The sequence below is a fragment of the Engystomops pustulosus genome, chromosome 4, assembly GCF_040894005.1.
Source record: "Engystomops pustulosus chromosome 4, aEngPut4.maternal, whole genome shotgun sequence".
NCBI lineage: Eukaryota > Metazoa > Chordata > Amphibia > Anura > Leptodactylidae > Engystomops > Engystomops pustulosus.
In genome coordinates, this window is record NC_092414.1 from 191,478,782 (window position 1) to 191,550,870 (window position 72,089).

Genomic DNA, 72,089 nt, shown 5'->3' on the forward strand with positions numbered 1-72,089 from the left:
GCTCCAGGATCCCTTGAACAGGAAGAATTGCAAGGCCCAGAGAAGGAGATCTAAGGATAATCGTGGACTGTCCTTCCGTCCTCACTCCTCCTGTAATCCCAGAAACTCAGGATGGATTTGTTGCATGCCCAGGGATACCTGGAACTGCAGGAGTAGGCTTAGAGTCCTGTCTAGCAAACTCTGGAGTGATGGCCTGGGTGCCCACAGAGATGGCCGCGAGTGCCACCTCTGGCACCCATGCCATAGATTAGCCACTAAGATCTAGATCATTCACTAAGGATGCAGTCTCACAGTGCGTTTTTGGTCACTTTTTTTGAAAACGCATACTTTTTTGCATGTTTACCATGAGTTTCATAACTCATGAATTCATAACGCAACCCAAACAGAATGCAAAAAAAGGGACAATATAAGTGGGGGGAAACTTCGGGAAATGGGACAATATAAGCTTGGCGATACTACAATATTTCAACTCTAATGCTAGTCAGTAAGGAGCCATATACTAAAAGATGTCTGTAACCATAGATAGACACTGAGGGGGAGATTTATCATCAAGTTTCTGAGGTAAAACTGTTTTAGTTGCCCATAGAAATCAGAGCTCAGCTTTAATTTTATAAACAGCTGTGGGGAAATGAAAGCTGAGCTCTGATTGGTTGCTATAGGCAACTAGAAGAATTCTGCTCTAAGAGACCTCTAAATCCCCCCCTGAGTGGCTATGTCAATAATTTCTCACACAGATGCACATCAATGTGTCCCATTTCGGGGCAACACACTGAAATCGCATAAACTTTAATTTTAGTTTACATTTTGTCAAAAATTACCAACTTTATTTGCAGGCTTTCTGTTATACATGTAATGCATACCCATTATTCCTAGTCATGGATGGCAAGGTGCCGCCTAGGCAGTCGCCCTCTCGTTGTTCAGTATCTGGACAAACTGTAGAACGTGATCCTATTATCAGTAGAACGAATTCCTGATGTTTTCAAGCATTCCACACAACGCCTCATGCATCAAGTCCTGTAACCAGAGAACCCCAGCAAATAAACCCTGAAAATCCTCCTGGGCCACATGTCCTCTGTGTTACCGCTCACAAACTTTGGTTTTGTCCTTGTATTTTACTTTTTTTTTTTTAAGATGACACATTCATTTCAACGAACCCATGTACATGGAAGTCTTCTTCATGGATCTGTAGTAGGTTTGTGGCCTAGGCCTTCCTATAGAAACCATAAATAGATCCATTTGCAGATCACTTATAGAATCATGTGACCCTTCAACAACTTTGGAGAATCTAGTGAAATCACTTGCCAGACTCCCATTTTTGGCAAAAATTGGGAAACTAAAATAGAAGATACATTAATCGTTTTTATGGCTCTACAAAAGATTCCACTCTAGTGTCTTTTACCTCATCACCTTATGATGGTATTCAGGAATATATGACCAAGGTCCGAGTGATTGGTCCGAGTGATTGGACCGACCTGTGGCCATTTTGTGGTCAGGAATGTGTGGCTGAGGTCAAAGACAGGAGGCTGCACTTTACATATGAAGAAAGCGGAGCAGAACTATTAATAGATGTATATTGGTAAATTACCCAAATTATCCTGCCCCCCACACAAAATAAAATGAGGTAAAGTGGCCAAAACCTTAAAAGTAGTGAAAACTGAAGACATATTGGAATTTAATCAAAGGGGTAAAGACTGTTATTGAACTTTACGTTACAAGTACAAGCCAATAGACACACAATAGTGCAAATACTAAAGATCCATAGAGTCATCTCATGTGCTTTATTTGGTTTCATTTGTCTCTATTCAACACAGGTCTTTGTAAAGTAGCTGTATTGGGGGGGGGGGCGGAGGGCACCCCTCCATATGTTTTACCTGCCCCCCACCAGCCTTCTCTTCTGCACACTGTACCAAAAACACAAGAACAAACCCATATATTTTAAAACACAATATATTTTCTATTTTGTTACAAAAAGTCACATTTTTCAAGAATTTTTCTTTTCCATTAAAATAAAAAAAAAATGAAAACACAAAAATACATAAAACTGTATAGAAGACTGGAATGGAGAAGAAAAAGGTGGAAAAGGGGAGGAAAAAAAAAAAAAAAAAACACACAAAATTCTCAGAGTAAGTGGGAGAGAACACATACATATATAGGTGAACCCAGGGAATGCCAGATAGGTAAAAAAAAATATATATGATAAAACAAACAAAAAAATTAGCCTTCTGCACTTAAAACGGGACCAAGACTTTTTTTTTCTTTTGTTCCTCCTTTTTCTTAGGACGTAGAAAACGGAAACCCTCCCACAAAAGGAAAACATGCATACCCCCTTTTTCCCGGGCACATTTGTATGTACAATATACATGGATTTATTTCCTATTATTTCCACTTTTACTTCATTAAAAGAATTAAAAAAAAAGAACACAGAAGTTCCGCAGATTTAAGCGTAAAACCGCCAGGTCAAATATTGACCAATAATGGATGCGGTTCTTATACTTGTTGCCCAATGCTTTTCGTGCCTGCGCTGGAAGGGAGGTACAATCTGTAATCCACTTGCACGGGTGACCCCACCATATTGTTGAAGGGGTTCCTTTAATAGCCCACAGTGCATGCTCCTGCTCTACACATCAGATGAGTCCCGTGTCAAGTGATGCGCGCCCCCTATAGGCAAAGTCTTGAAATATCTGCACCATAACACAGTGGTGTCCATATCCACAGAGCGGAGTCGCGGAGCAGGATAAAAGTGGTCCCCACTGGCAGAGCATTATATATATGTACACACACGCCGATCAGTGCAGAGCAAAATCCATATCTGCAAAGCAGTATACATATACTAGTGCAGAGCAGAGTATGTGCAGATCTGCAGAGTACTACTCCTTTCATGTCTTTTACGTCAAGGGATCCCAGCCATAAGATTTTCTCATGTCAGTCACTTGATTTGGTCACCAAAGAGAGGGGCTGTGCCTGCAATAGGGGTAACGGGAACATCCCCGGTGGAGACAACACAGAAGAGGTCAGCGGGATGGGACGAGAGAGCAACGGCGATCCGACAGGGGATGACAGGTGCCCGGATAGACTAGAGGACGGAGGAGACTTGGAGGCCAGGAAGGCGGCAGAGTGGCTGAGAGATAACTGTGCTCTTGATTCTGGTTTGGTGGTGAGTGACAGCGGCTGAGCTTGCTCCGAGTGTGTAGCGGCAGGGGCTGCAGGTGATGCGAGAGCGGCTGAGGGAGTGGCTGGAGAGTCTAACATGCTTCCATGGGATGAGGCTGGGCTGTCACAGCTCTTCTCTGCAGGGAGATGCTGAACACACATCTTCTTAGGTTTAGAAACTGAAAAAAAGACCAAAAAAACTTAGATATTTGGAAGCTGGAATGGGAGAACTGCGGGCTACGGAGAAAATTCAATATAGTGTTAGTTGCTAGCACGAATGGTGGTGTAATCACATGTAGGAAGGCGGAAAAATAGGATTTTTATTCTAGGATTGGAGCTGTGCTTGAGGTCTCTGCACTCGAAATCTGCTCAGAGTAAAAATTGAATACTGCAGAATACAGCAGTCACTCAGAGCAGGGGACAGTTCAGTGCAGAGAACCAAGCGTAAAAGCTGTGGACACATTCCAAGTGAAGCTACAATCCTGGAATATAAATCCGTTTTTTATAATCCTGCAGCTCCAGGGCTGCTACCTAACACAGTTTGCGATTTTACATAGATGACGCTGCCGGTAGACACCTTTTAAAAAAGTTACCCAACATAAATATGCATAGTCAACATATACACACACACTATTCCATAGGAAGGAGTACTGCTTCTTTGTTGGTCTACACATATCTGACCAGTAATTATCCAGTCATCCCAGTGTGACGAGATAGAAAGCCAAAACAGCAGAGTTGTCCTCAGCCCCTATATAGAAATGGGTCACTCAAGGTTATGGCGGCTATTAGTGGATAGGATAATGGAACGGCAGGATAGCAATCTCTGTGGCTTGTGACAGCCCTCATATTACCCCCATGTCAGTTTCCAGGGAGCCCTCATCTTATGGATGCAGAGCCAAGGGCAATGTAAACGGCTTTGAATCTGCATGTACTAGGAACTACAACTTATTCAGTCTGTCGCTGATATACTATAAAACCGAAAACCTCTTGGTATATCCAATACAGAAGATTGGGGGGGGGGGGAATACTTTAAATTTGACAGTTCCATAAACTTGAAAATTTACTGAAAATTTTGAGCAATATATTAGAAATTTTTTTCTATAAAGATGGACCCCAACAAAGAATGTTAGACATCCATAGACTTATCAACTTCTATCAATATAGAATAATTAAAAGTATAGCTTACAGTCCATATGGTCCATACCTTCTGGTTCCTGGCTCTTCTCCCTCTTCCGCTTCTTTCTCTTCCCCTGTAAATATATATAATTTTTCATATTTAATAGAGCATATATAATATATATACACAGGTACAATACACACTACAGAACAACATCTACAACCCTGCCAGTTTTGGAGCGAGGCGACAATAGGGGCGATTACATTGGGCAGACCCGAGATATGGCGGCATACTTACATAGTTGTCTCTAGCAGACCACGATGGGTAGAGCTGGGAGTGAAGCTGCCTCTCTTTCCTGGCTAGCTCATAGTATTTGGCCTGTTCTTCCCGCGATAAGGAGTGCCACTGTAAAGAGAGGACAGTCAGACATTGCCCATTGCCAGTCATAGACAGACATGGCAGGTCATGTCATCTACAGGAAGCAAACCCTTACCCGGCGACCAAGGATCTGATTGATGGCGGCACTCTCCTTGAGTGTGCACTCTGCTACAACCTTGGCTCTCATCTCTTTCATATACAGCATAAAGGCATTCAGCGGCTTCTTAATATGTGGCTTCTTCTCTTCTTCTTTCTTAATGGACACATTGGATTTCCTAAAGAAAAGACAGTTTTGACATATTTAGCAAAAAAATGCTATTTTTTTACACCAATATTCACTTAACGTGTGAATTTTACTCTTGTAAAACTTAAACAACTTTTATATAAAGAATCTGTCCCATTAGGCATGACATAAAAAGTCAAAAATGAACCTAGTGCTGTGTAATACTTTATTTCGCCTGAGGAGGTGCTATAGGAAAATGGAACACTTCCTACTAGGTTCCTGCAGACCAAGCTCTGAACCAGCAGTGGACACCGTGAAAATTCTTAAGGGACTTACGAATGAAGATTGGGACTGAGGTTTCCAGAGGACGGTTCCTGCTTTACGACTGGCGAGACAATGGCAGGGTGAGGGATCCCTGAGGTATGTAAGCTGTGGTGAGGCGGGGGCACCATATGTGGAGAGAAACGGCTGGAAACCAAGCTGAAAAATAAAAATACATTGATGAAGAACAGAAATGCGGGCATGTAAATTATGTAGAATATATAATATTATGGTGAGGTGTAATACCTGGACATTGAGGCGTTCATTGCCAGAGCAGGATATGGGTGTCTGAATCCACCGGGAGGGATGGAATACATAGGTTGTCCCTGCCTGAGAAAAATATCCGATATAAAACCTACTGTAATACAAAAACCCAATACAGGGTGCCAATTCACTACAGATAAAAAAAACACTTACTGTGGAACCAGCCAGCCCAAGGGATGAGGAATCTGTCCTACAGCTCCGGGGGACAGCGGGTAATACGGAGAAAGCTCCGACGGATGAGGCGGGCGCGGGATTCCTGAAAACATGACAATACAAGTCTTAAACAAAGCAAATTAAAAAAATACTCATTGTAATAGCGTTAAGGGACTAAAGTCTTACCGGTCTTTGGATCGATTTCAGGTGACAAATGTCCAGGAGGGGTCACTGGTGAGAAGCGGTCGTTGCTGTAGGTGATGAGGGGTGTTAGAGGGTGCATGTGGTGGGGGTGCTGCACAACCGGCACTTTGTTGGACTGTAAGAAAAGAAAAAATTAAAATTAAAATTTGAAACGCCCATTTGATGGAATTATAATCCATGCAGATCATTTTATGGAAATACAAAAATGTATATAATAAACCTTACAGGGACTACTCCCTAACTCGCCAAGATTTACAGGAACCACAGGAGAGGGGGACAGCAAGTTAATTGGTGAGGATGCGACTGATGGGACCTCTATGATCAAAAGAAAAGCCCCCCCTGCGACCCAGAGAACAGGGATTGTGTTCTCATCAAATTGCTGAGCACAGCGCTCCTGTATCTCCAGCACTCACACATTGAATCGGCCCAACAATTTGTGAGACCTCTACCCCTGTCTTACCAGTTGGACTCCTACCAATCAGATTAGGAGAGAAAATACAAACTTGGTAGAACTCCTTTAAGGCTGAATAGGAGGTGCTGATCAGTGAACCTTTAGTATGACAGTGTGACATTTTGGCCACACCCATAGTGCACCAAGATAATTTTTATTTATGTGCAAATAAGTAAAGATTTTCCCGCATTCAAGACACAGATTTTTCTCAGGAAAAGACGTGCGGATGATGCAGGGCGCTATGCAGGCCATATGTTTAGTTTATACAAGACCAGGGAGCCGACAGATTCCTGGACTGGGATAGATTAGGAGACAATCCATCTGTGCCAAACACAATGGTGGGTGATGGGATTTTTGGCAGTATCTGCATTTCAACCCAGGTGTAAAAAAAAAAAAAAAACACAAGGAAAAATAACAAGTGTTATGTACTCCATCTGCAGGCCTTGCCCCCATGGTGGAGCCCCATTAAAGTTCAATTTGTATTTGGGAAGCAGACACCAAGCCGGTCGGGCCTCACCCATAAACCATTCTCCTTCCCCCTCTCCTACACTAAGTAGCAGCTCAGCTCTTTTGCTGAAAGACTTAATGCTTAAAGAATAGCCAGGAATCCAGGTGCTAATGCAGGTATACAAAGGAGGAACAATGGAGGCCTCGTGTGTGACGAGAAACACATTTTACACACAGATGCAAGCATGAGCGAGCGTGTAAAGCTATGCAAGCATGCGTGTGTGTATGTGTATGAGTGTGCATGGTGCGCAGCAAGACCCAGCATGAATAACCGTCTCCCCTGTCACTACGTACAATCAGGCAGTGTACTCAGCCTCCATTACCCATCCTTCTGCCACTATAATCCATCACTTTCTGACAATTCATTTGGATCCAGCTCTGTGGTTTCACTGGCTATAATTAAAATACTTTCCTCCTCTACATTAGCGACGCAAGCTAAATAAAGAAAAGACTACACAAACATGGCTGAAAAGGCCCAAGTGTTTGTGAATGAAGCCACTAATAAGGGGAAAAAAATCTAGAGTTGTGATCCCTTAGAAACATTTACAACTCCAGTCTCAGAAGTTTTCATCAGTTGGGAACCCAAGACCTCCCACCTTATTTGGTAACTTTTGGCGCTCTCTTTCCACTCCCCGAACCCATAAGTGTAAGGTAAAACACATATCTAGTGCCCCCAACGCAATCTTCGAGGGTTATTTCTCCCCCCGCCCAATGCGTGTGCTTTAACATTGTGTGAACGCGCACTTCTAATTAGTGGGGTCTTAGCCCATGGACCCCCTCAAAATTTCAGATTTATAATTCATTAAAAAAAAAAAAAAGTGGAAGTAGCGTTAAAGGGCAAATTCAGTCAAATCGTCTTTACTAATACAATCTCTTCAGTGTCTTGCGTATGAAAATCTGTGTTAAACAGGGATGTCCGTACAAGTTTTGCCAAATCTTCAGGATAGGGGGATAACTTGCTGATTAGTGGATTGTACCAACTTTCATCACCACGAGAAAAGGGGTCTGTTGTACTCCAGGTGGAGCAGATTTTTTTTGTGTGGAATTTTTGCTAATTTTAATTAGATTTTGAACTTTGAATCTGCAAGAATTTCACATAGAAAATCCAAAAACAACTATCCTCAAGAAGTTTATAGGTGATGCAAACTAGTCATTATCAGGCCATACATGGTGGAAATCTGAACTATAGTCAACAAATCTGCGAAATATCTAATTTTTTTTTTCTGAATTAAAACATGAGGCCCAACACATCATATTCATTACTATACAATCCAGCGATACTCACCAAGTGTGCGGGGGATGGCGACCTGGCATCCTTCAAGCCGGCTGTACTGGGGGCATCTAAAAGGGGCCATTTCATCTGTAAATACTATAAACAAAACAAAACTAAATTATTTAAAAAAGGGTATTCAGACAATTGTTAAAGAGCAGCTTTCAAACATATCCCATAATGTAATGATACAGCAATGGGCGGTCAATGACAGCGAAACTCCTCTATATAGGTGTAATTGTCCCCATCACCATCTAGGTGGCGCCATTTTAGCGGATTTGAAAAGAAAAAAAAAAGTTGAGAGAAGTGCTAAGAAGTCATGCAGACATACTTCTATACATGACTACACATATACACATTGAAAACACATGCCAGAGCCTGTACAGCAGCGTGAGAGCAGTATGAAGCTGCATGGCGGTATATAGTATGTGCCCATAGACCTAAAACTATGCATTTCCCATTATTCGTACACACATATGCAATCTGTCTAAGGCCACATAAAGAGTCAAGATATTCCAGGTATAATCAAGTAAAGGCGGTAGGGGTGGGGGGGGTGGGGGTAAACCATCCGAAAAAGATGACGACGCCTGGGAATAACTCATTTTCGAGCGCATAGTAATCAAATGTGGGGTCTAAGTGCAATGACATCAGCCCCGGCTTTCCAGGGGGCAGCTCCCCAATGGCAAGTAAATCAGAAACATATAATACAGATTTCCCAAATTTCCGTAAGTTGTTCCTTTAACCTTGTAGCGTTAAAAACACAATGCAGGCCGTCCTACAGATTTAACACTAGAGGAGCAGCCATTTTTTGGCAGTACTTTTTCCAAGGAAAAAAAAAAACAACTATTGTCAAAAGACTAAAAAAATGAGGTAATGATAGAGTCCATTTGTCAAATTAGCTGCCTGTAAAGCTCTGTGCTCAGAGTCTATGGAGGAAATCTGACCCGTCCTCCTCCCACAGATGCTCTAGTGCTGGGGAGGATTTAGGGATTTGGTGTAGGGCAGGGGGGTAGCAGGAAACTGCCTGCATGGGCAGATATAAATCCTGGAGGATCCCGGGAATGTTTACATGGGAGAATGAAAACTGGGGCAGTAAAACCAACAGAGAGCAAGACAAGGTCCAGCTGTGAGATTCCACTTCATACTAAGTGACTGGAGACCTTGTTCTTCTCGCAGCAGCCACCACATAACAGCCTCCTTCCAGCACAAGCCGCTAAAGTTTAACCTTTCCGTGCTCGCGGGGACTGGTACAAAAATACTTATTCGCTGGACATGGGCACTTTTCGGCCTAGTGCCAGGCCTGCCCCCATCCCGTAGACTGTGGGTGTTAAGTTGGGGGGGGGGGGCAAGACTTCTGCAAGCCCGCAGAGTGACTGGAATCCAGCAGGAAATGTCCTTATTGTTCCCGATGACAATTTCCAGAACTCAAGCAGAGAAATGGCATTGTCACCCCCCCAGCAGACCCCTCTGACATACTCAAAACCCCCCTTCCTTTCACGCAGCTTTCCAATTTTAAACCCTCTCCTATACAGATAAGCAGATATCTCAAGTAAGGGAAGGGGCCCCCGAAACGCTTAATGGAATAGTTCCTGTGATAACAGGACAACAAGGACAACTCCGTTGTTATCACCAAAGCCGGATGTGTCCGGAACTAGTCACAAATACCAGAAAATTTACACAAAAAGTGAACCAGATTCAATGTACATTTCATGTATCCTAAAATAGAGATAAGGGTCAAAGTGGTCAAAAATATACCCAATTCAGACTCTGGGGCTGTCTTGACACGTCGTGTTGGAATTGGGTTTTGAAATGAAAAATGCAATTCAATCACAGTGGGAAGGAGTTACTCCCAAACATATATATGCGTTTAGCTCTAAACGCTTGTGATTGGAAACTAGCAACATGCGCTTTGCCTTGTTAAACAGCGAAACGCAAACATTTAAGTGTAAGCGCATCTCCAATCAGCGAATGCAATTTAAACGCAACGTGTGAATGTGGTTCATAGACGCAGCAGGGTTGCTGTAATACTATGTGAAACGTTTATTATTTGCTTGGTGGCATCATTTGTTGTTGTGCGATATTTATTACATGTCGGTGCCACAATTAAGCTCCCCCTCCCACCTCGAGGTCAAGCCCAGGCCTTTTGTTTGGTCACTCAATTTTGGCGCTGAAACTCTTTTCCAGGCACTTTTTGGCGCAAAATTAGACCAACAAAGAGTCTACCGATTTCTTAACCTTTTCATGAATGTAGTTTATAGTTTTACGCTCAATGAGCCAGTTTAAAACATCACAGCGAAAACACCACCAAAATCAGGCGCCAAAAATAATCAATGCCCCTCAATAGGTCATCCATTTTCCACGTAACAATCAATTGGAATTCTAGAAAGAAAATTAATTTATTTTTTATCATTTAGAATTTCCAGGTTACATTGTACGACAAATCTAGGAACAGGTATAGCAGGACTGGGATTATCGTATGGCACATGGTTTACATAGGGCTGCAAGTAAATGACGAGTTATTATAGCGTATTAGCTCTGTTACATCTATATATGCACGGAACACAATGAGAGCACACAAGAATCCATCTGCCTTTGCCAAAAATCCAACCAGTGCAAACTTGTGAAAAATTGGGTAAATATTAAGTGAAACTGCAAACAAAGCTCGATACATATGCACATTTCCCGGTGCACCGGTGGATATTTGCACACAGGAACCAGCAGTGCTCTGCGCGTAAACAGACACAGCTATACAGACAGTAACATGCAGACAGATTTCTTAATGCCGAATTGTTTTCTTAGCTATAGCCTGCAGGAATGCTTCCCCTCCCCTCCATCGCCTGCTCTCTGCCCGCCTCCTCACCCCCACCCCCCACCAGTGGCACAGTCTCCCAGTCACTGCTGCCCTGGGGATGTTTACTTTGGCTGGGCCTAGACCTATAGCTGTGGAAAAAGGAGAGCGAGCGAGGGAGACTCAGGGAGGGGATGCAGTTACACAAAGCTGCTATATGCTCCTAAGTCTTCCTAAAAGTTGTAATGTGTGTAGTCCCTAGAGGGCCATCACGGGACAGGCTGCCGAAAGGAAAGTAGTCCCGTCACCGGCCACATAACTAAATGTAGGTCAAAACTTTCACCAACAAAACTTCTCTGCTAAACGCAGAAGGAAAAAGCACCGGCAGGAAAAAACAGAATTCTACTTTAGGCTTGAGATACACGGGGTCATAGTTTAGGAAAATAGGGTTTGGCGTTTCGGGCCAAGTCAACAACATAAGAAAAAATGTTGAAAGATCTCATGGTTTTTCAGGTTACATTCACACCATGTTGTTTCACGGACAAGTCTCATCCGTATCAATGTAGCCATGCACACTACCGTTTTTTCCACCGCTACGTATCTGTGCGTCACATCCACAACGCTATTCCTGTCCATTTTTACGGCCTGCGCCTTCTCATAGAAGTCTATGGAGCTGTGAAATATTATGAAGCCACACAGGTGTCATCCATATTTGAGGATGCTAAGCAACACAAACTGACTGGAACAAGTCAAATAGTATACGGATCGTAGATATATTTGACATACGAGGGAATGTATTAGCCTCCACAGAGAAACAAAAAGATATCAGAACACGTATCGAGTACAAATATGACATGAGATCCTAACTGCATGTAGTCCAAGTCTTTAAGGCCCTTCAGAAGCAACCAGTGGCAATTTTTGAGCTTTGGTGGCCTAGTATAAAGCTGGACCGCACGCTTTCCTTTGGACCGGTCAACCACTCAACAGGTCTTCCAAAATAACTAACTATACAGAGAAAATGTCCACGCTAACAATATCCATTTAAACGAGCCATACGTTATGGATTTTGGGTATTTTAGACTTCACGTTGTAGTTACGACCAAGTATCATAACTACAACCTGGACAAAATGATGGATCGATTTCTGCTGGGGTCAGAGGCCAAGTCTTTGCTTCCAGTTATGGAATGCAGATATTTATAACTACAGCACCAGACAACGAGAAAACAAATCCAACACAACAACTCCAATCAACTTTTTGGCAGGTATGGGGCATATAAAGATCTCCAAAACTGCCGAATTATAGTGTATGGTATAATGGATGATGGACCCTTAGAGGAATTCTTTGTCTAGTCTAAACTGCCTTTAGTGGTAGAAACTATAGTACCCACATCCTGGTTGGTTGCCCCTTTATATTTTTGTACTAAATCCTGCTTGTAGCATCTTTTTGTAATCTCTATGCCGCATCACATTGTCTTCTAAAGTTCCGCATAGCTGCAATGTGTGGAATAGCATACAAATAACTCAAACGTAATAGAAAAAGAAAAAACATTTCAGAGGAAGACTAAAAAGTAAAGCCTGACCAAAGATCCATACATATGGGAACCAGCAATGCTCCAAGCAGTGGTATGGATTCAGCTAGAAAGCAAACGAAAAAAGTCCAAATCGATAGCCAGGGGTCAAGGGCTAACTGTAATACAGCCACAGAAATAACTCCTAGAAATGTTCTCATCTATTTTTCCCCAAGCTATAAAAAGCAGTGTGCTTTCGGTACAAGCCAAGTGCAAGGTGGCGGGGCTGTATTTGGGATTGCAGACAGCCTTCCCCTGACCCCACTCATGGTGATGTTTCCTCCGGCACAGCCTTTGATGCGGCTTACAGAGCGCTGGATGAAAGAGAACCGGGTAGAGAGGGGGAGTCCCCAAATCTGGCAAAGAGACAAAAATACAAACAGGGAACCCCAGACCCCTCCTTACAGCCCAAACAGATGAGGGCAGTGTTAACCCTCACTACGGCAGGTCCTGAAGGGTGTCTGCAGGCTTTTGAAAAAAAAAAATGTCACCAAGAAACTGCTGTGTGGCTTGAAAATAGACCATCGTTGAATGCATACTATTGTTCCCTGTAAGCAGTCATTTCAGGTTGAGAAATTTTAACTTTTTTTTATACCAAAAGTATATACAAATTAATTCCTACATAAAATACAGACCCTGTTCCAGGGTTTTTGACACTCATCAGTACAGAGTATCCAGCCACCCACTGACCCTTCTCTGTACTGATGAGGGGCAAGAAACCTGTAACAGTGTTGCCTACAGATTTCATTTGCATAAACTTGTCCCTATATACTACTATGTTTTTATTGAGCAACCATACTCCAACACAATACTACCACAGCTAGGACTGCCAGAAGCCTTCCACCATGATCACTACCTTGTCTAAAAACTTTTACTTACATTAACGCACATTAGAGTAAAGTGTGCAACTTGGGTCTTTAGGATACACATTTCTTTAAACCAGGACTTTTATAAAACAAAGTCTACACAAATATGTAGAGTTTACCAAAACTCCAAAATCTTATCTTGCAAGTCTCCTGCATCAGCGACATATCCATTAGTAACTGCACCATAATTAAGCTTACACCAAGCCATTGTGACTCTATTAAGAGCCCATGACAATGCCTCTTCGCAGAGAGTTGGGTTTTGTACCTGAATGAACATGCCTGAATTGTGAGAGACCAACAATGCACATGAGGTCACATGGTCTTTCACTTCAAGGGTCAGCGCACATAGCTCCTCAGCCCCACATTCCCAGGACACCAATGTACAAAAGTGCGGAGAGGGTGGGATTGTGACAGAGTAAGGGCCTAATGATCAAGCCATATATATAGCCCCCTACTTCAGTTACTTTCCGCCCCCTCTCCCATCTTAACTAAGAAAACAAGGTGAGCAAACAGAGCTCATTCCAGAGGGATTACACCTTGCACAAAGATTAGTGCACAAATGGATGCTCATCTGAAAGGCACACAAACCAAACACAAGCTACTAAGAGTCATATGGAGAAAGATTTACTGTTGCACTTGTATGTATGTGTAATCCTTAAGAGGGATTCCTAGAACAACTCATTACCAGGCAACGATGGGAAATCAGGACTATGTAGCCACCAAGGAGGAATAGTGGTCCCTTCTGAAGGCCCAACAGATGTACATGCCAAACTGGTGGCATCTAATGTGGAGAATGAAGCAACCTCTATATATGCCATCTCTAGATTTCCATTCAACGAAGAAAAACAACAAGGAGACTTAACATAAGATTACGTAAACTGGTCATACTAAGCACTGAGAAGAAACATTCGCACACATTGTACTTGAAATCGGTGCAAAGGGTCATCTGGTCTGCTTTGTGATAGTCTTGTGATGGTGCTTCATTAAAAGAGCATGAATCAGGAGGAACAAAAAAAAAAAAAAAAAAAATCCACCACAAAATACTATACTAATGTTGGCCTACGTTAACATGTTCTCATGTTCTATTGCTATGGTCTTCTCAAAAAATGTTGATATTGTAGCATTATCAGATCCAGGTGTGCCTTCAGGCCATCTGTAACTTTAGGGGGTAGAATGGAGGTCCCATTACAGACAGGGGACAGATAATTTTACAACAGATTAGCGTAACAAAAACTCTAGACTAGCACATTCTAAGAAATACTGGCAGATCTTGATGACCAAGTCGCCCTGCGGTCAGAAGGCTAAGGAGCATGGGACCCATCTATACACACAACGATGAAGTAACACCAACCCATGAACACACCATCTCAAGTAACCAGTCCACCCACATTCACAAAAAATGGCCTAAGGGGATGCAGTCTCCCATTCAGGTAAAACACACAGGTCACAATGTTTTCCCTGAAACACAGTATACGTCACAAGTCAGACTGAGTGGCCGGATCTCAGTAATTCACCAACATAAGCCTTAAATCATTCACCGGAAACGGACAACATTCTGACACAACTACTTTATTCTATCCATGAAGGTGTTATACAGCCATATTACAACGCTATGAAACAGAATATGGCATCCACACAAATTTATGGGACCATATTGTTACATGCGTTTCATAAAAGTCCCATCTAAATCCAGAAATAGTTCTATAATATGGTTGGAACGCAAAGACAAAGCTCTGGTGCATGCACAAGGCCTATTGTAATTCTTACACAGCACTTTTTTATGGGTTTTAATTGACAAGTTGATGACATTTACACATCAGTCCTCCCAAACTTACACGGACATGTGAAATCATGCAACAGGCTGTAACATGAAGGCTGCAATAACTCATCGTTGGCTCAGCCGAGTGTGAATACAAATTGGCTCCAATTCAATAAATTACTAGTATCCCATAATTCATTCATATGCACAGTAATTGGAAATAGCAAAAAGGTTATATTCAAAACCATAGCCGACTAGTTCACGCAGTGGTGATGACCAGGAGACCAGTGGCCTACAGGGTCTTTTAACGATTTCTGAGGTGTCAGTGGGGCTATATGTTGTCTTCTTGAACAAGATTCTTCTTATAAGCAAGTCTCATGAAAAGTTCTGGGACATGCCCTTACAGAAGTCTGGGTCCAAGCTTTCAAGCTCCCACCAATGTGGCCTTCAAATTCTTGAGAGACAACGCAACAACAAAAAAATATGTTCTTGAGGTCCACCTTAGCTAAACAGGGGACAATACACGATTGGTTTTGGCCACACAAGTCCATTAAAAGCCACCCACGTGGACAACATGTTAAAGTCAACTACACCCTACCCCAGATCTGGACCTGGCAGGTGCTTACATTGATATAGTGCATTTTAAAAGCATTTTCATAACTTTGCCATGAAAAGCATCCTTGCGAAGATATAGTAGGACCGGTCTACATCATGAAATAATCTTTCCACCAACCTGCAACACGTCTCAAGACCTAAATTTATGGGCATATACAAAGATACTATCTTGGTCCAATTCATGTTTCATCGGGATCCTCCTTTTTGTGCTCAGTGAAGTCTCTCCCCTGGAAATAAAACATGTCTGGGAGATGAAATATCTGCAGCATTCCTTGAGCTGGAAAAGGAAGGAACGCAGCTGCGGAGAAGAGGAGGGAGAGAAAATGGGAAATGGCACAAGAGCGAAATGAGGGAAATAAACTAGAAAAGATGTTTGAGAGACAAGCTCTGAGCTAAGCCTTGGCCGGGGTGCAGCAGAGCTTGCAATTCATTACCCACAGCACTAATTAAAGAAAAGAGGCCTGCTTTATAGACCCTATACTCATGGTCTCCATTTCTGGTCCCAGGTCACTTGCATTACAGCTCCCCTCCCTCTCCTGACAGCGGGACAAGCTGTTTAGGATTTCTCATGCAAGTTTTTTTTTTCTTTTTCTCCCTTCTTAAAACAGCTGCAAATCCAGTTATAGGGAGGAATGTACAGGCTGAGCTCATGGGGGCCCAAGCATGGGGAGGGGGCATCAGGGCAACATGCCTTAGGAGCAAGAAAACACAGAAGTGGGTTAAAAAAAAAAAGCTGAATTTAACCCATACATAAAAAACATTATGATTCCTTATCAGCCTAGACAAGGCTCATTTATTTGAACAAATTTGGAAAGTAACAAAGTTTGTATACCCTTCCACATGTAGAAGCCATTTTGCATCTGGCTTGTATGTATGTAGATTGGGGTACTAGAAATGTAAGGTGCACAGAGCGTTAAATGATATGCACAATTCTCTACACAATCAAATGGGGGTTATTGCAATCAAGGGGTTAGAGGTCAACCAGGCCTTTGGCTTGAGTTCCCATGGAAACGAGGCCTATTCACCAGAGAAGCAGACACTTCTTCGTGGAGACACAATAGGCACCATTAGTAAAAGGAAGAAATAGAGTGCATGCAGGGGAGGGCGAGGAATGCTTCGCTGCTTCAAGAGGTGTTCAATTTGTTTCTTAAAACATTGCCACTACTTGGTTACTTAAGTTCGGGAGAACACAAAACTAGGCCAAAAGAGTTTTTTTTACATGTCAAAATATGTTGCGTAAAAAAATTAAAAAAAAACCCCCATGATACAACTACTGCCAGTGCACCTAGAAATTTACTACCTCTAGTACCTTCTTAAAGGTTACCCACAATGGCACTGTCCTGAAAAGTCTATTTAAGCCCACCCCAATTCTGCAACATTAGGCTACCTGTCCACAAATGTGTAATTGCAGGTCACAAATAACGGATCCGCAGTCTGTGTGTGAAGTCACTGTCGAAAATAGAAAAAAAAACTGCTCAAGCTGCAAACACGGGCAGGAATAGGACCTGCCCCGTAATTTTCAGCTCGAAAACTACGACCGTGTGTATGAGCCCATTGGCAAAAAAATTAGGTCACATGCCCTCTGTTGAAACAATGGCAAGCGCACAGCCGAAAACAACATTCGTTTGAAGTAGCCTACTCTGAAAAATGTTTAAATGAATTGACAACTGGGTGTTAACCTTGCCAAGGGGCGTGTCACTATCCCAGGAGCACTAATTGGGGAATTGATAAAACAGGGTAATGCATGCCCCTAAATAGTAACAGTATTATCCAAAACTCTAAAGTTAAAATTTTAAATGAATATGGCATAGGTGCAGAACAAAATTTGGGGCAAAAGCTGTCAATACCAGTTCAGCAAGGAGAACATATCAAGTCTATTGAAATCACAAAAAACTTTTTAAAAAACGTTGTGGTTAAGACACATACTAGGCAAATAAAAGAGATACGTTACCAATCTCGTGCACTGGACTAGCACAAGATATACGGGCAAATAATTTTTTTCTATACGATAAGCCAATTATCTACATACTACACTGACGCTAGTCTTTTACCAAAGGTGAAACATGAACATAAACACATGTGCGGAATAAATGGAGTGAACTTTTTTAACCGTGCCACTATCTCCCCTCTGTATGTTTAACGTCTCCACGAGGGAATATTAACCCTTTAACCCCAGCTCTGCAGGGGTTAATGGCTTTCACAATATAATGCAGACCACTTAGAAGTCCTAGAAGTTATTAGTAGGGTCTATTCAGAAGTGGAGGTGGGGGCCCACTTCCGTTCTGGTGTTCTCTCAATGCTGAAATCTGAACCCCATCATTCAGAAAATGCCCCGTAGCTGTTCACGCTATTTAATGCTTCCCTCCAATATCCCCACTTCCTGTTCTCCACTAACTCTTCCATCTGCATCTCCAAAATTTACTCCATCACCCCACAGACTCTTAACACTGAGTCAATTGTGTCAATTCCAATCACCCACCCCCTTCCCATAGCTGATCCATTACCATCCCATTCCCCCAATGTTGTTCTTACCTCCCCCTTGTCAATGAGATAAAGAAATCTAATTTACCTTCTAATCTATTTACTGTGTATATTTTATGATCACCTCTTGACAAACCACTCGATGAACCTCCTGAACTTGAACCAAAAAAAAAAAAAACAAGGTTGTTTATGTAAAATTCCCCATGATCATTTCCACAAGATGTTGAGGATCATCTAAAAGAACATTTCATCAAAAACCTAACAACTATGTATGCAAAAAAAATAAATGCAGGCAGTCCCCCTACTTAAGAACACTTGACTTGCATACGACCCCTAGTTACAAACGGACCTCTGGATATTGGTAATTTATCGTACTTTAGTCCTAGGCTACAATGATCAGTTGTAACAGTTATCACTGATGTCTGTAATGAAGATTTAGTGTTAATATTGATTCTTATGACAACCCAACATTTTTAAAATCCAATTGTCCCAGAGACCAAAAGAGTTCTGGCTGGGATTACAATTATAAAGTATACAGTTCCGACTTACATACAAATTCAACTTAAGAACAAACCTACAGACCCTATCTTGTATGTAACCCGGGGACTGCCTGTAGTCCAACATGACCAAAATGGAACCACAGTCTGAACTTCTAAGTTGCCACCATGGACAGATGAAAAACTGTTGAACGTAAAAACATAAGCAGTAAGTTTATTAAAGTCATAAAAAGAAAATAAAAAGGTTACCAGCAAAAGGTCAAATATCTCGGCATCGTGTTATTTACCCTAGGCCCTGGACTATTTATGGTCACCTGGAACTTGGGTCTATGGTAAGAAATGTTCACCACTTCCTCTTGTCACTCAATAAATCAGTTTATATGTCCAGCGCTCAGGAACAAGATCCATGTCCTCGTCACCCCTATAACGGACACAGCTGGTGTAGGGGAGCATGGAGGGAGGGGATATTCGGGGGCCAAATGTTTTCGGCCTACAATTAGAACTATGAGCCGATGGGGGTTCAGAGATGGGGGCGTAAGTACGAGGATTGTAAAGAAGGGAGAACGGTTTAACAGCTGCCCCCGAGGTGTCAATTATCCCAGAACCCTGCGCTCCACCTCCCATCACCGACTGGTGTGAAATTACACAGGGCTCATAGGCATAACTTCCTGGGCCAACTGGATGCCATATGGAGACATGTACCCATGCAGCATGTGAGTTATACAGCTGTGCTGAGCTACAGAGCTGACTCTCCATTTACCAAACCCAATCCTAATGTTCTATCTTTGCAACCTTTAAAAAAAAAAATCTCCAACCTTATTCTGTAACGACTTTCTCCATAAACAAGGTTACGGACAAATATTGGGGCATTGCCTCTGCAGAAATTGGGGTACAATAGGATCTTTCAAACATACTTCACTAGTATCATTCACTAACCCTACTTTATGGATTACCGTCTTGTCGGCTGGTAAACAAGACAGTACGATCAAGCAATTTTTCGGATTACGCTACATACTCCATTGTACAATTCTGACAACACTAAAAAAGGTAGCACTCAGAGAGGGTTAAACAAAAACAGAGAAAGTTATGAGCGCAGCTGGATTTTACTGCATGGGAATCATAATTAAGGACCCCCCCTCCTCCCTTCGGCCCCCACCTCATGCACACGCTCACAGCCCCCCTCCAAGACGCTCATTCCCCAAAATAATACGAGCCAGATGTGCCCTTGCAGCTGTCTGTGAGCGAGTAGCGGTGACCAATATGAACAAGGTTTAACCCTTTGTTTACCAGAGACGCACTCACATCGAGACGCAATCAATTCGTCGCTTAACAATACACCCGCATAGCGCAATTTGGAACAGAAAACCAAAACAGACTATGTCCGCTCCAGCACTAGGTTATTTATCCGCAAAAATCAGACGGGTAAATTCTGATAGAGGTCGGAGGTCAAAATAGGTTCGTATGACATGGATTTTGATCTGCACGCAAAAGCTATTGTTCCCTGTTGGCAACCAAAAGTTTTACCGCCATGATTAAGACTTTAAGTGACAGTTTGCAGTTCTGAGAAGTTAATCAGGGATCCTATACTTATATGGCCACTAAAAAGATGAGGTTTTGTAGTATATTGTAAAAAGCCATCTTTTACTGTCCAGTCAACGCTACCTGAGCAATAAGGCACATGGTCGGGGATTGTCGTTGTGAGCCGGGTGAAAGCTGGGGTTTTGAGGGGCTGTCAGGGAGGGGTCAGAGTAGAAGGGGGGAGTTCTCCCGCAGGCTCCGAATCCTGCTCAGCTGGTTTCATGGTCTGCGCTGTGTATTGTGAGAATGAATAGGCCCTTTCAGCCTGTGAGACAAGAAGCTGTGTGCACAGCCTGGGGAGGGAGTGAGGGGGGTACACTGCAGAGCATTGCCCCATTAACCTTTCATTGGCTGAACTCCTGTAGTGCAGGTATTGGGGTCATAAGATGGCCCCCACACTTTCATAACAAACACTTTATAAAAATGGGACTAGCACAGAAAACTAGAAAAATAGAAAATAATGTCAAACATGTCATCAGACATGTAAAGAACATGTGCTGGTAGTGATCAATTCTTCCAATAATTCAGTAGTCGGCATCATTGTGCCTGGCGGCCATTTTAATTGTACACTCATACATAACTTTGGACGGCCATGCACAGGATGCAGAAGTGACACACACATTTTAGGCTGTGCAGTGCTGTGAAATTCCACATGTCAGGGAGGGAGAGGGCGGAGGGTGCAAGAACACAGACCCCTTTCAGTTTGTAAAAAACACAAACCAGGAGCAAAAGCCTAGATGGAGCAAAGAAGGGAGGAACAGCAGGGGGGATAGCGAGGACAAAACATATACACTCTCTCCATCTGCACTCAATAACCAGCCACGTCAGGTATGGCCCACTCCACTCAGATTGCAAGCTTCTGTGGTCAGACTGATAGGAGAAAGAACCATTTTGATTTTTAAAAAAATAAATAAAAAAAATTGTCAAAAGTTGAATTATTAGACCATTTGTACGCTAGAATTTGCCACCATTTACACACACAAGGATTATGAGAAATAAGATGGATCTATCTTCAAGCCTTGTACACACTTGGAGCTGATGCACCCCCAAGTTAAAGGATATGGTGCTGCATACCCACTACATTTTATATTCAGAATGAGATTTCATGCCCATTCCTAGAAAATGGATAAGTAAAAATTGACAAAATACTTCAGATTTTGAATATACACAAGGCCCGATGAAACATTAGAAGCGTACAATAATAAGGAACCCCTTCAGTGTTGTTCGTTGCGGTAGTTGGTAGGCAACAAGTAACTTTACTAAAGGGGACCAGTGTAGTCACCTACAAATCTACAGATGTGAATGCCTCCAAATGTGAAAGGCATAAAATGATTATAACTTTATTTTCTTACAAAGATTGCTCAGGTTGCTTATGATATCTGCCCAGTGTGGTGACGACTCCATTGGAATGGTAGGCATCTGCCCCAAATATACCCATTCACTTTCTATTCAATAATACAGAAAAAAAAAGGGAGAAAGAGGGCGATGGCCATTCAGGCACGGATAGCATTGTCTTTCCCCTTCACTCAACTCCTCATTTCTGATGCAAAAACGCAGAAGAAAAGGACATTCAACTGTAACCCATTGTCTACAGCCAATGGAGGCGGCCATTTTATACACTAAACCTATAGTCCGAGAGAAAGCAACTGGTTACAAAGAGGTAATTATCAAGTGAAATAATAATTCCTCTGATTATTAAACACAAAATGGCCATCTTGGATCATACGAAAATAAAGCTGGATGCAATGACCATAAAATGGGCCTTCTGTATAAAAACTAGATACCGAGGTATCCATGGCAACAAATCAGCATTATAAATCTAAAAGCTAAAAATTGCTTTGTTGCTGGGTGAGAACAACAACAACAACTTCCACTACATTTCACTAAAAAAAAACCTGGTGACTAGGGGAGAAGGAGTTGTAACGGCAGCCATATTGGATTTTTCGAAATATACCCAAGAACAGGAAAGTGGAATAAGTTATGTGGTAACCTCAGTTACTTCCTCGACCAACCTAGTGGCTTATGCAGCCTTTCAGGAGCAACATAGTCTTATTAGTATCATGGAAAAAAAAAAAACAATTAAAAAATGGTGACCATGTAATTAATTGTTACGAAAGTCACCTCAACCTCGCACGGCAAGGGCCTTCATAGGAAGTAAATTTTTTTTTGTATACGAATCTCAATATCTCAAGCGTTACCATGTACTGCGGATATAAAAAGGTAAAACAATAATGAAAATTTACCAATTATACAAATAAGGCACAATTATCAGCCATTGTCAAATCCACCCGAATTTTGTATTTTTTTTTTCCAGCAGAAAGCAAATATTCATTCCAGCGTTGTACCTCACACAACGTACAACTCGGGCCTGCCATTTGTCACAGGAGGTCACTAGTGTAAAAACCTCTTACCAAGTCCATTATCTTAACTGACAAGCCCTCTAGAGATATCACTTCAACAGGTAGATTACTAATAGCGCTCTGCATTTTCCTAAAACAGGAGCGCCAGTGGCGGCGCGAGATAAGATTTTTTTTGAGAAGTAATTAATTAAACAGCATTATGTTGTCCTATAGCAGCTATATGTAGTCTAGGCCTGTCTGGAGAGGTAATGCTAGGTACTTCTGGGAAAGGATTAGGATGTGTTTTTCTGCATTCTGCCTCAGGGCCCCACTCCAGTTGAGACTTGTTCCCATCTCTCGCCCCGGAAAACAGCTCCAAACTTTAGAAGGGTGTTACATTGCTATCTATGTACAATTCAAACAGCATAAAAAATAAAAAAAAATCTTGGATTTTTGTGGCCAAGCTCCGTCTCAATGTTGCAATCTACTATATTAAGAAGATTACCTCATGGTTTCTATAAATCTTGTAGCCAAAAGTTCCAAACAACAGGCATGCAACTTTTGGGGTGGATTCTGAACTACTACAATCTAAAAAAGAAAAAAAAAAACTCTAAAAGAAAAAAGACCAATGAACATGAATAGATGGAAATTTTAATGGAGTCTTGTTCCAATGAATGAGCCCATAAACAAATGATCCATTAGAAAAGGAACGTCAACAGCCAATCACTAGCCAGGGGGGGAAGCGTAACTAGAGGTGGGCAAACGCAACGCAACACCAAAATAAGAATTGGTCCATGGTAGGTTGGGAGCCTGTATCGGATTTAGTATTGGGGCCCCGGAGCTTCAACTGTTGCTCAACTTGTATGTACCAGGAATATTATTTAGAATAAACTTAAATCTATTTGTAATTAAAAAAAAAAAGTATAAAATAAATATTAAAAAAATAATATCATCTGATTAGTCAAGTGTTAATTGAACATTACACAAAGACCTCATTTACCGATGTGCAAAACACACATACTCGCGAAGATCTATTTATTCTGAAATGTTTGCATAAGGCAAGTTTTTTGACAACAGTCCAAATTACAGCGAGTCTCAAGGGTGGAATTAAGTGTCATTTAGGATGCAATCAATGATTAGATTATCTGCCAAGTCTTTCTGGACAATGCTAGGTCGGCTCATTGTGTGAAGGGGTGACCATCAACTAGAAGACCCAGAAAAACGTTTCTGTTTTGGAATCATATTAATACAGTCAACTCCACAAGTGTCATCACCATCTCAACGTCCCAAGCCAAACTCTAGGTACGTGGATCTACAAGTATAAGATATCTGAGTGGACCACTAGAAAGCGAAGAAAAGAAATTAAGCAGTTAAGAAAGTAAAATGATCTCCAAACAGGTGTGCACTGAATGAAAAGCCCCGAAGGAATTCACTCGAATAAACTGTCATTCCAGATTACAATAGGACATCCTGCACAGGGGGAAACTATTTCGTAAAAGGGATATACATTTTCGAGTTACCATATTAATCAACATACGAAGGATCTCGGTTTCCCATACAGTCCTTACGAATAGTTCAACACTTAACATAGTTATCCGATTAGACCAAGTTCATTCATTTTGTCATTGATTCTGTTCAAACCAATCTTAATACTCAACTTCAAAATATAAAATTACGTGAAAGCTGCCCATCGGAAGAGTCATGACCAGATGGACCTTCATCGAGAGATGCCAAAATAGACATTTATGTTCTGATAGTATCACAGATTAGTGTGTTGGCCAGTAAGTAACTGGTCAAGTGGCACAATGCATTGTCAAAGTTCACCAAGTTAATATTATAAGGGCAGAAGGCGGAGAAGAATGGGCAAGTTTTGTAGTTCCACAATTTAGATTATGATATTTTTGGTCAAATCAGATTTCCTCAAACTGTAGAACATTAATCCTTTGAGGATGCACAGTGAAGACTGATAACCAAGAAGATGTCAGACCAACTACTAGGTCCAATATCCAAATCCAGAAATCTGGTACCACGTTGGTCACTCTAGTCCAACTTGATTCCTTATCCATGAATCTCCATCAGAAATACCCAATGTTCCTCCCAAAATCATTGCTTGTTGAGCTCTATAGGAGACCATATTCATACAGACCCACTTCTCAGTAGAGGAAAAACAGAAATGCACCAAATATTGGCACCACCATAGGACGCCAAATATTATCAGAGTCAAGGATTAATTCCTTTAAAGGTAACACATAACTTCATGGCTGGAAGAAAACCATAAAACCACAATGCATTCCTTGTACAGTACAAGGAAACGCAGAGGATAATAAGTTACATCTGTCTACTATCCAGAAAATATAAAGAACTAAAACATAACAAAAAAACATAAATCCTTTATCCTAGTTAACATTTACAAAGCTTTTCTTGGTTATATATCTTTGTGGAAAAGTCAGTTAACCACCGATTACCGTCCTATAGTTGTCACCCGCTTATCCGTAACAAAAAATAACCCAACAAGTCACAGCAAGTGTTCAATACGAGTATAAAATTAAAACGTACACAAATATACATGTCATGAGTGCCACACAGGTGCAACCTCTCCAAATCCCTGCTCCGATTTGTAAGTTGTAGGTAACAAAAGGTAGCGTAAATTTAGACCCTGTATACTCAGCCACCCCCTGCTCTCATTCACTTAACACCTATTGTTAATCTCAGAACAGGAGGTCTGCGTTTACCCCCCTCCCTCCCCAATTCCCAATTAGTTGAGATGTTATTTCTGTAGCAACATGGAGACCTGTGCCCAGGACACGCACGCAGGAAATGAATGCAGATAAGAGACGCCACATACAGACTTTATGGAAGGGGTGGGCCCAAGAGCTAACAGCTTAGAAAAAAAAATAAACACAATTTCTGGAGACAGGTCTCATACTACCCAGCCCAACCAAAAGCTGAAAGCATAAAGACACACAGACAAAGGGATATGCCACAATGTCGCGTAATACAGAGTTTACATTTCTGTTTATACATTGAGTGTCAACTGGACCCACACACGGAGAAAAATGACTTGTAGGAAGGAAAGCGGGAAGGAAACCAAGCTCTGGGAAGGAAGAGCTAGATAAAAAACACAGGGCGACCCAGAGCAGACATGCTGCGCTCTACGGAAAATAGAAGAGTACTGCCGAATACATCGCTGTCCTTATATTATAATGGAGGAGCTTTACCAAATGGACACACTTAAAGGGAACCCGCCCATCATATTATACAGAGTAGAAATAGATCATTGTGTGGGAAAGTTTTTGGCGCAATTCGTCATTTATTGGGGCCAACTAAATAATTGGCGCACTCGGTACATGACATGCTGAAATCACTAAGAGGCTGCAACCCCTTAGTAATTCTGGAAAAGCACTAATTAAAATTTAACCCAGGTCCAACCTGGTGTAGATTTCAGCTATAACCAAACGCCAGTTTTTGGGTTTGCTAGCGTGTCGCGCCATTTGTTTTGTTCTTAAAGAGGTGCACGTTCCATGGCACTCATCAGGAATTGTAACCATTTTACATGTTGTCCACCAAAGTCCACAGTCCACAGTGTGCTCATTCTGGGCTTAGAAGTCCAATAAAACGGTCCTCAGAGTTTTACAAATATCTGTATGTACCCCGATACAGGGAAGGCCATCAATTGTCAAGTAAGCCTTCTAAACTCACAATGAGTAAGTATTAAACAAGACGTTATGCCAAATCTTTGTAACAGGACATCCATTGATTGGACTGCACTTTTAAGACAAAATGAATCCAAAAATGAGTCATAACCCATAAGTGCTCCCAAAATCTTAAAAAAAAAACCCACTCAAGTTGTCCCCTATTATGATCACATTTCCAAGTTATTCTACTTCTAGGAGAGCTGGGCAATAGCAAATATAGCCAACATGCCATCCAGACGTGTCTGCAGAACTAAATAGATTTCTAATGGAGGCCATATTTGTAGTCCACCACTTGTGAGAGGAGGACATCTTGACAGAGCATGAACATCAATAGGGAATGTGACCCAAGGTTCAATGCTTGAGGGGACCCTTAGCTGAATGGACACTGGTGGTACATTGCCAGCCTATGCCGTCAAGTAACCCATGTAAAGAACTTAATTTTCTTATTTTTAGTTTAGCCTCTAGAACCCTTTGCTTTTGTATGCTTCATATTTCTGGAAGGCCATTCCATAAGTGTAACAAAAGGGCCAGAAATGTAATTTTGATAATGCCCCCCTGCCCTACACATTAGAATAGCACTGCAGTAGACCTCCATTAAGTTAGTTTATACAATAGCGATATATTCAGCGGCGCTGTATATGAGAGGGGCACATACCCCAGGACGGCTTGTTAGAGCTCGCCACTTATGAAAGGAAGAAACAGAACACATGGCGAGAGACAGAGGACAGCTGCTATCGGAGCAGGAGGTGAGGAAAATGGCAGAGCTTTTACAATTGTAAGGGTGAGAATGTAACCAGAGTGAGGGCTGGGGTTTGACTTGGCACAGTGCTGCCGGGGACCAAATCCAGCACTGCTTTGGGCCTTCAACAAAGTTTTTTTTTTTTTTTTTTTTTAATGCATCGACACAGGAATTGTGATATCCGCAAGCCAACTAGGAGATTTGTTAACCCCTTACCACACCAAAGCCTAACTTACATTCTGCTGCCTTTGATAAAATACGAAAACTTGTCCCACTCCAAAAATCAGCTCCCACATATAAAGAAATCCAGGGTAGTTAAAAGTCACAACGGTCTTCAAAAACAGCACGCTCCACCCATCCACCATGTGAGCTGGCACAGTACCCAGATAGTCTCACGGGCTCAAAACATCCAGACCAGCGTGTCATAGAGGGGCCGAATACAGAGAGAAAACACTATCCTCTTTGGTTACAGTAACCCATGCACTAGTTCATATTAAGAAAAAGTTACCCAACGTGACAGTGTTCTGGTTACGCTGCATTGTGGATTATTTTCCCCCATTTTCTGCTTCTTACTAGGATACTGATCCCTTACATGGTAAATGATCGAGAAGACAATGCTCTTTTTGACCACATCTCCGTAGGACCTCTCACATAATTATGTGTTTTATACTGAAGGGATGCATCTTGAGGCTGAATACACACAGTGCATTTTGAATGCGTTCTGAGACGCAATCCAAAAGTCTCCAACCGTGATCACATACGAGTTCACAACATTACCTCAGCATCTGATCATGGGGGGAAAATTTTGGATTGAATCTAAAAACACAGTGTGTGAACGCAGCCTAATGCAGCTGGGTCCCAACGACGAAAAATAAAACCGAAGCCACATTCACACACTGCCTTTAAATTTTGTTTTGAGCACATCGGGGAGGCGCTATTCCCAAACAAGGAGGAGTTTGGACGTTTGGCATTGTTAACCGGCAAAACACAAGTTCCCGAACGCAAACAGATGTTTCTAGTTCCCAACTGCGAACATTTAGGTCAAAAACCGCATGTGCTAACGTGGGTAGCTCCTTCCTGGTGTGCTCGCAGACATTTTGGACGCATTTAGCTTGGCCAAAACGCATATGCATTTGCACCCAAACGCATGTATTTTGGAACTAGCACCAGATATTTTGCATTCCACCAAAAAAATTGGGTGTTGCACATTTCAGTGGAAACGCATATGCGTTTTGGCCAAGCTTCTCCCACTTGCATTTTTTATAGGTTTAAATGCATCCAAAAAGGCCCCCCCCCCAACAATAGTTGGCTGTTCAAATTACAAGAGTGTCCCAGATCGGATTTCTGTAGCACCTGGAGTTTTATTGACACTTAAAATTTTAAGTGTCAATGAAACAAAAATTCATTAAAGAAAAAAAAAAGAAGAAGTAGATGGTTTGGGCCTAATATAAGGCTGATCAAATCAATGCCTGGAATAGGATATATATGGCCAGTGTGAACTGCGCCTACATGCATATACACATTGATTTGTGAAAGCACCTGGTTAACGCCCATCACTTGAATTTTTTGACCCCCCCAGCGCTCTTACATAACTATAACACAGCATGCACCGTATCGGCGTATGGGATGTTACATTGTCAAGTTCCCCATTACAATGACACAAGTTACTTGACCTCCCCTGCTGATGTGGGACACATTTCAGTTAATTGAGACAGGTATGGGGTTTTAATTAGCTCCCGGCCATGTGTTGTAATGGAGGCTTGTTTGGGGTAGATTTGAGATGACTTATAGGCCCTCCTCCTGTCCCTCAGGGCGAGGCAATTTGCAATGCACACAGGGAGGGGAATGCATCATTCCAGTCTGTAGAGGAATTTAATTTGCAACCAGACAATTCACCCTGATCACCTCCCAAAACAGAGCACACAATGCCAGCTCATTAACAGCACTCAGGGGTAGCTGAGGGGGCATTCGGAATAATAAAGAAAGAGACAGACAAAAGCAGAGGGGTCCAATAATCCCACCAACAGCTCTATTGTCCCGCAACCACTGTAGATCATTCAAATCCTAAATGGACGAACATGCAGAAAATTTGATTGGAGATAAGAACTTCGGCAAACTCCAAAAAACAAACACCTTATTCAGGCCTCGGATACTTGTTATAACCAAATCTTTGAAAGATCTCAGTTATAACAACTATATATTTCATTTCCACACCACAAAAAAACCAAATCAATTACCCAAATTACCAAGATTCAAATTAAAAGCTGTGATCTAATTGGATGTTATGCGAGACTGGTCTAGTTCTTAAACAAGGCCAAAGGCCTATTTTTGTGTTTAGAACGGTAGAGATCACAAAAATCTCTCAAATATGGGAACAGGTTCGAATATATTTGGCAATGCAAATCAATCATGCTTGAATGGATAATTTAGTCATGACAGTTTAGTCATGTAAAATATAGACTAAAAAAAAAAATCAAAATTTTCTTTTATTAGTAGTAAAAAAAAAAATTTTTTACTAACTGGAAATACTAATACTGGAAATCCAATTTATTCTGCATTAAACAAATAGTGTCAATTTTTTTTTTTTGATTTGCGTCCGACTTCTGCTTATAAGCCATGTGCTGATCCACACGTTTCATAACAACGCAACCATTTTCACTCACCACATCAATTTAAGGTACTTCAACCACAAGACAAAGCCTCATTTGTCCCATCCCCCCCTCCCATATTGGGGTACCAAATCCTTTGCATTGAGATAATTCACTATTCAGGCACAAAACAAACACAGGCCCCAGAGTAGAGTAACAAAGCCTGGTCTGTGCAGGGAGAGGAACACCTCGTCCTGCGCTGCCGGGCTCAAAGTGGGCACACAGCCCCCAGTCACACTCCAAGTAAAACAGCCTTATTCAGGCCCAACCTGGATCCTAAAGAGCGGCTTTAAATTTGGAACATTTAAGTGGTTCCATTGTCCATATAGAGTAATGATGATGCTACTGTCAGCATATTGAACCCACAGATGTGTGTGACATCACGAGACAACGATGACATCACTACCTCCACGTGCACAAAGCGACAGCTAGATGTTTATATACATCTGCAAATAGAGAAAACTAAAAATAAAATAGATAAAAAATTTTAAAATCTCTTACGTATCCAGCCAATTTTCTCTGGTGGAAAATTATTCCAATTGAGGTTTGCTCCAAATGGAAAAAAAAATCCCAGCAGATTATAGTATAAATGCTGTAACCATAACAGGAATGACTAAAATTATCCAAACACAAGCAAAAAAGTATAGGGATGACTCAACCTACAATAACTGGTTGGCATCACTCTCCTAAATAGATGTGAACAACCAAAGTGCCATTGGATATTAAGAGTAAAATTGTAAGAAATGCTTTAGATTTTTAGGGATAGTTGTTTTTGGCCAAAGGAGCAGATGAACATAAAGCTATGAATACGAGACCCCTTCAGAAACTAAAAACTATAAAGTGAATAAAAGAGGAATTCCACAAGCCTATTAGTGGTTTCACAATCAGATTACATGTCTGATGTGTGCCATGTTCATTCTATAGAATCGCGCGACATTCTGTACCTTGTCTGTAAACAGTCCACACAATGGATATGACAGAACAAATATGCACACAAGGATACACTTTACACGAGATTTCAGCTCCTTCTATAGTAAACAGTCCATTACAGCTGGCAAATAAATCTCAAATACCCATCAATCTGGAAAAGACGAAAATAGCAACTCTATCCACAAATGAACTAAGTAGGTGCCAACCAGATATTTATGGTTCTAGTGTGCGCCATATATGGTGGCCAAGTGGAATTTGGTGCCAGTTATAACACTTGGCAGCAAGACATTATCAATCAAACTCAGATTTTTCTCAAAAAATTATCAAGAATTGACCAACAATGAGACACTACTTGTATGGTAGGCCTATAAATAACGTGATTTGTGCACCTAAATGAATATAGAACAGATTGTGACAGGTGACCACGCTATTTAAAGAGCCCACCCATCCAATAGTTCGGGCAGGTACCTTGTACCATTTACACCACACAAATGGACGCAATGACAACAGCTACAAAGTGGGTCAACATGAAAGTATATCAAATCAGAGAAACCGATGTTTCTCCAGACAGAACAATTCAGCCCTTGTTCCCATAAGTGACTATTCACAATGCCATGCCAGCCACAAGTTGTGGTTTCCAAAATCATATTCTGTTCAAATAAACAGGACAAGACATGAATATTACATTAGGATAAGCACTCTTACCGTGCGGGCACTGGGCGATAGGGCACCATTGGGCAAGTAATGGCCTCCAAGGTCAGGGATCATCAGGAAGGGGTAGCCTGCATAGGGTGAGCCCTTAAAGAAAGCGGCATCTTGGTGTTGCCTCCTGAATGCTGAGGGGTAAAAAGAGGTACAATCATTGGTTAACATTATTTAGTCACTACATTGTGTCCAGACGTAAGCTGAGACATACCTCGTTTTTGAGGCCTATCTAAAAATACGGGCACCTAATGAGGTTACATTTTATAGCCCGATTTTTGTCAAGTTAGAATAAAGGCCCATCCATCTCAAATTTATTTTTCCTCACATTTGAAGTTTGAGGGGCCATTTTTATCCAGCACTTAATTTGTTAATGGACAGCGCATGCCCGTCCTTACTATATGAAGACTTTTTTGTAGTATTGCCTACAATATGGCTGCACCCATACACGCTTCTAGTAGGAAGACTGTACCCACAGCGCATCATATGGTCTTTTCACATACAGAACGGATCTTGTTAAGATAATGAGATTATTGTAACAGAACAAAATTTCTAAGAATTGTATGGATTGTCATGGCCTGCATGGAATTGGGTCATTTGAACCTCCTAGCATAGAACATCAAAAAAACTTACATTTTATACAGATTATTACCCATTATTTTATAGAAATATTACAGATATACCACGTGCCTGTATAAATCGGCCATAGAAATTACGTGGAATGTAGTTTTTGGATAATGTTCTACATAGACGAAAATATTTGTTAATATTACACCCCAAAAAAAATAAAATAAATAAAAATACAAAAATCTGCAAGTTTTCTGCCTCCATATAGGCTGATAACTACAAAATAATAGCTATAGACACACAGCACGTAGGTAATGTAATACCGGTATATGATGTATAGGGATAGTAATCTACTAAGCAGTGACGTGATACTGTATAAAGTTGAATATTGTCCCATAAGCTTGCAATTACTTTCTCTACGCCCATTATCAAAAAAATGTTTTTATGCCACTACAAAGTACAACACTGATAAGCCTTATACAGAATAGTTTATCAATTTCATATTACGTCATGGACTAAAAAAAGAAATCTGACTCAAAGCAAATACATGTAATAACCTTGTATATATAAAAATCAACAAAAAAAATTGGAGGTGACTCACCTTCAGACAGGTAATCCCGGGGCTTCTCAAAACTCTCCCTCGGAGGGGGGCGTCTCTCAACCTGGAAATGGTTGAAGGGATAGTTTAGTTTTAGCCAAGAATAGATGGACATCCTGCCCCATGTTTATATCGGAGAGGGAAGATGAAGCGGAGTTGAGTATAATAGGACTGAGACATTTGTTCGGATGAGATAAGACCCTGGCAAGAGTTCACCAGGGCATGGGCTCCTGGTACGGTTAGGGCCCCTTTGTGTACCAGGAACTTACATATAGAGTCAATTGGAGGAGGTATCTTTACCACCTCATATAACGTGACCAGTTATGATGGAACGATAATCTGCAGGTCTATGGTGACACAATCGTAAGAAAAAAAAAAAACCCTGATCGGTCATACACAGTACATCAAAAACACCCCAAAAGACCAATCACTAGTAATTCTTCCAACAACAACACCGGTTCTATTCCAAAAAGTTTCAAAACAAAGTCTAACACAACACTCAAAATAAAAATGGGCAGCGATATGTAAAATCGGATGGTCTATGGCCATGATATTTGATAACGTGAGATTCTTACCTCCGAGTCTGAATCGCTGCTGTGATTCTCCGATTCGTTGACCAGCGATGACTTGACGTCTGCCAGATCCCCCTCTGCAGATCCCTCCCCGGGACTTTTCTCCTCTTGCTCCCCTTCATCTTTAAACCGGATCAGCTCGTCGTTAGCCCCCAACTCGTCGCCCCCACCGCTGTTTAGCTGAGGCATGGCTGTAATACCCGCACTGGCACAGCAGACACGTAAAAGCCTAATAACCCTGAGCCCCTTCCTAATACAGAGCCAGCTAACTTTTCCCTAATGCACAAGACTCCTATAAAAACATAATCAGGGAGGGGGGGGCACAAACTTTACAGAGAAACTTTTTTTTCTTAGCTGCGGCAAATACTAGTGAGCAGGCCCCCGTACAAATCAGAGAAGCCCCCCTCTAAGTGTAGCGCAGGGTCTCAGCCCCCCCACCCCAGTGCACAAGCAGCCTCTCCCCCCATTACACTGCACAGCCTCCCTCCCCCCCACTACAATGCACAGCCAGCCTCCCCCTCCTTCTCAGAGCAAACTTCCTGCAGCCTCCTAAGGAATGAGATGTTTTCTTTCCCTAACAGAATGTCTTTGTATGTTACAATCTGCGCTGCATTGCAAACAAAAGACTCATTCCTAAAAAGAACAAAAACAGCGACCCCCCCACTAAAACTCAAAAAGTTGAGCCCTTAAATCTAAGGCTAGGAACCCCAGTTCTTGTGCCCTGCCACCTCCCTCTACAATCCAAGGGGACTGTGAAGTTCCTTGAAAGTTGCATAAACAAGAAGAAAAAAAAAAGCAAAAAAATCACAGCTCCAGGAGAAGGAGAAGAAGAAGTGCACAGATTTCCAGCTTCCTCCCAGGCAGCTCCAGTCTTCTTTGCAGGGTCTCTTGTGTCTTTGGCTTTTTTAGAAGGTGGGAGGGGGCACTACATACCCCCCCTTGTAGGATCTGGTGGAGATCCTGCTTCTTTCCCTGGGTAAACTATAATGAGGACCTGCAAGAGCAGGATCTCCAGCCAGAATACAGGGGAGGAGTCTGCACATGCAAACTGACACTTATTTAAAAAGAACTGCTCAATGGACAATTGAGGGAATGGGGCCAAGATTAACCCTTCTGCCTCTAGAGTGGGAGGGCAAAGTAAAAAAAAAAAAAAAAAAAAAAGGTGGGGGGGTTTGCACGGTTTAACTCCCTTGCTGCCATTCCGAGTTCTGCAGCACAAGCCGAATTGCTTGATGCAAAGTTTTGGGCATGCATTAGCCAGTCCCCGGCATTATAATACCCATCCAGTGTTAATAGAAGAGAAGCCCATGAATAATTTTCATTGTATTACAAATGTTTATCCGGCCCTTAGAGGAATTCATAAATGTTCCCGTTCTTTTGTATTCCTAGAAGTCTCCAGCTACAGGAATTTATATATTTATTTATTTTTATTTTTAGCTGCGATGCGCTGCAGATAGAACGGAATGAATAAATCCGCTACTTTTGACGCAAATTAGCATTGACAAATTTTTTATGCAAATTAGCACGAAGCGGCAAAAATCTGGTGAAAAATTGATTTGCACAGACAAGCGGTAACATTCTGTGCACATTAGCAGCGCGCTTCTGTTTTCTTGCACTCGGCAGGTAGAATATTGTAAACTGCGGCGCTATGTTACTTTTTAGCATATTCGCCTTCGCAAATGCGTTTGTATCAAGCGACGTTATTAATAATAAATCCTTTATCCAAATTGATGCTATAGGTTGGCATACTGCTCAATAAAATGCCATGCCTACGGGCTTTGCCTATGGGCTCATTCACACTGGTGTGAAAATACAGGTTAGATATGGAAGTGCTATACAACTTTTTGGGGATTTTCGTAAAGCTCATTGCTAAAGCTACCTGCACATGATTATATTGAATCTTGCTTGCATATGATGTTATCTCTGCCCCCCCCCCCTCCCAGCACCCGCCGAATTTATAAACGCCCCCTATTCTCCACCTGCGGGACAGTTCTACTCCAGATCTGGCCTGGTGTAAAATGGTGCCGTCTCCTGAGGGCGTGTTCATGCAATGCGTTGCGTCACGTTTTTTAATGCGTTTTTGACGCATTCCAAAGGCTTCAGCCTTAATCACATACTGAGGTTACCTTGCGTTTCCACTGCATCTGCTAAAACACAATGAAGCATCGTGTGAAAGCATTGTGTGAAAGCACCCTGAGCCTAGATGGGCACCAGCTATAGCTTGGAAGGAACACTCTACCACCAGTGGCGCCCCTCTCCACGCCCACCTCACAATAAGTTGGCGTAAGGGGAGAAATATTCACAATTCCTGGCGGTGCACCTATTTCAGACGGTGAATGCCAGATTTTAGGCGTACAAGCCCTGATATATCTGGCCCTATGAGTGCCAAGGAAGGAAGGAAAAAATAAGAAATGCTCTACTTTTAAACGGTTTGGTAGAACAGTCAGGAAAAATAAAGGCTGAGGCCACGGATGGATTGAAAGGTACCATATTAAGTGCATCCGTGTGCCATTGTGGGTCTGCCCTAAGGCGGCTGTATATGGCATGACCGCCCAAGCTGCAACACTCAATGGCCCACATTAATTAAAGGACAACTACCACCAGATCAAGGATTGTAAACCGAGAACACTGGCATACTGGTGTGTGCCCCCCTTGTAAATTTTCCAAAGAGGCTACTGGGGTGCGGAGTAGAAGGAGTTGAGGCTACACGGCATGGCTACTCCATGCCCCAGTAGCCTCTTTGATCCTACTACCAGATAACTTTGGCGCGCAGCTCCTCATAGCCCTGCATGCGCAGTGGCTCTGGCTTCGGAAGAGTGACCGCGCAGCCGCGGGCCTGCTGGTCTGCGCATGTGCAGACAGCAGGCTTCACGGACGAGGCCGCGCAGATATGAGGAGCTGCGCGCTGAAGTTATCTGGTAGGAGGATCAAAGAGGCTGCTGGGGCATGGAGTATCTGCGCCGTGTAGCCTCAACTCCGTCTACTCCGCACCCCAGTAGCCTCTTTGGGAAATTTACATGGTAGCTAAATAAAAGTTATCAAAAGATTAAAAGGGCTATTCTCACGTCCTACAGATGCACCTAACACTCGATCTACCTTTATAGGTAGATCCGTGGTGGTAGGTTCCCTTTAAGAAAAAAAAGGCTTTCAAAATTATGCAAATTAGTCACAGGAGTTAATGGAGCCTGGAGCCCCTCAGGCTTATTTGCATAATTTAGCTTTTTCTTAAAAACAAGGTCATGAGAAGCTAAAAGAACAGCAGATCCTGCGCGAGGGGGCACACACCAGAATGTCTGTATGTTTGGTTTACAATCCTTGATTCTGAAAAGAACATTCAAACTGCTTGTACATGTAGTTATAAAGTGTCTGCGCCAATTTTGTGTCGTGGCTGCATGGTGTCCTACACTACTGAAAAATTGTGCACCTAAAGGGTGCTGTTACTGCTTGGTAAGAGTTTGCGACACATTTATTACTGACATGCGCCACAATTCTGTCTGTGAAACAAGAAGATGCCGCAGGAAGAGAATGAGGCAAGTTGGCTAAAAGTGATGGAGGTACCTGGCCATGGGGCTTCAACTCCTTACACCTTTCATTGCCCACAACAGGAGCGGTCACTGACTGAAGGTGTGGTGGAGGTGCCTGGTGATGCCACTTCTGCGCCTCTAAACCCTCCCTCCTCACGGCACCAGGACACCCTCAGTCTGCTTCCACTCCTGCAGAATGGGACTAAATGATCCCCAGCCCAACACTGGACCAAAGACTGGTGGTTGGGCAACTCTGTGACTTACAGGGGGTTCAAATGCTGCACCCAAGGTGATTACAATGATTAGTGCAGGGTGCTCCATTTTGGCAGTGGTTCACATGTAAAGCAAAAACTTTGTTCACTTCTATGGAACGAATGTAAATTCATGTTGTAAAAGGCTCTAATAAGTAAATGGTGAATGGCCCCTTGCTCCATTCACACGTGGCATTGGAGAATCCCTATTCTGAAAAAAGGTTTGACCCTCAGCGATCAGAAACCTATCCCATGGGTTTGGTGTGGGTGTCTAAAGCATACTTACTGCACTCCCGTTTTCTCACCAGAAAAGTCATACAAGTGGGTAACTCTGCCAACTCATACCAATACAAATGTCAATTGTTTGCTGGCATAGTCAGTAAAAGGGATGGAGGCTTTCACAAATATCATCTTCTGTAAAAATGCATTGTAAATCTGGAGTAATTGCAGTAATAAATCTCCCACAATGAGCGGCTATTCACACTACCATTGTCCATGATGCAGATGACTAACCTCCATGGACTGTAGCCAGGCTTTAAAAGGCCTTTGACAGCTAAGCAAGTAATTGGACCCCCATAATCACTCGAAAGGAGGATTTTATTTTCTTATACCATGACCTGGTGTTATGTAGATTCTGAGACCGAGCCTTGTATCCAAGCAAAAAACGCCCCCTGCTCAGTAATAGGGTGCTGCTAACTCACCGACCACCGACCATTATTCATATAGCCCACACAGAATACGCAGCACTGCACAGAGCTTGCCAAATCGGTCCCTGTCCCAAATGGGGCTCACAATCTAATCAACCTACCAGCATGTTTTGGAGTGTGGGAGGAAACCAGAGGACCCAGAGGAAACCCACGCAAACACGGAGAGAACATACAAACTCTTTTCAGATGTTGACCCTGAGATTGAACCCAGGTTTCCAGCGCTGCAAGGCTGTAATGCTAACCACATGACCAATCTTTTCCATAATTTTATTAGCAATATTTTTGATAATGGCCTTACATATGTAACATATATATATAAAAAAAAAAAATTTTTGGTTTATTGTGTCCTGCTCGAGCCATTGTTTAGACTTGCTTCTGAGTTTGAATGGTCAATAAAATTCTTTGCGATTCATCGCATTTACAACATTGGGCGAAATTCTATTCACCGTATAAAATAATGATGGCCCCATAAAGCCACAATGTCATCATGACTGATTTATATTATCCTAATGTCAACTGTAAAATAGAAGGTTCTTGCAAAAGCTTATCCATGGAAATTTAAATTCCAAACTGGGGGATATTTCCTTCTCTCTTTTAGAAATCTCAAGGTCCTTAGTAATAAGCAGATCACATTGTGAACCATTGTTAGGGCCTCATCAATAATCTGTTATTTGTAAGAACATTTGACAGTGTTTAATCTCCCTACAGTGCCCCCGGAGGGGAAATGAAGCATTACACAGAGCCGCTTCAAATTCATAGGTTGTCTGTGTGATACAGGACAGGTCCTCAAAAGTGAAAAATTCCCGTCTTTGGACAAGGCATCAAAATCTTGCACATCTACAGGATGAATGAGCAGCTCTAGCTTTACTATGGCTGCATTCAAATGTACATAACATCCTTATTTTCATGACCATAAGGGATCTCAGTGCTGGAGACTCCAGCAATCACATACTTGTTCTATGGGTAGATAATAAGCTGTTATGGTGATACAAATTGGATAAAATTCTATTACTGTCCCAATGGAAACGTAGGCTCAATATCGGCTTGACTGTGGCACCACTGGACCCTATGGAGATCAAAAAGCGTCATTCACCACCAATGAAACAGTCTTGACTAAATATGTATAGAAGAGATTTGGCAAACCCTACCAATGGATCACAGGTTGGAAGTAGACCTTGTCAAGTGATGACATCATACCGTCCAAGCTGGTCTAATGACAATGGTGAACTATTTTTGGGACTAAAAGAAGGGATAAAGGCTAAATACTGCATGGCCAGGGAGTAATAGAAAGTAAAGGAGATGTACCAAAGAAGACATGGTCCTACTACAGAGAGAATAGGAAATTGCTTGTGCTGTGATGTGCACTTCACAGTCCTCCTTTCATTTCTGGCTCTTTTGTTGTTGCTGTGACTTGATAATTCAGCTGGACCTAGACAACACATAATAACCAAGTGTGGCTATGTATTTCACCATCGCATGAAACTTATGTATATTGCATCTATATATTTTCAATACAGTTGATGGTCGCAACCGGTCTGTCTCCGATAACTTGGTGCCTCAATTTAAGGTCCACATCTGTAAGGTCTGTAGGGACTACACGTGTCTATGTTCCATGACCGGTGGCATCTGTACAGAGTTATCTTCTCCAAGAAAAGAAATGTTTGCATCTGAAGGCCTAGAAAAGCACCTTGGTATGAAACCAGAGTTTCCGTAAAATCTCATGTAAATATATGGGTGCTCTATAATCCCTCTTTGACATGACCAATGTATCTAATGTGGATGAAGGTCTTACTGGAGAATGGAGGTTCTAGGCTCCTGGTAGTATAGTGGTTTGACTTATGCCCCATTCACTTGTTTTGGCCGGGCTGAATGTTTCAATCATGCAGGTGACTTAAGCCGCTCATTCTCATGATCACTGGGAGTCTAGTGGATGAATCTCCAACAAATTAAACCCATCACTCATTGTGTAGATAAGGAACATGTGTAATCTGAGGAAGAATTCCTACAAGAACATAGGCCAAAAGCATTAAGGTCACATGCTTGACTGTCTACTCCATATAATCAATAACTATTGTTGATCTTGGCACCATCTTTCTCATATAGTATTTTAGAGCCATTTCAGGACTATTGAAGGTCCTAAAAAGTTCCTAAAACCGCAGATTGAAAGCAGGAAGAAGGGACACATCTGCCATTCCCCAAGAAGCTGATCCTGGTACCATATGTAGGAAGTGATTGCAGACTTGTAGGGGCTATAATATTCAAACACCCCAGGCCCAGGGCAGTCTTCAATCCATCCCTGTGTGTATGGACACACACCAGTAACTGTGCTCCTACAGTCCATATACTGCTGTATGGTGCTTTAATGCTAGAACAATTCTGTAAATATGACATCTGATATAACATACCTGGAGTAGAAAGTCACACTTACTTTCTACCTACTCCATTAATACCTATCATCACTGCATTCACTTCTATGGCTCTTATTTTCTTTATATGTATGTGTATGGACACACACCAGAGACTGTGCTCCTAAAGTTCATATAGAATTAAAATTCATATAATATGTCACCAAAAACCTTTTGTGGGAAATGAAGTTATAATAGTAACCAGTTTGTATGACTTTGAGGTTTTTACATTCTAGAAAGTGCAAAATTCTGTTCCATTGAGTGTTTTTCAATTTCTAGCTCGTAAAGATTTGGTTGAAAATGTTACTTTACAAAAGTAATCCAGAATGATCAGACTTTCCAGCAGCAATCCATTTTTACTGCTATGGTTAGACCACCATGAATGTTTCTTAATCCCATAATAATATATGTTGTGGTATAGAAGGGGGTCACAGACCCCTGATGTAACTCTTCTTAACTTACTAGTGCCATTCTCTTCTTCCCTCTCCATAGCCTACCCTATTTTCTATCTCCTCCTCCCATTCTCACCCATTATTCTGCCTTCCCAAAGCCAATCTCGGAGGGAGGGGCCTCCCGGATCTGTCAGCGTCTTAGCCAAAGCTGGAAGGAAAGTGACAGAAAACAATGTTTCTTTCTTGGAAATCCCTGGAAAGGAGAAAAAAAACACCAGAGCCGCTCTGAGTCCAGACAATTAATCATTGGTTTACCAGCCCCCCTCCGTCCTTTCTCTGTTCATTGTGGTGAGGGCACACATCTGTGCAATCCTTCATGGGTTAAAATATTTTAGAGAATCAGTAGAACCCCTTTTTCTGCTTTACGACACTTCTGCCCAAAAGTTTATACACAAAAAGGACACTTTTTATAGAAGAATCAAATGAATACATTTGAACATTCCGTTGGAATTAGAAAACCTCTGGATAAAAATACAACCCATTACCAATGGAAAAAATTCCAAAAAGGGTCAATTCTCTATTCTCCAAGGAAAGCACAACCAGTTGGGTCTACTGGTATTATATAGGGCACAATGATAAGGTAAATGAAAATATAACACATTAACAAGGGTGAACCTCAGGTATAGATGGCAGCCCCCTCTGTGCCATCCAGTATCATTGTATCAGGTTTTTTTGGGGAGATGGATTCTGCAGGCAGTGTTTCCAACCCATGCTGACATAGGATGTGAAGAGACAGTATTTTTAAGTGTCAGGTACTGCTTTTTAGCTGGTGACGGCTCCCTTCATGGTGCCCCACATCTAGCTGCAGGGTCTGCTGCCTGAGGTGAGGGGCTCAACTTGCCTCATTGATGGTACACCCCTGCACATAAATCAGCACAAGTTTGTATCGCTCACATATCCAGGTCATGGTGGAAAACTATCGCTAATGTCATTGTTCCTCCCCAATACAGTTTCATTGTTTGTTGACAGAACATCCCTATTTACACAGAACGTTGTACTGGCAACAGTGCTGCCTATTCCTATCCCGCATATTTGGGCACAGAACTGTTTGGTTATTTTAATTCCGTGTAGAAGGCGCAGTACTAGTCTTATTCTATATACCTAGTTTTCCTTTGGGTAGAATGAGGACCGAACATTTTTTAACCTTTGCACTAGGCCCAACAATATGTTAAAACAGCAAGTCCTCAGTGGTCTCTGTTATGACTCAATAGGACCCACCCAAGGATGTAAGTAGTGTAGGAAAACTACAACATGACACTTTCAGAAGTATGATTCTAAAGGCTTACATAATGTTCACGGATAATACACACAGTGATGTCACAGTACAGGGATAATACACACAGTGATGTCACAGTACATGGATAATACACACAGTGATGTCACAGTACAGGGATAATACACACAGTGATGTCACAGTACAGGGATAATACACACAGTGATGTCACAGTACAGAGATAATACACACAGTGATATCACAGTACAGGGGTAATACACACATTGATGTCACAGTACAGGGATAAAACCCACAGTGATATCACAGTACAGAGATAATACACACAGTGATGTCACAGTACAGGGGTAATACACACATTGATGTCACAGTACAGGGATAAAACCCACAGTGATATCACAGTACAGAGATAATACACACAGTGATGTCACAGTACAGGGGTAATACACACAGTGATGTCACAGTACAGAGATTATACACACAGTGATGTCACAGTGCAGGGATAATACACACAGTGATGTCACAGTACAGGGATAATACACACAGTGATGTCACAGTACAGGGATAATACACACAGTGATGTCACAGTACAGAGATAATACACACAGTGATGTCACAGTGCAGGGATAATACACATAGTGATGTCACAGTGCAGGGATAATACACACAGTGATGTCACAGTACAGAGATAATACACCCATTGATGTCACAGTACAGGGATAATACACACAGTGATGTCACAGTACAGAGATAATACACACAGTGATGTCACAGTACAGGGATAATACACACAGTGATGTCACAGTACAGGGATAATACACACAGTGATGTCACAGTACAGGGATAATACACACAGTGATGTCACAGTGCAGGGATAATACACACAGTGATGTCACAACAAAATCTATTCAGCAATGGTACAGTATATGAATTAGAACTATTCATATGAGACATCAGATGTCACAGAACACCACAGGGATCATCCAAAAAAAAGATTCAAACAGAATAAAAAATATAATGCTGCAGTGAAGTGATAATTGATGCACAGTCCATGGTAACACTTAGTAGAGGTGAGTAAATCTGTGCACTACATCTCCGCTGTCATCACTAACTGCTGCCTATGAGCTGTAATGGGTGCCCTTGTTGTTGGGCTCCGGTGCAGCTGCCATGCACTACTCTGGCACTGTTCTGGTGGAGGGAACCACATATCATCTCGGCATTGGGGCTCTACAGGACCAGTTTCCTGGCTTGTAGTGTAAGCCGTTTTGTTTCCCTAAACCAATCATTTTACTTATTGTGTGAAATATTAAAAGTGGATTTCTGTGTGATTGTTCTTCCAGGCATTCCTCCCGCTGCTTCACTTCCTGTCTCTGGTGGATGTGAAAGCTTGAGATAGCAGAAGATCTCAAAGTAAGCCAGATGCAGCCTGATTTATGGTCTGTTAAGAAAAACAGCCCCATTTTGTTACTAAGTGGAGGGACATGGACTTTTAGTGGACAAAAGTTGAGGCACTCATCTGCCTTTTACTAAGTCTGTGAAATCCCATGGGAATTTTCTTAGAAGACGATGGACAGGAAGGTGTTTCCACAACCATCGTCCATATCTTACAGTTTAAACCCCATTAGTCTTCAGCACCAGACCAAGTAAGATGTGTTGGCGACAATTTTGGTTTTCTTCTCTTCTATTTTGAGGAAACATGGTCATATACTGATATTTATTTTGATTGTTCTACCATAAATGGTCTTTACAGATGAGTGGACCCAATGTTCCCGGTTGGGTTTCGGTTTGGCCACGCAAAACAAATGTATTTTCCGATAGGTACAGATTGATGCTCCCTAGCAAGTAGCCATGGCTATGTTTGGCTCTGGCTGTTCACCAGTCAATTCAGAAATACGTCCAGGTCACGCGACCGGATGATGGTAAGGTCCTCCCATCTCTAATGGTCTTATCTATGTACACTAGTTAGGTGGCCATACTGTCCATTTGTACTGGAAATTGTAGGATGACACAAACCATATATGCCATGAGTTTGACAAGACTGGATAGCCAACTCATGTACATTCAGGTCTTCAGATGAAAGGGTCAAGATACAGGAGGGTCAGGCACGTTCAACATGTCCGATACTTCACAGATATAAGACGGCATTCACACGTAGGGTTTGGGTAGCATTTTGAAACCCAACACAAAGGCAGAGGGGGAGAGGGTTGGCCTGATCATAGATGCATTTCCACTATAATGATTGGGAAGGAGGACCCTGTATTTTTTTTTGTTTACATTGCATCTACGAAACACATCTCCGATCAGGCAAAGCCCCTTCCTGCAGCTGTTGAGTTGTGTTTCAAAACTCTGTGGGGCACATTTACTTACCGGCCAACGGGGTTCACCCGAAGTGCATTGTCCGACGACAATGCACTGTGCCACGATTCACTAAGATCGTGCGCCCAATATCCTGCATGTGTCGCTTCCCCGCTCAGGTCCGACGGAGTTCACCTTCTTCTTCCCGGTGCATGTAAGTGCATTGATTGCGACACAATTTAAATATTAGTCCAAATCAGTCGGATCATCCGACGGCCCACCCCCCGATCGCCACAATCCGATTGCATGCGACACAATCCCCAGTTAAATACCTGTCACAGTGGCACAAATCCCGTAAACGTCGTAAAAACCGATAAGAGTGTGGCCGCGGATGCTTAGTAAATAAGCCCCTACGTGTGAACACAGCCTAAGTGGGTTTCTCTCGATGCAGAATATGTGCAACTAAGCTGCAATCTGAATGTTTATGGAAATGATGGAAGAATTTATTGATGGAACGTTCAGCCGACTGCTTTCCAATATGTATGGACAATCTAAATCCAACCATGTAGATCAGAAGTAATCCCCATACCTCATATGCAACTGTATATTGTCATGACATACTGTACTGCCATTACAAAATTACATCCGTCTACACAGGAAAGTGGATTTCTTTAAGATTTTGGAACCAAAATTGGGAACTGAGATTTGGCTATGACAATAGGGACAATGTCATGCAATATATTTAAAAAAATGAATGAGATATGTACAGAGCCTACAGGTGGCTATAGACCCCATCCTCTACCATGAGATCCCTACACACTGACTTTATCTTGTTTTTTTATCTTTTATGAAGTCTTTTAACTCCCCTTATTAGGCCACAGCTGATCATCACCCTGTAATGTATATCCACTGTACTCAAGGATATTCCAAGCTTTTGTCTTTGTCTAAAGCATCAGGTAAACTTTCCCCATTGTTATCCATGCGGCAAGCTCCCATAAGCATCTACATATCTATAGCGTACTGTATACACCACAGAGGCTGCCCCTCTACTCTTCTATCACCCACCAAAGAAGGTTTAACTAGCACAATATTAACACAAGTTTAATCATTGCCTTAAATGAATTAACACTTTTCTAATTAATGCCTTACACATTCCTGTTTGCTGAGACAATTGCTACACACTGGAAACAGACGCTTTTGTGACATTTTATAGCCTATCATGTTACCAGTGATTAGTTCCTTATGGACTGGTGGCTGCATCTTCAGTATTGACTCAGTTCGGAGATCGCCTGCCTTCACCCCTGAATGTGTTCTGAATTCACATTCATAAAGTTTATTAAGCAAAACACAGGACATGCTCATAATTTGTCATTTTGCAGGAGTCATAATTCTCTAGGGGACTGGGGCTACAGACAGATCTTTGGGATAGACATATGGAGATGCCTTCAAGATATCAAAGATTGAGTAGATTCTATGGTCAGTTACTTATGTTGCCCTCAAGAATCCATTCGGAGCATAGGTCTGGACGAGTTACTGTCTCATAAATATGGCCGTATCCCGCCACAATAGTATTTTGGATGTACAAAGCTGTACACCACTCATTGAGTCTATTGAGACATTCCATATGTTTTTGGTTTTTCTGAGGTTTCTCCACACAAAGTTCAACATCTCTGTGGCATGCTCCATCCGATGCTTCATAATGGAAAATATTTTGATTATTCAGAATATGGAGAGGGGATGAATTAAGATGGGTTCCTTGGGATGTATCAAAATCGTAGACTCTCAGTCTAATTATTCTTTCAATGGTTTGATATTTACTATCTATATACAGAACCAAACTTGGGGAAAAGGAAGGGCTTAATTTCTGATGGGTTTCAGTTCTTCAGTTTAAGGTTCTTTGGAGGACCTTCAACGGTTCTGGAAGGGCTCTTGTATACATTTGTGTTAGGAGCCAGCACATTTGTATGAAGATTTCTGGAGTGGAGCTCCTTCTCTTTATTATTTCTACCGGGCAATAACATACTTGGTTGTGAGTTTGGATGGCCATGGGTCCCTTAGAATCCTTGGGAAGAAGTTGCGACCCAAACCGCTCATATTATAATCTGTTACTATCCCCAACTCTGGAGGCCCCAATACACATTAGATAGTTGATATTGTCAGGTTCAGCTAGTACTTTATCCAATGTGTAAAGTCAGCTTTAATTGATTGTTTGTCTTAAGGTTCTTTTACACTGACCAGTCCCAGCCAGAACAAGCTACAATCAGAGAGAAACATGACCATTACTATTTACACAGGCCAATCCAAAGTCAATGGAAGGAAATGGGGGATTTGGCTGCAATGTTTATTAGCACGGTACATGAGGTGCTATGTGCTCCTGATACTATAGCATTTTTATATTGCATTCATTGAACCAAAGCGCATTTGCTTTTTTGGTCAGCTGATCAGCAGTACAATCCCATAGGACAATCATCAGGAACAGGCATTCCTAGAAACACTTGTTCTCAATAATTGTCCTATCGGGCTCTTTAGGCTTACCATACATATGCAAACGAGGCCACTCAACAGCTATTTCACCTGACTCCATTATCTTTAAGATCTCATTTGTAAGGATTCACAGATTTTGTGACTATATTGCAAGATCTCAGTGTTAGTCAAATGCATTTGATGGTATAAAAACAGCCGATTTCAACAGCTTTCCCGATTTCAGTATGTGAGAGAGTTCTAGAAGATCCACCAGTCCAAGCTCAATCCAATAATAGACCACAGATGTCCAGCACAAGACAACAATTTGGGGACTACTAGGGTCTATTTCCATTCAGTTTATGGGGTATAGTCTCCTCCTCACAACCACCACCAACATTGTGGGCCCTACCAATCTACATTTTTTTTAATGGTTTCACATTTTCTGAATACTTACAGAACCAGAACCAGGCTCACTGGGAAAGGAGAAGTCCTTTCTGGTGGCTTTAAGTTCTGCAGTTCATGGACCTTTGAAGGATGTTCAAAGGCACCAAAATGGCTCTTGTATACTCTTTTGTTGAGTGCCGGCACATATACAGGCAATCCCCGGGTTACATACAAGACAGGTTCTGTAGGTTTGTTCTTAAGTTGAGTTTGTATGTAAGTCAGAACTGTATACTTTATTATTGTAACCCCAGTCAAAATTTTTTTAGTCTCTGTGACAATTGGATTTTAAAAATGTTGGGTTGTCATAAGAACCAGGATAAACAATAAAGCTTCATTACAGACACCTGTGATAACTGTTACAGCTGTTTATTGTAACCTAGGACTAAAGTACAGCAAATTACCAAAATCCAGAGGTCCGTTTGTAACTAGGGGTCGTATGGAAGTCAGGTGTTCTTAAGTAGGGGACCGCCTGTATATAAGGATTTCATGAGGCCAGTATCAAACTTGGTTTGTGGTTTGAGTGGACAAGGCGCCCCGTAGAAGCTTTGGGCCTAAACTGCCCATTTATAAACCACTACTGACTGTGTCAAAAAGTTGTTGGGTCAGAAACCAAAACATAGTCGTAAGATTAGTATCTCAGTTCTCCCTTTACCCAACCTATCTCCTGATTTGGGTTTTGGAAATTTGAGCAAACATTTCATAGACAATTATTCGATTTTAATTATAGTATTTTTATAGCTACTTTTTAAAAAAAAAAAATTATCATTGATATAAATTTGTCATTTCTATGTGTAATAAAGCTTATCATGAACCAAGTCCTGCTGTATACATTTTACTAATTGTTACTACTGCCTCAAACTACAATGCAGGCAATGGATATGTATAAACTGTCTCCATCGTCCCCGGTGGGCTTCTTGTCCACCCCCCACCCATGGTTTTAATCCACCTTTCCAGCTCTACCTCCCTGTATTCATAGTCTTGAGCTTCTGCTGGGAAAAAAACGTGTTTTGTTTGGTGGATAATTAACTATTCTCTGGCTAATGCGTTGTTTAACGAGGTGCAAGGACAACTAATTGTTCCCATTGTGTGGGGCAGTTATGAAGCTACCAGTGATAAAGAAGCCATGCCTCCTCCTTTAACCCTTCCCATACCAAAGTCTCACAAACTGCTAGAAAGCATGATGGATAGATTAAGCATTAACTTCATGTTAGCATTTTCAGCACCTTTCACCCATATGCATATGTCCTCCATTTTTTAAGGAAAAAAACTAAGTAGTGCCCAAAGTTGGATAAGTCAAAAGTTGTAAACCTAAATTCCAAACATGTCCTGACCATATAACAAATGTCCTAGTTTTATATTAATATTATCATATTATATAATATTAATATTTATATTATTTTACATTGCAAAAATGATAATTCTTGATATGATTGGGGTTTTTTTTAAAACAAATTTCATACATTAGATCAGAAAAATAGTATTTTACAATGAAGATAAGCAACTATAACATTTATGACCATAGGAACAAGTTATACATGTAGAAACCCCATTTTTATTTATCTATTGTTGAGTTAATAAAAAGAGGAGTCTCCTATTGAGGATCCTCAGAACTTGGTCATAAATTGGAGGTATGGAGGAGCCAACAATTTATATGAATAATGTGTAATACGTCTTTTCTCCTGAGGTGGTGCTGTAGGGAAACTAAGCACTTATTGAATGATGCAATCTGATCGATCGGTCCAAGTGGAGGACACTTTATGTGGATAGTTCAAAAAGGACCTATTAGGGCAATTCGGGACACTAAACCACCCACAGATTCTTATAGACCGGTGGCTTAGTGTCCCAAATCATCCTTTAGCTAGTCTCTCTGTGCCCATTATAAAAAACCCTTTATAGTTACCTAGAGATGGGTGCCATCTGTGGTGCTCCCCATGCCTATGCGGTAATTTATTGAAGCCTATGCAGTACACCCCGGTTTCTTCGCGCAAGTGTGCACCCACAGCGCATGCGCAGTGAAGCCATGGTGTGCCACACCAGCTTCACTGTGCAACTGGGAATGAGGTTAATATAAAGACAGTGGGCACAGAGGGACTAGCTAAAAGGAAATTTTTGGACACTAAACCACTGATCCATAAGGACTTCTGGGTGGTTTAGTGTCCCAAATCGCCCAGATTTAAAGTCGATAGTGCAAAATGTAATTTAATCTATCCTAACGTTATCATGCTTATTAGTTTGGGTGTAACCACTGGGACCCCACTAATCATCTGCTCCAATTAGTAATTGGTGGGGACCCATCAGATGGACCCTTACTTATCACCATGTTATCCTCTATATTGTGCCCATATATCATATAGTGGCCCAAAGTCCTCTACACCTTAAGACAGCATTGATTTCCAAACTGTAACACCATGTTTTTGGCTTCCTCCTATGAGAAACGTATTAGAGAATCCATGAGAATAGCCTAAAATTGGATGCAGTTAATGAAGTCTCTGATACAATCACCATAATGAGGGGGGTCTTTCAGGCAAATAATTTTCTGTTTGTCCCAACAGGAGGATGAAGTGGTAATTGCAGGGGAGGGGATGTTTAGAATGTGAATTAGGCATGGAAAGAGCAAAACGCATTAAAAAGGATCTTGCCACGGGGGAGGGGGGGGTGTGTGTGTTTTAATTGATTTTATTGGAGTATTAAGGGTAAAAATAAAAATTTATAGTTTGGTGATACTGGATTCCGCCATGCTAATAACATTACATATGACAACTTCTATTATCCCCTAATTTTAGTTATGCGTCCATACATTTGTGTGTGCTTGGTATGCAGGGGGACGGACACCCCGAGGCCCTCGCCATTCAATAGGGCTGCGGCAAGGATTACACTGTGGATTAGCATTGTTACACACATACCCTTATTTGCTTTAGGACCACATCACCCTAACAACAGACAATTGGTTGTACAATGTAAAGGTGCATCTGCTTTTAATATAGTAGAAATGTTCAGTTCCCCTTCATTAACACTCATTATATACTGCAATCACGGTAGGATATAGGAACTGGGGGGGCTCTTCTCTTATACTAAAAGCTGATGATGTCCCCTTGGAGAAAGCTTATTATATGCTTCATTATATGCTCATAGAAAACAAATAAGCCTTGTTATGCCCAAACCAATTTCTAATGACCCCTAAATTTTTAATGCAATGATAAAACGGAATTCAAGGAATTTTTATTAATCACTCAGGATGGGTAAAAAAATATTAGATCAATGTCTGGGGGCACACACAGGACCTCCACTCAGCAGCATTTGGACTTTTCACTCTTTGCCAAGCACAGCGCCATACATTTTATAGTGGTTGTATATGGCACTACAGTTCCAGACAAGTCATGTGATTACAGGTATGTGACATCATTGGCTGGGGAAGTAGAAGTAGCACTCAATGGGAGGTTGAAAAACATGGCAGCTCCTCTCCTGACTATGGTTAGTATGTGGTATTGCAACTATCCTCCTTTCATCTGGTTATAGCTGAGCTGCAATACCAGCACAAGCCATGATCAGGGGTGGCGCTGTATTTTGAAAAAAACAGCCATATTTTTCAACCTTCAGACAACCCCTTTAAACAGCTGGTCTAATATTGATCACCTATACTAAGAACAGAAATCCTGGAACATGTATTTTTCCTTTAAATATCTTCAAAGTAAAAAAAAATTACACTAAAAAAAAATACAGTAACCATTGAATGGACTCATGAAATATAGATTTATACTACACTTAGCCTCAGAGTGAACTAGAAGCTCTGTTCTTCACTATGGGTAAGGGCTTCTCATTTTTAAAGGAAATCTACCATCAAAACAAAACTTGATAAACCAGGGGAACTTAGGCTGCATTCACACTGCCGCAAGGGGGACGCATATACGGCCGACGTATATATGGCCGATATATAGGTCCCCCATAGACGGCAATGGGCACACGGCGCCCTACGGGAGCGGTACGGTGAAGCACACGTGTGGCACCGTACCGCTCCATACCCCGGAAAAAGATAGGACATGTCCTATCTTTCTCCGTAGTACGGTGCCGTGCGCCATATCTTCCTATGGAGAGGGGCGGGGGTGAGCTGTGCTCACCTCCTCCTCCACTCCCCGCACGCTGCCGTTGCCTGCCGTGCTACGGTACGGCGGGCAACAGCAGTGTGAATGTAGCCTTACTCATAGATCCAGTGACAGTGACATTGGTAATCTTATATTTGTTATCCATGGCTTCCTTCTTTTTAAAATCAACTTTTAAAATTATGCTTATTAGCCAGAAGGGCAATGGGAGCGCTACCAGATCTCCTCCGTGCTGTAGATTCACAGGTGGTTAAATTTGCAGAACATAGGTGGATTAATACTTCCATGGGCCCTGGGCTGTATGAATATTATACAAAGGTCCTGAAATGGCTCTTGTGCGTATGTGTGTTGAGAACCGGAACAGATATGCGAGGATTTCGTGGTGAAGGTCCTACTCCTAATTTGGTGGGGTGTTTGGGTGCCCATGGACTCCAAACTACAGCCCAAAGTGCCTATATTATAATCCACTACTGGTGCAGGAGAACTCTCTCCCTCCCACTGTGTGGTAAAACCTCCTGTGCCGCAGTGAGATTACATCAGGCAGAGTGATGGAGGAAGTGCTGAGGGAGGAGAGGGGAGAACCGTGGAACAGCCTATGAAGCTACGGTCCCCCTCCAGAGCCCTTCAGGCTCATTAGTTTAATTTTATAAGTTGATTTTAGAAGGAAGGAGGCCATGGATAACAAATATAAGACAATTTCCACAGTCACAGAACCTGGATCTATGAGTAAGTGTCCCTGGTTTATCATGATGAATATGGATGGTAGATGTAGTAGTAAAAAGCCTATATTTTTGGGTGGAGTTAACACCTGTAGAAATACAAGCCTTCATTTACTCTCATAAAAGTAAACTGATTGGTGGAAACTTGATTCACAGCTACTGAAGAAATTACATCTCCATTGTTTTCCTTTGTTTCCTCTCCTTTCTGCATGCATAAAAGATTAATGTGCTTTTTATACTTGCTAATTTTCCTTGCAATTCTTTTTTGTACTACAAATGTAAAATGTCTACAGGTGTGAATATAGCTGGAGAAAGGAAATCAGTAACCTAGGAGAACCTTTCTGTTGAAACCTTCTTAATCAGGTGTAATCTGTACAAGAACTGGAAGTGTTTAATATCCCTACAGGAAAACTAGAGCATTACACAGCACATGCAGAGGAATCTTAATTTAATTGATATGCATATGAGCGCTTCAATGCCCTGTGGGCGTGGCCACCGGGTTCGGGGAACCACCTGCCACCACCCATTACTTTCCAAATAACCTTGAATAACATTGCCACACTCCCCTGTGAAGTGGAACATAAGCTCTGAAGCTGAATGTTGCCCCAAAATACTAATTTCACATTGCAACCAATTACAGCTCAGCTTTCATTTTACCAGTGCTCATGAATATTTTAAAGGGGAGCTGTAATTGGTTGTCATGGGCAACTAAGCCCTTTTTTTAAACTAAGACAGCTTGATAAATCTCCCCACCAGCTCACCTCCCGATTCCCCAATGAAGACTTCAGCGGTGCAGGGATAGCCAGCCCCAAAATCCCAAAGTAATCGCTCAATAAAGTAGGAACTCCAGCGCCAGATAAGTCTAGTACTAGTCTTCTATATTGAGGTCAATTAAAACATGCATGTAGGCTCCGGTACATGGATGGAAACACCAGCACAAACACTGAGCTACGCGTTTCGCATCACAGCATAATCATGGTTGCGAAACGCGTTGCTCAGTGTTTGTCCTGGTGTTTCCTTCTATTATTTATTTTGTTATTTGCCTGCCACTGGAGTTCCTACTTTATAGAGAAATTTAAACTCTGTACATATAATATTCTTTCTTTCAACTCCATACAATACTAGAGCTTATGGGACCATATACTTTTCCAGGATATATATATAGACGTCAAGTGCATAGGATGGAGATGTGCATTGGGTATTGCATTGTAAAACAAAATTCCTAATTCAGATGTCCTCAGGAAATCAGATCAGGAGCTTAAGAGTTAATTGCCACCACTAGAGGAACAGGACAATAGTCTCCGCTCCAGTATGTGGGACTCTGCTGGCACTGCCGGGTGTGTAAACAATGAATCAGACTCTGTAAGTTACTATCCTCTGCCTTCACCTCCTCTCCAGCGAGGCAGAGGCAGTACCTGGACCTTCCACTCCTCTTGGCTGCCATTACATTATATAACTAGGTTCCTCCTCTTCATCGAGATGTCTATCTCTCACCGTCTGAATGTGAATCCCAGTGCGGGTGCCAAATTTTGTCAGATTGTTTGTCAGTGTCTGTTTCCGTAAGATTGTAGATTAGTTTCCCCTACATAAGGGCCCTGTATATATTCTGTTATTTTCAAAAGCACTTAAAGAAATGTGTTTTTTTGTAAACTTTTATGATTGGTCGGTCATTTTCAGAATGTTTATCAACAACTGTATTGGGTGATGAACAACATGGTCCACCTTTATCGTAGACTGTAATGCTGTAATCCTTAGTTTAGGGATTGAAAATTCCAATTTATTGAGAAGACCACTCAGCGGTAATGGATGAGGCACCATGTGCAGCCAGATTTATTTGGGACCACCAGCCAAATCATGGACCGGGTAGTGATATATGATGATATATGATGCAAGGAGTCACTTCTTCCCCACGAATCATGTAATCATGTGGCGGTCCGTGAAATTTACCCACTGCATGATCTGTGAACAACCACAGCCATTCCCTTTACCTGGTGATATGGGTGTAGGGTTTTCTGGATAATCCAAGTGTGCAAAACTTTTTAAACTTTTTTTTTGTCCCAATGACAATTGGATTTTCAATATTTTTTGCTGTAATGGGACCAAGGATGATCAACAAAACTTCATTACAGACACCTTACAGCTAATCATTGCAGCCTGGGACTGTAGTAACATCCAGAGAGCTTCACCAGAGGTCACAGTGGGCAGAGGGGTCTGTCTTCAACTAGGGGTCATCTACAAGTCAGGTGTCCTTAAGTAGGGGACCGCCTGTAATCTTAACACAGATAACAGAATCCAATTTGGGGGTTTGGGCTTCTGACCTGAACATTATGCCGGACTGATGGCCGAATCTGGCAAATTGACGTCTCTAAGAACTAGCCATGGCTATGTTTGGCCAGAGGAGGACACAGTCATAGCCATGATTAGTAGCTGGGGACCTCAATTTGCCCACAACCCAGAGTCTAATAACTAACCTTTGTGACTACTACCTGAGCAAGGGTCGCCAAATGGCACATAACAGGGACTGGGGTAAAGGGAGCACCTGGGGGTCACTGCTTATGTCTACTTTTTACCAGTAGATTGCCCAGGGACGAGTTGTCCTGTGTAATGGCTAAGTGGTTACTCGCAGGACGTCTGCCCTCGTGGTAAAATATGCCGGAGATGTTTGTGTATGAGGAGCTTGATGTACAGTTGTCTCTGTTTCTTCCTGTTGCTCTTTTTGTGTAGAGTGTGAAAAGCTGCCCAAACAGGGTGCCAAGTCCTCAGGCGTATTACAGGGATGATGCCCTCCTGTCATCACACATCCTGCCAGCTGTCTGCTAAATACTTACCTCTGTGCCAGCCTCCTCCTTATACAATGCTGAGTGCTTGTACACGGATCAATCTTCCTGCTCGAGGACAAGAAGCAGACGAAAAACTCACACAGATGTGAAATAATATTATTGGGATTTTAGTATAGTGTTTTAGTATTAGATAAGAAAGCAAACACTTTAACTATAAGTTCAGAATAAACCTTAAAGGGGAACTGAAGTAAATGGCGCAGAAGGAAGCAGATGGCTTCACTAGACTAGTGCAGGGGAGTTATCTTTCACATTCGTTTTCTGGTGTGAAAGTTCAGAAAGTAGTTCTTTTTTTGCATTATGAACCAAACATACCTTAAGAATGCTGTAGCTACACTTATGCAGAAACATATCTTGTTTAATCCCTGAGCTGAGTGGTTTTGCTGAAAAAACAAATATAAAATTATGATAATGAGGCTCTGTCGCTCCTGTGGCTGCCCTGGTGCCCTCCTCTTACCGTAATTATTCACTGCTCCAGAGAACATTGTAATCACTGTGTTGTCCCTGACAGCCAGAAGTAATCAATTGCTGCACCATCCCCCAGCTGCTGTGAATGAGTCATCCGGCTCAGGTTGATTATGTAATGTGTTTACGTACGGCACCCTGCATGCACCCAGCTTTCCAAAGGTCATGAATTTTATAATTGTTTTGGTTCAGGGATTAAACAAGATATGTTTCTGCATCAGTGTAGCTACAGCATTCTCAAGGTATGTTTGGTTCATAATCTATAAAAACAAAAGGTAGATTTCCTTTTCCTACATTTTCTGCTTCCACGGCACACCTGCTTTTTAGATAGTGTCAAGGGTGGTGATAAAACTCAACTTGCTCAGAACTTTTTGTGTAAATGGAGGAGTAATATATATACTACCAAAAGTCTTCTCAATCTCTTTTGTAAACACTGGGGGGATTCATCCCTTTTTTTAAACAATCTTTTCTTTTGCAATTTTTTTGGTGCTTTTTTGCCTCTAATTTATTGCAGGTATCTTTTTCCTTTGATGTCTGTGATGTCTCTATTTTTACATGTCACTTTTCCTTGGAACGCTTATATGCACAGTTTGTTGTAACTTTTTTTTGCAAATGATAGCAAAATACAATTTTTTAAGCATGAGTTGGCATCAAGTCCCCCAATCTGCTAACAGCATTGGGCATCAAGGGAGTCCAAATGCGGCTTCAGTGGTATTTTACTGTGATGCCGCCATCTATGCGACCAGAGTCGCAGTTTTTGAATCAGCCATAATCCAGCATAACTTTTGGTAGAAAAGGATAAATGGGGCGCAAATGGGGAAACGCAAAGTGCAAAAGAATAGAAGAAAAAGGACAAAAAGAAGAAACGATAAATATCCTCCACTGTTAATAAATATCAACAAATTGTGACAAAAATTTGTAATTGTACTCAGCATAAGCTATAAATATGACCCTGATTCTGGCCCGTGTGTCTCATTAATAAATGGTGGTAGATAGATGATAGTTAGACGGATAGATGACTCAATTTCCAATTTATACCAAAACTTCTCAACAGAAAAAAAGAAGAATCCATGGAAAACATCCATTATTTTATTCATATAAAAGCCTTTATATAAAAGAAGTTGTTTTTCCATGGATGCTTCTTCTTTCTCTAGAGGAGGATAAATAGACCCTCATTGCTATTGTTTCATATGACAATGTTATGACTATGTATGTCTAATTTCATTTGTATATGTCATGCATGATCTGTAAAGCGCTGAAGAGTATAATGGCACTATATAAAGATGTATTCTTATTATTATTATATTACATAGATCGATAGCTAGATAGATATGACATAGATATGAAGTAGATAGAAAAACAGATGAAAGATACAATTTTAAAGGGAACCTGTCATCAGCAGTTGGTCTAATAAACCACTACCGGAACATTTTCAAGCAATGCAAAACCTTCTAGTTTTTTTTTCTTTCGTGCCCTGTGTGGTGGCATCATCCTGAAAATCAATTTTGAAGTGAGATGTAAGTTGGTTGTATAAAGTCCAGGAGGCAGAGAGTTAAAATCACTGAAATTAAGATGGGGAACTCCTAGCCTCTTCCTCTTTGATTGACATCATGCATTGGACTTCAGAATATTTAGTTAGTCATGTCTCTGGATGTAAGCCCATCAATTACAATGAAGGTTGTTTCCGAGGAAGAGAGCTTGACTTCAGTATTAAAATCTCCGCCTACTTGACTTTATACAATCAATTTATCTCACTTCAAAGTAGGTTTTCTGGATGATGCCACCACACTGGGCATGAAAGAAACACGATCTGGAAGGTGTTCAGCTGCTTGACAACATACTGCTAGTGGTTTATTAGGTGTATCTCTGCTGACAGGTTTCCTTTAATATAAATTTAATGATAAGTGTGAGATAAAAATAATAGGGGGAATTTATCACACTTGTACACCCGAAAACTGGGTTCAAGTTGTGCAGAGATGGGAATTGCGACTATTTCCCCATATACACCACCAATATATAAAAATTATAGAATTAGGATATTTCTGAAAAAAGAGTAAAGAATGACAAATACCACATAATAATACAATGCACAATTTAGAGCTTCTATGTTTCCGTGCTTCTTTGCATTTGGTAGTTCTTTCCTTTTGTTGTATTACAGGGAGGTGTTCTGTAATACCCCCCAGCACACCAGTTCTTCTAGCCGGATTGTTAGTCTAGCCAGCGGAGTATCTCACCTGTATAAACAGTTCTCACCTTTTACAGCCTTTACACTGAGTGGTAATGTGGTATGTGATAATCGCCTGCTTTAATGGAATAGGAAAATAAGAAAATCCCTTAGAAATGCAGTCTATGTATAAATAGCCAAAACGCCACTTTATGTGTAAGTAATAAAGCCTGGGAAGAGGGTTGACGCTGTCAAGCTGTAAAGTGACAACCCAGCAGACCGGCTTTCTAATGAGCCAGAGGAGCGTGCTATCCCCTGTGTGAACGAGCTCAGGGAGGCTGCTGAATGATATCTGTCACCTACATAAAGTTCGGCTGCCATTTTGTGGCCGAACCATTCAGCACCCCTGTGATCAAAGTGTGAAACTTTGGTAAAATACAATATTTACATACAATACAATATACATTTGTTATTCATGGACCTTTCTCTAATGCACTTAAAGGACATCTACCACCACATTTAGGGGTGGAAGGCTGTCCCCAAACGGATGCTCGTTACCTTAGGGGTGATGGAGGACTCAGAAATGTGGGAGGGGGAAATGAGGAAGTTGAGAGAGACATTGGCTGTGTGTGACTCGCTGAAGAAAATTCCTGAGGGGGGATAAGGGAGCTGATTTCTCTTCCGCTGAGTCACCGTGTGACACAGCTCAGATGAGAGAGACATTGGCTGTGTGTGACTCGCTGAAGAGAATTCCTGAGGGGGGATGAGAGAGCGGATGTCTCTTCAGCTGAGTCACCGTGTGACACAGCTCAGATGAGGGAGACATTGGCTGTGTGTGACTCGCTGAAGAGAATTCCTGAGGGGGGATGAGGGAGCTGATTTCTCTTCAGTTGAGTCACCGTGTGACACAGCTCACATGAGAGAGACATTGGCTGCGTGTGACTCGCTGAAGAGAATTCCTGAGGGGGGATGAGGGAGCTGATTTCTCTTCAGCTGAGTCACCGTGTGACACAGCTCAGATGAGAGAGACATTGGCTGTGTGTGACTCGCTATAGAGAATTCCTGAGGGGGGATGAGGGAGCTGATTTCTGTTCAGCTGAGTCACCGTGTGACACAGATCAGATGAGAGAGACATTGGCTGTGTGTGACTCGCTGAAAAGAATTCCAGAGGGGGAAGGGCTGAGGGAGCTGATTTCTCTTCAGTTGAGTCACCGTGTGACACAGCTCAGATGAGAGAAACAATGGCTGTGTGTGACTCGCTGAAGAAAATTCTTGAGGGGGAAGGGCTGAGGGAGCTGATTTCTCTTCTGTAAGTCACACACAGCAACTTTTCTTCTGATATATGGATTTTTATACAACAAAAGCATGGGGCACGTTATGAAGAGTTCTGTGGGAACCTGTCAAAAGGTTTAATGGTGAAACCTAGATGACAGGTTTCTTTTAAATAAACAAAATAAAAAGAAGAAACTCTTGAAGAAATCTTTGCAGACCTTGGTCCAAAAGGAGGCTATTTTCATGTGTCGGCCGTGTACTATGATGGATCACATAAAAATCTATGGAGTGGGGATGGAGAGTGATAAAGGAGTAATGAGTGGCAATGATATGAGAGTTCAGAGGAAAAAGATGAGTAATAAAGGAGACTGCAGAAGCGTAAAGTAAGTTTTGTATCTGACCCCAAGTGCTTTATTCACATCTCCAAAGGTCAGTACCTGCTGATGATGAGCAAGAGAGAGTTGAATAAGGAAGTTCACCTCTACTTCATGTGTGGGACGTATATGGGAGACCTCATAGCAGCTAGTCTCCACCCACCACTTACTTATAGTGTTATTCTGTATGCACATAAACTGTGCCTTGATTTTTGCATTTTTATGGAACGGTAAGGTAAACCTTAAACTGGACATTCACTTTTGGATGTTGTTGGTGAATGTTCTACTAGTCTACAGAATGTTCTGAACGGGAAGAGAGGAGTAACTTCTAGAAACTGTTTGGCAGGGGTTTATCTCCACTATGAACAAATGGCTTGAACATGTTAAAAATTGAGATCAGGAGGAAGCTGGGAGGACTGCATATGGTATGTACTATATACAGAAGGTGGTTGGTCCTGCCCTTATTGTTAGGTTTCTGCTGTATTTAGATGATTTGTATTGCTGCCATTAGAGTTTATTGTACTGAGTATTATTCCAATCCATTGTATTTGGGTGGAGATAGTAATGATGTTGTAGACTCTGAAGGGCTTGGACCTGTTTGCTCATCATGTAAGGCAGACAGAAAATGAAGCTAGCTCGGTACAAGACAGACTTTTCACTTGGCTGGAAGGAAGAAGAACAATATGTTTCTTCCACTTTGTTCCCTCTCATTAATGAGAGACTCTTCTGGTTAGCTGGGTTCAGCAGTTCTGGAACGTCATTACATATGCCCCTATTATGGTGCCAGATTTTGCCTACAAGGACCCAGTGTTCCCCTTCCATGTTTGCTGCTCAACAGGGCCGGATTAAGGTTGGTGGGGGCCCCCATTGAATGCAGTCCAGACAGCAATATAGCAATAACTATATACAGCCTCCCCAATAATCACAATATACAGCGCCCAGTATTCACTATATACAGCCCCCAGACATCACTATATACAGCTCCTCCAGCAATCACTATATACAGCCCCCCATAATCACTATATACAGCCCCCCATAATCACTATATACAGCCCCCCAGTAATCACTATATACAGCCCCCAGTAATCACTATATACAGCTGCCCCAGCAATTACTATATACAGCCCCCAGTAATCACTATGTACATCCCCCATTAATCACTATACACATCCCCAGTAATTACTATATACAACCCCCAGTAATCACTATATACAGCTCCCCCAGCAATCGCTAAATACAGTTCCCAGTAATAAATATATACAGCTCACAACATCACATATATACAGTCCCACAGCATTAACTATATACACCCCCTATAATAACTATATACACCCCCCTACAAATAACTATATATAGACCCCTATAATAACAATATACAGACCACTATAATAACAATATACAGACCCCTATAACTTTATACAGTCCCCCTATAATAACTAAATACAGCCTCCCTATAACTATATACAGTCCCCTATAACTATATTCAGTCCCACTATAATAACTATATACTGCCTCCCTATAACTATTTACAGTCCCCCTATGATAACTATATACAGTCCCCCTATAGTAACTATATACAGCCTCCCTATAACTATATACAGTCCCCTATAATAACTATATACAGCCTCCCTATAACTATATACACCCCATATAATAACTATATACACCCCATAATAACTATATAAAGTCCCCCTATACTTACTATATACAGCCCCCTATAATAACTATATACACCCCTATAACTATATACAGCCTCCCTATAACTATATACAGTCCCCTATAATAACTATATACACCCCTATAACTATATACAGCCTCCCTATAACTATATACACCCCATATAATAACTATATACACCCCATAATAACTATATAAAGTCCCCCTATAATTACTATATACAGCCCCCTATAATAACTATATACACCCCTATAACTATATACAGTCCCCCTAAAATAACTACATACATCCCCCTATAATAACTATGTACACCCCCTAAAATAACTAAATACAGCCTCCCTATAATAAATAACTATATGCAGACTCCTATTATTGCTATATATACGCCCATAATAAATATATACAGTCCCCCCATTATAACTATATACAGTCTTAGATAAAATACTAAAATTGTACTCCATCATTCCCCCAATGCGCGCCGTCCTCATCTTCCCTCGCCGTGTCAGGGTTAATATCGGATGCAAACAAATATGTTACACTCTGTGCCGCCAGCAGCAGGGGGCCGCCATCTTTGCTGACAAGCGATTGTCTATGGCAGAGCAGGGAACTTCCCTCGCTCTGCCATAGAGATTCAGCCAGGCGAGATTCAGCCCGGGGATCCCGGAGCCAAATACACTGTTGGCGATTTGGACGGTCATGCGCCCCAGGAGCCCCCCTTCCCCTATGATCCGGCCCTGGTGCTTGATTGTAAAGGGTGTGGTCCCACCCCATCCCAGAAGCCTAAGGTGACTTTATCCCATACAAAGAGACCAGTGCTATAAACTATACAGATTTCACATGAGTGGCCTCTTTTCTTTTGTAAATGGCGCAGATGCCCCCAAAATGTGAACCTGGATTAGCACTTTAAATTTTGGTTTGTAATTAGGATATCAGCATGCCATCTACATATTGTTAATTATATACTTCTGAGTCATATTTCATGACGGAACTAAACCCCCCGGAATGAGCCTTTAAATAGACAGTGAAGTGATCTTGCTGCTCATGTTCGAGGCTTATACTTGGAAATCACAGTGTGAGTGTCATGTGCTCCATAAAGATCAAGCCCATGACTCCTGGAGGTGTTCATCTTCCTTGTGTCCTAGGAGACGTTCAAACACTATAGGGTCTTTACAGCAGTACAACTGGGAAATGAATCATCTTTTTTCAGAGAAAAATAGAAAAGATCCTGGAAAATGGACCATACCACCAATATGCATAATATCTCATGACTATCCAGCCCTTCCACCACCAACATGTTACATCAGATTCCAGAAGCTAAAAACATCTGACCTTTCTTACAACCATGTATTAACCAACATGGCCGCCCTTGCAAATTTATATCATGTCATCTCCCACTCCTGTATCCATATTTTTGTTGCAATATTCCTTTAGTTTCATCATATGCTAAGAACACATTATACCGTGTAATCTTTGCTCTAAGATGTCCAAAGCTTCTAAACACCAAATGGGCGACACCACCATATCTCTAGTGGAAGGACTTGGAAGGTTAAGTGCCACCATTACTACCAGCTTCCAGGGAGAGAAAGATGGTAACTGGGGGCAACTCAATAGTTTTTTTAAGGTACTTTTTTTTAAAAAAAATCCTCTTTTGGCAGTCGCTTGGTTTAAGAAAAGTCCCAATAGTCATTGGAGACTCTAAGAAAAGTCCCAATAGTCATTGGAGACTCTTACTACACCGCCAGTTGGTCATGGGCCATATTGTCACAGACTCCCTTATATTTTCTTGGTCCTACCTGATTCTTCTCTGCACTGTTGCACTCAACTTCGGTATCACACATTAAGACATTTAACCACTTTACAAGTTCACATCTGTGTTTGTTCGGTTCTGTTGAACCTACATATTTTTCCTGCTATTTATATCGGAAACTTAATGGAAGTTAACCTAACCTATATTAAAGTCTATGGGGAATGGAGGCCGAACTGAAGACCTTTCATTCACCTTTCCGTATTAAGTTTCTGTTATGTTCTCCTAAACTGAGAATGGTACATAAAGCCCTAAACAGGTGTAAACTGGGCCTTACTGCGTATGCCAGAACCAAGGTTCTGGTGCTAAACTATGAGGTTAGACTTCCCACTGAAGGCTGTGATAAAACATGTTCCCACCAAAATTGGTCGATTAACCAAATTTTCATCCAATGCGTTTAGCGGATGAACATTCACATGCAGTAGGTTAGTTTTTAGACGTAGGGGTGCACAATCCATGAGGCTGGTTGAGCCTCTTGCCTCAGGCAGTACAACTTGCCATAAATTTGCGGACAGCATCGCGGGCACAGTCACCTACTACAAAGCAGGACCGGTCTTAAAAAATAGTGTCTCTAAAGACCCGGTTATGTACCTGTTCAGGTGTAAGGTGAGCTTACTCAGATATTTCTTGGAGTTATGTTGGACGCCTACAAAAATCTCTACACTGGAATCTGTAGTGCTCCACACACAGTCATTCACTTTCTTCTTGTAATTGGTGAGTCTGAATGTATCCCTGACTTCTTTGACATGTCAGAAGACAGATAAAAGTGGAGGTACACTTTAAGATCTAGAGGCCGCATACAAAGCATATGTGGACAGTAGATGAATTTTGCCTTTGGCAAATCCAACCTACAAAAGCACAGTATGGGGCATATCCATGTATTATCCTTTCACAACCAGGCAGAATCCAGCAAGTGCCGAAGGTTATTTATCTGCTGACATATTGCTCACCTGAGTGACGACACCTCCTAAACTACATTATAAAGTGGTAATGAGGTGCCAGAAGAGCACTGCGGTGTCATCTCCCCATGATCACAGGCGGGGACTGTCCCAATCACACAGGCCTCATCACAATCAATGATCACACAGTTTGTGCAGCTCAGCAGCCCATTGTAAACCCTTTATCACCATCCACAGGTTACACACATTATTAGCCACCTGCCGGACACCACAGGACGCCTCTTAATAAGGATGTCTCAATTACAATTCACATTCACATCCCAGGGGATCATCTCTCAGGATGAGGCCACACAGCAAACATGGAGATGAATGGTAGAGTTCAATAAGTAGATGGGTCCCTATGAGGAGAAATAAAGTTCTTGATGGCCCATACCATCACAACCCACTATTTATGAGAGGAAAGGTTTACTACTTGTTCCTCTTCCTTCTTGATCAAGTTTTTCCTAACCTGTGGATTTAGGCCCCTTTCAAAGGGGAGTAACTTGAGGGGGTGCAGAGGGTGTGACCGCAACCGGGCCCTGGAGGTTTAGGTGTCACTTTCCCACATGAGAAGACCATTACTATAAACCATACATTATAGTCGGGTGGCCTGGCACAGACTTTGCACTGGGGCCCTTCAGCTTCTAGTTACTCCACTGCCCTTTCACACTCACGTTTCTCAGGGTGTGATCAGGGTTTGGTCAGTGAAAAACTGAAATTTTTCAGTCAGAGTTTGTTCAGTTTCTCAGTTTTTCATGCACGTTTTCTTTGGTTTCCAATGCATTTTCAATGCGTTTTTCACACAAAGAAAAGCACATGAAAAGCGTGTGAAAAACGCAAGTGTGAAAGAGGACTTAGCATTTTTGCATAATCTAGCTCCCTTCTTCTCAATGGTCCTATGGTGGTTCATAGCCATTTTTCATAACACATTGGGGCAGATTTATCAAGTGTCTGAAAGTCACAATATTTCTAGTTGCCCATGGCAACCAATCACAGCTCCCCTTTAAAATATTCATGAGCACTGGTAAAATGAAAGCTGAGCTGTTATTGGTTGCCATGGGCAACTGGAAATATTCTGACTTTCAGACTCTTGATAAATCTGCCCCATTGTCCATTGCTTTTGAATGTGGACAACCTATTTTATATTCACATCCGTACAATCGCATGTGGATCAACTACATTTCACACAGATACAACGGACTGATTTTGGGACAAATATTGGCTCCTGTGGGGGTCATATATTATTTGATTTCTGACAGCTTTTTGGTGGCCACTTTTATTTTTCTGCTGCACTATGTGCGCCTTATTTATTATGTGTCGGCACCACAAATCAGCTTATTTTCTGACACTTTTCTCCCCTTAATTTGGGGGTCTGCTCTTCTAGCAGAAGTCTACCAAGTCTACCAAGTTCTATTTCACCGTCATGAAGTTCAGACACGTTTTGGTTGTGCGCCAATTTATTAAACCCTTGCTTAATAATAAATAAATATTAAAACACAAAGGTCGGACACAAAAAAAATGGACCTTGTGACACAAATAATAAATGACTCAAAATCTGACTGCTAATTTTTCCAATCTGGGACACACAATACTTTTGTCATTCTGAGGAAACAACCGGTAGAGAAAAAATATAGAAGAGTATAATGTGTATGCCTTAAAAAAAATCCCATCAAAACATGACCCTGACACTGTGACTACATACAGTAACTGATGAATCCCATTGTTAAAGAATTTGTCACCATTCAATACATCCCTTTTTTTGAAGTTCTCCTGAATGCAGCCTTAATCTGGGTCCTTGCAACCAAATATATGAATCTGCCTGTCACGGATGCACCCATGATCCTTTGTCTCGGATCGCGGGCACACCCGTGCCCCCCGCGTGGCGCTGCGCTCACTGGCCCGGACTTACCTCTCCAGAAGCCTGCTTCCCGGATAGGCTGCATCCTCACTCCTGCTAGGGCGTGCATGCGCCCTCTCTCAGCCTTAAAGGGCCAGTGTCCTCCTGATTGGCGCTGGCTAATCCGGCTCAGCCCTTATAATCCGGCACCTCCCTTCCTTCCTGGCCGGATCTTCAGCATTCTACTGGAACTTCCAAGGTTTCCACACCTCGCTTCCGCCAGCGGTTCCTGTTGAAATGATTGCCCATCAGCGTTTCCAGATGCTCCTTTCTTCCAGCGTTTCCAGACGCCTCCGTGTTTCCTGTCTCCAGCGTTTCCAGACGCTCCTGGTGGCTCCAGTGTTCCCGCGTTCCCAGACGCCTCCAAGCCACCAACTCTCCTCCAAGGACCTCTCCGTTCCTGCCCGCCTGGGTCCTGTGCTAGCCACTGCCTGCTTGGCTGCCGTGAGTTCCAGCTCATCCATACAAGCCGCTTTCCTGCTGTCATCCCAGGCTCGGACTGTGTCCTACATCCCTTTCATCCCTGGCTGCCAACGCGGGCCTAGTCACACCCGTGGAACAACCTGGTGGCACCCAGCAAGACCATCCCGCTTTACAGCGGGCTTTGGTGAAGACCAGGGTGCCACTTAGACTCCGGTCCCGGGTTGCGGCTAAGTACTCTCTCCATCTCCTGCGGTGGTCCAGAGGGTACCACTGGTCCACAGACCCCTCCCTCTGGACTCTTCCCATAGAGACTTTCCTCCCGGGTACTCCCAAGTACCTTCTGCTGTCCGTGTGACCATTACACTGCCATATGTGAATATTCCTTAAAAAAGCACCCAATGATATGGGGTCATTGTAGAGAAAAAATGTATATCATACTAAATAATATAACTGAATCTACCCCACCTAGGATTAAAAATTTTTATGTTTTTATTACAAACATGACCATCTTTGAGGCTTAGGCCTAATGCACATGCCCGTTACGGGGGTCGTGATCTAAGCACAAAATTTGTAGCTAGATCATGGCCCACACAGAGGTTTTTGGCAATGGATTGCGGTGACCTGGCCGACGGCTGCTTGGATTTTATGAAAACCTGCAGCAGTTTTTACAGCATGTGGATGGGATTTGTATTATGTAAATCACATCTAATGTAAATCACTGCAGGTTAGCCGTAGAAGAGTCTGCTGCAGCAAACCCCCATAAACCACCAGTGTGTCCCATGGCTCTAAACATGATAAGTCCCCCCTCTGTATCTATGTATTGTGACTACCAGACACAGGACTATTATTTCGATCATTGTGACATAACTGCGGCAGCTGCAGTTATTTCATGTTTTGTCACTATATACAACTTATCATGCAGAGAAGCGAGGGGACTCGCAATGTGCAAACAGTACACAATCAATACGACATGTAAAAAAAAAAAGTTTGGTTTTGTTATTTTCTTATCCTGAAGACCCCTCTAAGCGTGATTTATTGTCAGTAGATACTTGTTCTAAAAATCCGCAGTTACATAGCCTGCTTTGTGTTTCTCATCGTGCGGTTCGAGATGACAGAGATAGAGATAAAAGTAGGAACTTGATATTCCAGGTAGAGACACTTGGAAAGATGGGTAAATAATGGTGAGGGCTTCAAAAGGCCCCCTCCTCAATGATACACAGTGTCACAGTGGCTCACACACTCATGAATTTATCATTAAAGCGTCAGGCAGATGGAAGGATTGGGGAGCCGAGCATCACAGGGTCCCACAGGCCACATGAAATATTCCGATTGAACTGGTCCAAGAGCCAGAGAATGTGCTCTGCCTTCTGATTCCTGAGCCACCGCCTCCGCCGCGCGCGACAAGACAACCGGTGGTGGCGGAGTGGTTAATGGAAATGATCCATTCATCGGGCCCAGATTCCGAGGATTAACTCTTTCGATGCCACAAGGCGATCATTAGCACAATTAGTCGAATAATCACTAGAATGGTAATGGCATGTAACAGGCCGGCAGTTCCCGGGTTAGATCTCCGGGGAGCGTCATACATTTGCATAATCACATAAATATACATTTATAAATTACCCCCCCCCCCCCTATTATCACAGAAGAGGTGAACAGGACATGGAGACACAGAAAATACACCCAGAGGGCAGGCTGTACTCTGTCACGGCCTAATCCTAACACCTCTAGACACATCTTGAACTCATTAGTCGGAACTGGCACCCGCTGAGACGGGAGGTGGGAATCCTGCTCATGTATAGCATTACCTTTCACTAGAAAGCCGAAAATCCAAACTGAGAGCTTCACAAGGAGGAGATAGGCCGCAAAAAAAAAAGAACATATCTCCAGGCCATTTCCTCCTTATAATCACTAATATCTCCTCTCAGGAATGACATGTAGGAGCACGCACTCTGCCTCATGTCAATAAATCCAGCGTTTATAGAACTACAAATCCCAGCAGACCCCAACAACGCCAGACTTCAATACCGCAGGTAAACACGTCTCTGCGAGGGATCAATACATCCAAAAATATCAATAAATAATCTGAGCAACTAGTTTAAAAGACTGAATCCAGGCGGAGGCCCCCGTGGACTGCAGCATTACTTTCGTATGATGGATGCGCTTTACTGTAAAACATTTATTCACTTTAGTTTTTGATGTCTTTCCATGGGTTGAGGCAATAGCTCTGCTCATCCTGAGCCACCTGAATCATGAACGGCTATCACGTTATTGGTAGCTACACACATTGCAGATATTCATACTTGAAAACAGTCCACAAAATCTCCAAAAACTTTCAGTGGATTTCAGTCATAATGTGGATCGTAGCCATTGCTATCCAGATGAAAAAATTTACACTGAATGTCCGTTTCTGTGTGAAAAAACCCATTGGGGGTCATTTATTATTAGTGTCGCAGGGTTCTTTTTATTTGGCGCAAGAACTGTGTGCCGTAATAGACATTGATTTTTTGTTGTGTCTCACAGGCTTAATAAATTGTCGCACATCCATAAGTGTCTCCACATTCATAACGGAGAAATAGCACTTGGTAGACTGGGTCTAAGTGTGCGACACAAATTGCGCCAAAAAAGTGTAAGGGAAACTAGAAGAGCAGGAAAAGTGTCAGGATTCTCAAGTTGCGCCCAAATTGAGCAACAACAAAAAAAAAATTAGCGTAAGAGCTGCAAAAGAAGCTAAATTGAGGTGCAAATAAATAATAAATAAGTAACAGCATCAAAAAGAAAGTGTCAAATAACTGCCGAAAATCCTATCATAAATAATAATTTTATATATGAAAATTTATAAAGCAGAGGCATAACACCAGTAAATGGCACTGCAGCGACTCCTGCCAAACGTTGACGGAGATGAGCCTGATTTTGAAGGCCGCGTTCACATGCAGAGTTGTAATGTTAACGAGTTATAAACGCAACCGATTTTACTGCACCTAACCCTTGCCCCTATTGACCTGTCCCAAATCTAAGTGTGTAGTCAGACATATTGGGAGGCATTTGTCAGGACTTCTACACCAGAAAACAAGCCCTGAAATAATGACAAGGCCTAGCGACCGATTGCATTGCGATTAATATCCTACTCCACATCAACATGGCGTACAGGGGGTCACTGCCGGCGACTGCAGCCATGGTGAAAGTGAAAGTTCACCAGGTCCACAAATGTGCGCTGCCCAGTCGCCCTGACGGATACATCAGAGGCCTAATCCTCTTGATGTATCTGACAGCACTAGAGGGGCGGGAACATCATTTACCACAGCAATTGCATTAGCATAAAATAATTTGTGAGTATGAATAGTGATCTGCCTCATTACATCAATTTCTGCAAACCCGGGTAAAAAGCATGGGACAGCTGCACAAAATTTCCACAACACGTTATATATCTTCCATGTCTGGATATACCTTATTAGGGTGGATAAGGCCTCTACTGTATCGCTTTTCCATTGTGATTTTAAAATGAGGAATAAAGACTATAATTTTCATTTAAAAAATGTAAAATAACAGATGCCATATAAAAGAGGTATACTTTTAACTTGGCCTATTATTGTTTTTGTGGTTGTTTTATCATAATTTGACCCAAAAAGAATGTATGTCTAAGGCCCCTTCCACACTTGCGTTGCAGATCACGGCAGAGTCTGATCAGGGAGCGATCAGGGTTTGGTCAGTAAAAAACTGACATTTTTCATCCGAGTTCAATCAGTTTTCAGTCAGAGTTTGTTCAGTGTCTCAGTTTTTCATGTGCGTTTTCAATGCATTTTGAATTTCAAGGACTGAGCTCTATCTTTTCTATGGCAATTGATGCGTGATAAAAGCATTGCACTTGCATTGGAGTTGCAAAAATTGCAAAAAAAAGTTAAATACTCTTTAGGACCGAAGAGGTCTGTTACAATTGGGGAATTTCCTCTTGGGTGTGCTGATATCCAGATGTGCTGGACTGCTGAGTGAAGAAGGTACACTCACAAATGAGGGTCACTCAACCCCCCATCTTCTTGGTTGGTAAGAGTCGCCTGAAAACTGATCTCATTCCTGTAGTGTTTATTAAACTAGGTCCCTAGTGCATTCAGAATGACTGCTGACACTATCTAGCTGAATATATATATATATATATATATATATATATATATATATATATATATATACACTTGATTATATACTTGACAGTCCTTTACTATTGATATCACAAATACGGTATGAGATGTGCTAAGACCCCATTTTTAAGTCACATCATGGACCAGTCACTCCCATGAACAATAACAGTTAAAAGATGACATATTTTGGACATAGATGCCCCTTTATTAGATTAAAATCAAACATTATTAGAATAATCTTTATTTATACAGCGCCATCATATTCCGTAGCGCTTTACAGATCATAGGGGACATATACAAATAAAACAAGACATGAGAGTACAAACATAGTCATATGGAACAATAAGAGTGAGGGCCCTGCTCCCAAGAGCTTACAATCTATGAGGATGAAGAGAGTGACGCAAAAGGGATAAGAAGCACATTTTTTTTGGGGGGGGGGGGGGACATAAATAAAATAACATTCAAATGCGATAACTATTACTACATAAATTTTACAACATAAGTGCTGTCATATACAGTACATTGGGGTCTATAAATCAGATTTATGTACAACTAAAAGTTAAGAAGATGAACCCATTTAAGTTGTATTAATATTATATGGAAACTGTGACACTGCCCAGTTCTTCTTCTATAACTTTTCATAAAATATTGGCACTTGCATAATTTTCTTTTAAAAGAAGCTTTATAAATTGTACAATTTGGCCACTCCTGCTCACTGTAGTCCGTGCTGGTGTACTTACCCACTGCTCCATCGCCCACTAGTGCCATCTTCTGTTTCCAACAAAAGGAATTGGGAAATCTCTACTTGGTAGGTAATTTTAAACTTATTCAAGAGGGGGCTAATAAGCCCTAAGGCACCATAACCAAGGAGTAAAAATTAACTTTTATTAGTAATAATTAATAAGTAATGAACAAAAAATTGGTTTAAAAACACAGGGTTGCATCCACATCACGTGTGCATATGTCCTTGTGCTGATTGTACGGATCAGCCAGACTAGATGTTGAAATTGTCACATGTATATTGGTGGGGCAGACTGTGACTATGGGTGATGTCTACGGTGTGTCAAGTGAGACTTCAAGCATGGAGTGTGTACAGTTCGTGACTAGAGCAGGTAGGTCCAAAGGGGGCACTGTGCTCTCCTCCTGGTCAATGCGGGAGGGGTTAAATCCTTTAAATCCCCAAACAATTGTTGGGGGAAGTATTAGGATTATATTACAGCCCCATGAAGGTCCAAAAAGTGTGACCCAATGGGGATATTCCAGTGGAGGAGTACTTAAAGTATTGAAGAAATTAAACCACAGTCAGCCCCCCAATAGGGCAGACTGAACTGGACAGCGCCTCTAAGAGGATATAATGTGGTTTTATCCACCCTGCATGCTGATTGTCAGCCAGGCCAGTCGTCTCACACACATGAATGAGACATTCACACCACACACTCCTACCAGTGATTCTAACTGCCTCCTAAATAAATTGGTATGTAAAAACACTGATATAGTGCACCCTGCTAAATTAAAAACTGCTACTAAAGTCCCCCAACATGTTTCGCCGTATACTCGGCTTCATCAGGGGTAACGGGCTTAGCTGCCCGTTACAGCCACTGTTCCAGCCACTGGGGAACATGTATCTTTACTTTGATTTGTCTTTTTTCTTTTCTTTTTGTGCCTTTTCGGCAGTATCTGCATTATTTTTGTGCCTACGCCAGGATGTTAAGAAGTTTGGTGGTGTCTGTGTGTCTGTTGCAGTGTTCCTAATGTATCTTGGGAAGACTGATGTTAACTTTAATTTGTGCCTTCTTCACCCCTATTTTTGAGAAAATTAGAGACTTTTTAGGCGTCAATCGAAGTACAACTGACGCATACTTACTTCAATATAAAAAGTTCCAAAAATAATAAAAAAGGTGCATACACCACCACAAAACACCCCACATGTCAGACTTAGATACATAAGAAAACACACGTGTGCAGACAACTTTGAAAAGAGGCAGCAGGAATACAACAATACATGTGCCCCACTGTCTAGAAATTCTTGTGGTTCTAAGAAACTGTAACAAATTCCACACCTGAATGACTAAAAACCTGCAAAATAATAAAAAAATTGAAGATGACACAATAAAAGTACTGGTGAAACAGCTCTTTTAAAGGACACGTTGACGTCTACAGAGAATATGATATAGTGTACTGGAAATACCCGACATAACGGCATAAAATGCCCAAAAAATTGTTATTAGGAATAAAACAATAAAACAAAAACTTTCTCTATAAAAAAAATTCCCATACACATTCTCTCTGTGTCTGCAAAACAGCTAAAGGTCTACCATTGCTTTTAAAACATCACACCTGGTTTTTCAACCTCATCCGTGAAAAAAACGGACGTTTCATCATTTTATTTTTATTTTTTTTGCAGACCCATAGACTTCTACATAGACTTGTACATCTGTGAAAAAATTAGGACATGTTTCATAATTTTTTCCATGAACAAGCCAATGTTAAAAACAATGGGGCACATTTACTTACCCGGCCGCCGGAGTTCACCCGAA

At 41.8% G+C, this 72,089-nt stretch overlaps 1 protein-coding gene across 2 annotated transcripts; it reads right to left on the bottom strand.

Moving 5' to 3' along the window:
• Positions 1–1,931: 1,931 nt before the first annotated feature.
• On the bottom strand, positions 1,932–33,434 carry TCF7L1 (transcription factor 7 like 1). 2 transcript variants are annotated; one of them, XM_072149070.1, is made up of 12 exons: positions 32,984–33,434; positions 32,412–32,472; positions 31,247–31,377; positions 8,054–8,137; positions 5,793–5,925; positions 5,607–5,709; positions 5,436–5,519; positions 5,205–5,348; positions 4,761–4,920; positions 4,565–4,672; positions 4,355–4,400; positions 1,932–3,329 (listed from the first exon to the last, which is right to left on the bottom strand). In XM_072149070.1, exons 1-12 carry the CDS (start codon positions 33,167–33,169, stop codon positions 2,923–2,925), a joined length of 1,647 nt encoding a protein of 548 aa, XP_072005171.1. In that variant the 5' UTR covers positions 33,170–33,434; the 3' UTR covers positions 1,932–2,922. The 2 variants fall into 2 exon arrangements, with proteins under 2 accessions (XP_072005171.1, XP_072005170.1); XM_072149069.1 differs by having other exon boundaries at positions 4,337–4,400.
• Between the last annotated feature and the right edge of the window lie 38,655 nt (positions 33,435–72,089).

What these genes read in the sequence shown, in the direction of transcription:
- TCF7L1 (XM_072149069.1), bottom strand. Translation starts at nt 33,169, where the DNA reads ATGCCTCAGCTAAACAGCGGTGGGGGCGACGAGTTGGGGGCTAACGAC. An exon ending in CCGGGATTACCTGTCTGAAG is followed by an intron (nt 31,378 to 32,411) that starts GTGAGTCACCTC and finishes TTTACCCCTCAG; the next exon opens with CATTCAGGAGGCAACACCAA. An exon ending in TTGGGCTGGCTGGTTCCACA is followed by an intron (nt 5,520 to 5,606) that starts GTAAGTGTTTTT and finishes TATTTTTCTCAG; the next exon opens with GCAGGGACAACCTATGTATT.